This window comes from Tenrec ecaudatus, chromosome 3 (assembly GCF_050624435.1).
Source record: "Tenrec ecaudatus isolate mTenEca1 chromosome 3, mTenEca1.hap1, whole genome shotgun sequence".
In the NCBI taxonomy this organism is placed as follows: Eukaryota; Metazoa; Chordata; class Mammalia; order Afrosoricida; family Tenrecidae; genus Tenrec; species Tenrec ecaudatus.
In genome coordinates this window covers 35,202,240-35,274,328 of record NC_134532.1, presented here as the reverse complement: position 1 = coordinate 35,274,328, position 72,089 = coordinate 35,202,240, and positions in this window count along the sequence as shown.

Below are 72,089 nucleotides of genomic sequence, written 5' to 3'. Positions count from 1 at the left end.
GCTGACCAGATTCAACAATTTCACTTTGTGAGGCAGTGGACTGTTGTCTGACCTGATGATGTGGTTCATCAGCCTTTGCAAACACATTAATGAGGAGAACCCTCCAGACTGATATCTGATCTGTATATAGATTTGGGACACACCTTCTTCCACATCTTGAAGAGGGATTTATTTACTTTGTGACTATTTAGTTTTTTGAGATGCTGCAGAGCAAATCATGGACCATCTTGAACCTTTACCTCACAGGGACTGGTCTACTGCTGCTCCTTCAAAATGAACTGTACTATTTGTGACACTGTGCCTTGTAACAGTAACAGGCAGCTCACTGGTAAGTAAGGCCTGTTTTCATTCCTGATTCCTGGTTAGGAGCTCTCCACAGTGAGACTTATGGGTGACGGGATGCCGTTGCGGCCCCGGAGTATGACCACAACAGTGATGACTGTGGAGGTCCTTGTTTTATGGGAAATCCCAAATTTTGAAGTGAGAGTGAATGTGGCCGGCCACAAATGCTGATAGGAAGTTTGTATGTTTGTCTGACTGGAAGCTTGTCATTTTTATTATTAGGATTGTCTGTATTATTCTTCCCTTTAAGCTTAATTATGGGCCAGGGAAATTCTAAGGGCTCCGACAATACCCGCGAATGTTTAGTGGACGGCTCGTCCACCCGGCTTGAATGTTTGTTAAAAATTTTTTCTGATTTCAGGTGTTGAGGGGACAGATATGGTGTTTCTGTAAATGTTTTTAATTTGAGAAAATTCTGTGAATCTGAGTGGCCCACTTTTGGAGTGGACTGGTCCCCGGAGGGCTCTTTTAATCCCCTCCAAGCTTCATCAGTCCAGCGAATTTGTTATGGCACTCCGGGTTACCCAGATCAAATTCCCTATATTGATACTTGGATCGATATCATTTATGATAACCCTAAGTATTTAAAACCTTGTGGGTGCCCACCGGAACCAGCAAACCGCTTAGACTCCCACCTGCGAAGGCCAGTCCTTCTGGCCGGAAAACTGCCGGGACGAGGGTGGGCCTCCAAACCAGTCTTGCCCTCACCCCCAAAGGATCCCCCTGTTGCCCGCTGAGACAGACCTCCCCCATATGCCGATCCAAGACCGGCTACACCAGGAACCCCTACACCAGCCACCACCACCGGAGCCGTTTCCCCCGACTCCACCCAACCCGATCCCCTTAGGCCTCCCTATACCCTGCCATGATCCCCTTTTGGCAACAACCCTCCAGCTGCCCAACTTCCACTACACGAGGTTGGGGAAGTTGACAGCCACGGGCAAAATTTAAGAGTCTACCTCCCTTTTACCACTTCTGACCTTTATAATTGGAAAAATCAACCCCCCACCCTTCAGTGAGGACCCTCCAAGCCATGAGTGTTCTCCTAGAGTCTGTTTTTTACACCCATCAGCCCACCTGGGATGATTGCCAGCAGCTCTTAAACACCCTGTTCACTGCTGAAGAGTGAGAAAGAATTAAAATGGAATCTAAGAAAAATGTTTTAGATGAGGACGGAGAACCCGTCACTGACCCAGCCCTCATTGAGGCCGCATTCCCCTCCACCCGTCCCGAATGGGATTCCAACACCTCTGCCGGGGAACGGGCTCTCAATCGCTACCGCGGTATCCTACAAAAGGGGGTCAAGTGGGCGGGCAAAAAGCCCATCAATCTTTCAAAGATAGTTGAGACCAGGCAAGGACCTACAGAGAGCCCAACAGCGTTTCTAGAAAGGCTATGTAAAGCCTATCGGACTTACACCCCCATTGACCCCACTGCCCTGGCAAGCCAGGCCGCCCTAGCAGTTCAATTTGTAGCCCAGTCTGCCCCAGATATTAGAAAGAAACTCCAGAAATTAGAAGGGTTCGAAGAAAAGTCTTTGTCTTAATTATTTGCCATAGCTCAGAAGGTTTTTGACAACAGAGAGGACCCTGTGGAAGCCACCCGCACGCTTGCCCAGAAGATGGCCCGGGTATTGCTTGCCAGTGACAGGCCTCCACAAAATTCCAAACATCCACCAGCGCGAGGCCCCCGTAAGCCACTTGGGAAGGACCAATGTGCCTATTGTAAAAAGATGAGCATTGGAAAAAAGACTGCCCAGAGAAGCCCCCGGCCAAGAAAGGACCCCCAAGTAACCTTAAAACTGGGGGACCAACCAGTAAATTTTCTCGTAGACACCGGGGCTACTCACTCAGTTTTGCTCCAACCCCAAGGCCCCCTTTCAAAGGAACGGACAAAAATAGTGGGGGCCACGGGAAAAGTAAAAGCCTACCCTTGGTCTGAAGCCCGCATCACCAACTTGGGAAAGGGGACCATCACTCATACCTTATTGGTCATCCCTGAATGCCCAGAACCTACTATGGATGTGAGGCCTTCTGCCAGTTGAATCAACTCGGCCAGCCAATTTTAACCATACCCCTGAAAAATTCCACTAAACCTTGTTTCTAATACCGATCAAAGTTTTCCCTGTGGGAGTTGAGAGAAACCATCTTGAACCTCTACCTCATAGGGACTGGTCTCCTGCTGCTCCTGCACAATGCACTGTACTATTCATGGGTCATTTGCTGCACCAATGGAGATTATGACCATGTCAGAAAGGACACAGTGACAGAGCCAATGGTGACAGGTCCAGAAAGGGCTTTTCAGCCAAGATAGTGGGACAGGCAGGCACTCTGAAGAAGAGGATATCCCAAAGGAGTTGAGAGGAGCCTATAAAGATAGAACTAAGAAATGAGCCTATGTTTAGAAGGAAAAATGTATGAAAGGGGACAGGGAAAACAGGCCTTCCCTGAAGAAGAACAAATGTGCCTACATGGTCCTTTAATATGAATGCCAATGTGTAGCCTATTGATTCTGATAGAAAATTACACTGTTACCGAATAAAACTTGTACCTGTGACTCTGGACTATAATTAGTCCATGGCTACTGCATAAAATTAATGAGCTGAGTAGGAGCGGGCTGTGGCAAAGATACTGGTGTCATAACTGGAAAACTGGAGGGTACAGGTATGTTTAAGCACTGCCTCATACAGGTATGCTTAAGCTCTGCATCATTGATGGTTAATGCTCTCTCCTGCATCCATAGTTAGAGGAGGTGAGATGCTGTCAACTATTTTTAAACCACTATTGCTACAAGGCCCATTTAAGATGCATTAAGGAGAATGTTGCTGTTTGGGAGAGTACGTAACACATCACCTTCAGAAAGAAGCATTAAAGAAACTTAATCAGACAAAAATCAGATGGAATAGTAAACTCTCCTAAAGAAGTGATTTTATTTCTCTTTAAAAACTGTGCATAGCATATAATTTCAATGATTCTCAGAAGCTGGCCATAGAAGAATGAATTATGAGTTGGAAGATGTCATCCAAAGCATCCTCAGTTACGTATTATGTTGAATGTCCATAGTTCAGTGTTAATCCTATGATCAACATATCCTAATCTTCTCCAGCAAAATGTTGAAGTCAGAGTCAAAGTTTATCTCTAACTTCTACTATTTCAAATCTCCACTTTGACAATGAACTGAATCAGTATTATACAGGCTTCTTCAATTCCAATAAGAAAAACAGAAAAGGATAAAACACATCAGAATCACCTGAGCCTTGGTCATTTTCTTTGGTCCTTAGGACACTGCTGGCAACTGGGATGTTCTGTTTGTCTTATCTGGATCACTTCTAATGATGCTACAAATTTCAATCTCTAATGAGGACATTCCAAAAGTTATAAAACCAGGCACTTATTCCACCTTCCTCTAAGCTGCTGGTGATGCACCATCTGCAGGCTAATGGGAGAATACAGTGTGAGTAACACATAACCTGTAGGTCCAGATGCTGTTACTGTTCTTTCCCTCTTCTTAACACACAAAGTTCTCAATACTGTTAACGGTGCCCTTATTGAGTGATGGGCAGCATGCTTCTACCATGAGCAACAAAATATAAAACTCATAATTTGTCAGACATGTGAATAAAAGATGACTTTACAACAAATAGAGATTGGGTAATCAAATAAAAACATCAAAAAAAGAAACAAAAATGTATCCCTACCTCACAGCATACAAAAATATCCATTTCTAACTGTGTGACTCTCAAGGAGAATGACAAGTCAATGAAACTTTATGTTAATTAAAGCTTTAATTAACTTTATGTTAATTAAAGCATTTGGAAATGTATTAAATGGGCTATATAAAGAGCCATTATAAACTAAAGATTGACCAGAGGGACTCTGCAGAATTCAGCCCAGGAGAGTTGCTTAGAGGGAAATTCAACACTGCTGGAGCACAGGAGGAGCATCATAACAAGTAGGCACAGACTCACAGGGTTTTGAGGGGCTGGGGGCTTTTGACTTACCTCTGTGTAGGCCGATTGGGGCTTGACTTTGACCCTGACACTGTCTCTGCTGGAGCCTGGGACCATTTGGATCCTGTAGGGCGGATTGGTCTCAAAACAGCCACAGTTTGCTACCACCCACCTTGGGGCAGGGCCCGGACCCTAGTGGCTCCTCTCTGGCAGACTTGGAGGTCTGCCCAGGGGCCTTTTCTCAACACAGCCATGGATTGATGCTGCCTGCTCTGAGCAGGGACTAAACCCATGTAGCTCCACTGGCTGGGACTGCAACTCAGATACATTGTTGCTTTGTTTCCATCTCTTCACTGTATCTCCCCTCCCCACTCCCCACAGGCCCAGAGGGCTTGCCTTTTAACTGGTTTTTTTTTTCTCCTCTTTGTCTCTTTCTTGATCTCTCATACACTACTGCTAACCTCCAGACCACTCACCTTACCCTAGGGCATTTACACCTGCAACACCCCAGCTATGTGAGTTCCACCCTGAGTAGCTAGCACAGGGTGGGAGAAGGCCCTGTACACCGCCACCAGGGGATACTCTGCTCTACTTCTTAATTGGGATTTCCTGCCTGTGTGCCTGGGGTCGTCCTAAGGTAGCTCGGCCAAAAATCCTCAGTGCTCCAAGCTGCTGCAGTAACTTCTGCCCAACCTTCTTAACACCAAAGCAGGCAACCCACCAGCTGTCTGGGTCACTCCCCTGATAGGGAAGGCACAGGAGGATAAAGTGGTAGGCTAATTCCATAGTGAAATAAGCTATCGGCAGTTTGAAGAAGCACTCCTACAAGTCTCTCACGGAGAGCCAGTGCCCTCTGACTCCCTGGAAAATGGTACCTGGCTCCTCTAAAACAACACAATGCAAACAGCCATCATCCCCAACGACCTCAACAAAAAAATGGGAGAAACAAATGGCAATGGCAGAAGATGTCCTAAACATAATGACATGCATAGAAGAAGCAATCATGGAGCTGCCACAGAAAGGAATTTCAGAATGCTTCTTGGAGTCATACAGGATATGAGGGAAACAATACAGAAAATAGATAAAATGATAGAAGAGGTAAAAGCCATAAACCAAAGGGAAATACAGGAGCTTAGGGAGTAGATAACAAAACCAATAACAGCCTGACGGACCTTGCGAAGCGACTGGAGGTATCAGAGATCCCCATCAGTGACTTGGATGACAGCCAAGCAGACTTTAACAAACACGAAGAAAAATTTAATAAGATCGTCAGAGAAGCTGAAGAAAACTTAAGAGCTATGTCTAGATGGTATGATGCGGAGCAATATTAGAATTATTGGCTTACCAGAGGCAGACACAACAAAGAAGTCATCTGAAACAATAGTGAGAGAATTCTTGGAGGAAAGCTTCCCCAGCATAATGAGTGAAAACCAGGCAACCATTCTGGAGGCTGAAAGAACACCAGCTAGACTAAATCCCAAAAAGAAGTCACCAAGGCACATAATAGGTAAATTATCCAACTTTGAGGAAAAGGAGAAAATCATGAGAGCAGCTAGGGAAAAAGAAGCAATCTCATATAAAGGTTCCCAAATAAAAATATGCTCAGACCTATCAGCAGAAACTATGAAGAAAAGGAGAGAGTCGAAAGATATTCCAAAAGTTGAAGGAAAACAATGCAAACCCAAGAATATTCTACCCAGCCAAATTATCGATCAAGAGAGATGGAGAAGTAAGAGTCTTCCCAGACAAGGAAAAAACTCAAAGAATACGTTAGAACAAACCCAGCCCTACAAAAGATCCTTGCCGACCCAGTATGGGCAGAAGAGCAACACTCACCAAGCATACATAAGAGACAACCACATAGAACAACCTCACCCAGAGGGCAAAAAAGAGAAAACAGACCTCAAGATAGCATTGACTTAAAGATAGAAACCTTCAAAGGCTGCTGAGGTAAGCTTTAAACAAAACAACGGATAAAAGGGACAAAGGGAAAAGCTACGGTATGCAAACATTCCTGGGGTGAGGACAAGGTAATATAGCAGGGACCAGACCAAATACAGGGATACACATGGTAGACAACTAAAAAGGAGGTGGGGAAAGGATAAAATAATAAAAAAGAAAAGGGTACTGGGGGCACTGGGCACTAAACCACCCAGGGGAAGGTATTGTTTGTGTCTCCATAGGGAAAGAGGGACCAGACTTCAACCCGATGCTCCAAGATGTGAATGCAACATGTCAGCATGGAGTAGGGAACCAGTGGAGAGGCCTGTGGGATCAGTCCCAACACCAACTAATAATTGGACACCTGCCCCTCCCCTCAGAAGCATTTATTTCAAATGACGGCACTAAATCTACAACTCTGGAAGAGGGACATATCTGATTGGACCACATGGGAGCAAATGAAGGGGAAGGAGGAGAGAGTGGAGCACATCATGGCCCACCAGGCCAGGAGGTCGATGTTCCCAATAAGAGCAGCCAGTGGACAGAGGGGTTCACATGGCTGGCCCCATTATGAGACATGACGTCCCTCACTGACCCATAGCCCTACAGGGGACAACATCGGAGACACAGTGTGGGAATTGCACCTGATCAGATCCCGCCACATCGAGGCAAAACATTAAGGGGGTGCAACACAACAGCAAGGGGATGGAGCAATAAGGTCCCCAGGGAATGCTGAAAGTGCAATTTGGGGCCAGGACATGGTGCCCCAACAGACTGCACTGCAAAACACTCCTAAAGGCCAAACAATCCTTGAACCAACTAGAAGCTTTTCTTTCTTGTTGTGTTTTTGTCATTGGTTTGTTGTTGTTTTGTTGTATACTGTTGCTTGGTTGTGCTTTGTCTTGTTTTGTGCATGTTATTATCTCCGCAGGTCTGTCTAAATAAGATATGCTGGATGAACAATTGGAGGACAAAACAATGGGACCAACAGTTCCGTAGGAACATGGCAGAAGAGGAGGTTGGGGGAAAGGTAGTAGTGTTAATAAACCCAGGGACAAGGGAACAACAAGCGATCCAATTCGGTGGTCAGTGGGGCTTGGAAGGCCATGATCAAGGGTAATGTAACTAAGAGGAATTGCTGAAACCCTGGTAGGGACTGAGCATAATAGTGAGACAGGAGGGAAGTCAAAGGAAATAGAGGAAAGAGCTGGGAAGCAAAAGGAATTTATAGAGGTCTGGATAAAGGCATGTACATATGCAAATATATTTATACATTAGGATTGGAAAATAGATCTATATGCATAAATTTATAGTGTTAGTATTAAGGTAGCAGAAGTACATTGAGCCTCCACTCAAGTACTTCCTCAATGCAAGAATACTTTCTTCTATTAAACTGGCATTCTATGATGCTCACGTTCCGGACACAACCATTGAAGACAAAGAGGTTGAACAACCAAATGTGGTGAAGAAAGCTGATGATGCCCGGCTATGAAGAAATATAGCATCTAGGAGAAGGTAAACAAGCAGCTATAGTGCACTTTTGCATCCCAATACAAATAATGCTGTTAATGTAGTATTATTTGCTATTACCTAATGCAGTTAGATCATGGTTCTCAATCTATGGTTCGAGACCCCTCTGGGGGTAGAATGACCCTTTCACAGGGGTTGCCTGATCCATAATAGTAGCAAAATTACTGTTACAAAGTAGCAAAGAAAGAAATTTTATGATTGGAGGGTCACCACAACATGAGGAACTATATTAAAGGCTCGCGGTATTAGGAAGGTTGATTATCACTGAGTTAGACAGTTGGCCTATACAAGTATACAGTCTTTCTAGCTATGTCCCCTTAACTTCTCCCAAATTACTTGTGTGGGTTTGTCGCCCGACAATGTGAACGAGGAAAGAAGCCCATCATAGTGGTGACTGCTGGACTGTAACTGTAATGTCAGCAGTTTGAAACCACCAATTTCTCCTCGAAAGCAGGATGGAGCTTCCTTCTCCCACGAGTGACATGGCTTTCTACTCCGCTACAGAGTTACAGTCTTGGAAACCCACCGGGGCTATTCTACCCTGTCATACAGGCTCGCTATGACTCAGTGTTAACTTGATGGCAGTGAGTTTGGTTTTTTGTTTGTTTGTTTAAGAGGATTGGGCAGCTTGCCCAACAATAAATTGGTAACTTTGTGCCTTTTGGTTACGAAAATGAACTGTCTGAAACCAAACCTGAGGATTAGTCAAATTGGAAATCGTGTTAGGACTAATTGAGTCATTTCAGAGAGAGAAATTGGGATCTCACTACCATCGAAAAAGAAGACCCAGGAGTAGGGGCCTATGGATCCCAGATTTTTGCATTGAAACTCTTCAATCCCAAAGACAGAGAGCTGTGACACAAGAGAGAAAGTGATGGGGAGAAGCAGCAACACAGACATGGTGGCAGCAGAACCAAGAGTCTGAGACAGAGCAGTGCAATCCCAGGCCACAGGACAAGAGAGTTGAGTGCCTTTGGGCAGAAGGTTAGTAGGAAAAGTGAGGTACATATGATTACTTATCTGGGGAACTAGATTTGCCACCCTACACAGAGCTGAGTGTGTTTGGTGTGAGGCTAAGGTGCAGAGTGAGCATTTATCTGCAGAACTAAGAGACCTTTGTAACGTTTGCACATTTAGGACAGAAGACAGGGGGTTGCAGAACCTGACCTCACCTGCAGGGATGGCTGTGAAGATGCTGTCTCAAAGAACTGTACCTTGAGTCATTCTGATCCTAAATTGTGTGTTAGAGTAAAAAAGTAACCCCTTTGTCAAATATAAATTAAGGAGGAGATTTATTAAACAATAAAAGACTCACATATCATATGGATAAGGGAGGCCAGTAGTAGGAGGTAAAAATGCAATTGAGGATTCAGTCGGGACCTTGGATAATAGGGCACAGAACACAGATAACGATTGGTGGCAGATCAATACATCACAGATACAGGTGGGACTGTATCAGCAGGAATGGGATAATTTGGACCTGCACATTATTAGAAAGAAAAAATTACAAGACTGGCCCAGGGCGTTCAAACTGAGGCAGTCAAGGCCAGACTCATGACAATGGCCCCTGTGCTGTCCTCAGTAAGGTGAGCTCCATCAAGGATACATCTAGGCAGGCCCTTGGAAGGGGCTGCATGGAGAGGAGTGGAGGCAATCTATTTTCTAAGGCATTCTCCCCAAGGGGAAGATGATCTACATTCTGGGTTAATGATCAGCAGGAATTTAATGGAGGCTTAATCAAAGTGGGGATGCAACAAGTGGACAGTTGTCACTGTCATCAGCAACGCAAACCTAAAACCCAGCTCACTGCCACCAAATGAATTCTGATTATAGCAACCTTTAAAAGAAGGTGGAACACCAATTTGTGCGTTTCCAAGACTATAACTCTTTATAAGATTAGAAACCCTGTCTATCTCTCCAGGGGTGATTTGTAATTCTGAACCACTGACCTTGCAGTTAGCTGTTCATTCTGAATCCACTATGCCACCAGCCTTTTGAAAGTCAGAGTGCTCACAATTTAAGTTCTAATACAATTATTAAACGGTTACGTAACCAGTGCATTCTATCATTCAGCGACATGCACAAAGAACTTGGACGCTGATCATTGGGGCAGCCTGGGCCCTTGTATGCTGGCTTTTTCCTGGGTTCAGACCCCAGGAAGCTCGGATCCCTTCTGCTTCCCCTCAATTTCCTCCACCTAGCGACGCCCCTAGGAACTCCAGAGTTGCTCAACCTGTTTGGTGTCAGGTGAATGGTTTTGGTTCACAACCCAGTCAGATGTTGAAATCCTTCCTTGTGATGCTTCAAAGTGCAAGACAGTAGTAACAGATTTCTAGCTCCTTAGACTGGTCCATATTTCTCTGTGGCAAATCTTTGTTCTGAAACAGAAGAGGAGGCAATGCTAAGAAAGGCATGTCAGGTTGTTAGTCTGCACTTCTTGTGCTAAATAGTGACCACCCTCAACTCTCGGGATCAAAGTCCTACTCCAGTCTGAGGGTGTTTGCATTTAACAAGAGCCCACTCTATCTTTACAGAGCAATTTTACTAATTTCTCAAATATCATTATCAACTTTGGATCTACATCCTATATATACAATATTTATTTTTAGAATAAAGTGGAAGTATTTAAGGCCTCAAAATTCTCAAGCTCCATTGAAGGTAAATATCTTCTTTTCACCAGCAATCTAACTGAAGAAAGGAATTATTTTATGAAGAACATTCTTTACCAGCCTCTACTGCACCTCAGACCATAACCCTTGACATATTTGACTAAAGTGATCAAGCTGAATCATGCTCATATATGCCACTCCAGCCAAGTGTAATCCAAGTTTAACCTGCTCCAATCCCCTTACATCCTGGGTACTCTTTAAAATATATCTATTGTGTGTGAAGAAATCCCTATGATTGGGTAGCCCATTTATGCACAATAGTGAGGTAAGTAGAGAAACTTGTTTTAGAGGTGGACAACAAGAGACAGAGGGACACCTATAGGACATCCTAGAGGTACCTTGACCAAGACAGAGATATTCTAAACAAGAAAACAAGTCAGGGGAACCTTATTTACTACTCTCTTAAGCGCTTGTGTTTATGGATGTCTAATTTTAAAGCCTTTGGGAAAGACTGCAGCCTACAGTCAAGGAATGTCAAGGGGTAGGTAGATAGGTGATGCCAAGAGCAAAGGTAAGGGCAGAAGCTTAAAAGAACAAGATGGATCCAGGAAAGAGATGACTGAGCAACCATTGTGTCATCTTGGCCTAGATTCTGGATTCCAAGCTTTCTTGGTAATGTTGAACGATGGCAAACAACACACACTGTAGGAAAGAGCTTATTAGCTTGGGTTCTAAGATGTCCCATCCATAGTCTCAGGTGTGAGTGACTATTTGTCAAGATTAGTGTAAATCTTTTATCACTCTACACCGAGGAGTCAGCTGCAAGACCAGAGGATCTAGTCAGAGCAAGTGATCTTAGAGTTGAGTGGGTTTCAGGATGCTCAAAAGGGCTATAAACAACTGAATCAAAATTAAATTCCAAAAGGTAACTGTAAGATTAAAATTGAAGACTCTAGCAACTAGACACCAGAGTATTCACATAGTATGAATAAACACTTTATGTTTCTTGTCCAAGTTCAAGTTATTGGGTAAAACATAACAATGGTTATGAGAGTACACTTACTCACATTTTCTGAGACCAGTAATAACCTGTTAACAAGGTGAGATAATGATACTTCAAGAAAACTGTAGAGCAATATTGATAATGGATTTTCAAGAACATGAAAATGTTCACCAAAAATATTGGTAATTGAGTCAGGCAACACATTAAAATAATTACATATGATGATTAATTGAAATCTGTCCTACAGTTGACTTACCATAAGAAAATAAGCACCGCAATATACCAATTAATGTAAAAAAGAATTAATAATCAAAATAGAAGCATAAAATATACTGAGTTAGTTAATTGTGCCAACCTGGCTGATAAACACTTGTGGGGTTAATTGAAGGGCAGAAGGATAAATGGCTTGGTGAGCCTCACCTTTCTAGTTCTCGGGTTTCTTGCTTTCTGATGGTGGGACCAGGGTGCAGGTGCCTTAGCCAGTTCCCTGCTTTAGCTAGCAAGGCTCACTTCCTGCAAGTTATCCCTGAGGAGGAGCCAAATGGATTACCCCGATGCAGCCCTGGGTGCTGGAATAGCCGTGTGGAGACCCCTGCTAGTACTGAGACGTTTACACATGCAATGATTCAGCTTTCCTCCTGCAGTTGGCATCACTGTGTCTGTTCTGTGAGATGCTGGAGGAATTTGTGGATTGGTATTGGACACATGGGTTAATATTGGACTTGTGGGCTTGGGCAACACTAGGTTTGGATGTTTTCTTGATGGGCACTTACCTTTATATAAAACTCTCTTTTATTCATGAGTTTCTGTGGATTTGTTTCTCTAAAGTACCCAGACTATCACACATACTAAACAAAGTCAAAGGCTTTTAATGCTAAGAAAAAAATTCTACAAATCCAACATAAAACAGATATAGTTCAGTATGTTAATAAGGTAGTATACATTCCTAAAGCAGAAAAAGTCAAAATGTCACACTTAGAGGAGAGAGAAAATACATCACTCCACCTCAGAAAAAGGACAAACATAAATGTCCACTTTTACCAACAATATTAAAAACTGACTGTATGTTCTAACTACAGCAATGAGATTAACATTTTTTAAAGAAGAGGCCTCCAAAAAGAAATTAAAATTCCTCTAATCATAATTTAGTTATCGTATCGATAAAATATTAATGATATGCCATAAATAACTAATAAATATTAAAATGCTGTAGGCTACATTTCAACACACAGTAATAACTTTTGGTACAAACTCACTAACCATTAATTGCTAATCAGGAGGGTAAAGGGAAAATGGTGGGAGAAAGGAAACTGATCACAATGATCTACATATAACTCCCTCCCAGAGCGATGGAAAACAGAAGTGTGTGAAGGAAGACATCTGTCTGTGTAAGACATGAAAAAATAATAATAATTTACAAATTATCAAGGGTTCATGAGGGATAGAGGGGAATAAAAATGAGAAGCTGATAGCAAGGGCTCAAGTAGAAGGAAAATGTTTTGAGAATGACTATGCCAACAAATGTACAAATGTACTTGACACAATGGATGGATGTGTGGATTGTGATAAGAGTTTTACAAGGCCCCAATGTTTTAATTTAAGAAATACAGCATGATCAAAATTACAGCATTTATCTTACAGAACAAGAACTGCAAAATTATTCAGATCAGAACCCTGAAACAGGGAATGTTTCCAGCCACTTTGTGATGAAAGTCATGGATTTAGAGTCCTGTAGTTTTCTGTAGTGTTGAAGGTCCTCATATACTGATGAATTAATGAATGAAAACAAGAAAATTCTGTGCACATATTAGTGAATATATATGGATTTACATATATAGACACACATATAGGTATATGATACACACACATATATTAAGCTAGACAGCAAAAAGGATTGATGTTCACCCAAAAACTGAAGTTTGGGGACTTGAACACCCTGAGCCATGGATGCACCAGCTAGCATTGGACCCATGGGCTTCAGTTGAACTGGGCTGAATTCTCTTGATAAAAGTTTACTTCTTGATATAAAGCACTTTCTTATGCACATGTCAGTGTCTATAGTTGTATTTTTCTAGACAACCCAGCCTAACACAAGTCTCCACCACATTGGTGTCCTATGGGGGCGAAAAGGTGTATCTGACAAGCTTCTCTTGGAGAAAGGCACATCACCAGGAAGTCTGAAAAGATGATCAACAATTCCCTGACATCGAGCCAGTCCTGTTCCTCCAGGGCTGTGGATTTTGGGTGGGTGTAAATCTACTTATAATAAAAGTATCCTGTTAAGCTTGTAAAAAACACAGAGTACTTACAAGGCACAACACACATATTCTCTGTACCAAACGTCAACACTCACATTTATAACATGTAAAGAAACATAGTAGACTCAAAGTCACACTTGATGTAAGAAGTTAGTATAACACTAAGAGCTTTATATTCATGGGGGAAGCATGACATGCACACTTCTGAAATTACTACACTTGTTTATGTAACAAGTATTCCCATTACTCAGCTGACATCCTACAGTAGCATCAATAAATATCCCCACACACACACACACACACATTTTCCTTTTTAATGAAAATATTCACAGCTACTGAGGCCAGGTTTCTAAAAGATTCCATCATCACATGTCTATAGAGTTTCCTCTGAAAAGGACCCAGCAATGCCCATTCTTCCTAGAAGTCCACAGCCACCTCTTCAACAGCCACAGTGTCCTAAAACATCCCATAGATTCTGTTTCGGCAAGGTACCATGCATTCCACTATGTGAAAGCATGAAGATAACAGTCCTGGGAAAGGGAGACCTCAAATGGGGATTAGACACAGGGGTCTTGTTCTCCTAAGGTTTACTATCAGGGTCTAGCTACCAGCCTCATCCTTTCACCCACTAGACCAGCAGTTCTCAGCCTGTTGCTTGAGACCCCTTTGGGGGCCCAACGACCCTTTCATAGGGGTCACACAATTCCTAACAGTAGCAAAATAACAGTAATGAAGTAGTAACGAAAATAATTTTTTGGTTGGGGGGTGAGCACACATGAGAACTGTCTGAAAGGGTCGCAGCATTAGGAAGGTTGAGAACCACTGCACTACGCATACTTCCTCACTAATTACATGCTATCCCAACAACTGCATTCTTCTGGCATTATGTGTCTATCTCTGTACAGTTTGTCTGTGACCAACCGCAAACTTAGTCTTCTCTATGTGGTTCTGAATAGAGAACAGTCAGAACACATAACATAAATCAGACAAATGATCAAAATGAAAGCCTCAATTCCACATTGACATCCTCTCTTCTATTGGAGGGAGGATAGAAATTCACCTCCTTCCACAGGACCAACCAGAATATTTATCAAAACATGAAGCACAGGGTGAAAGGAAGATAACAACTAGGAAACACTGCAGAACTTGTATTTTTCCCTTTAGCCCCTCCTTAGTCATTGGAGAGCTGCAGGTATGAACTAGCAAAGTAGCAACTCAAAGCCATGGATTCACGGTATCCTCTTGGAAAATTCTACGTGATCAAGTGTTGGCGTATTACCTTCTGAAAGAGATGATTATTTGGGGGATTATGAAATTTTCTGAAGTGTTTCTATGTTACTTGCCTACTTTTCAGTCACTCTACGGTTGCCCTCTTGTATATTTTGTACCTTTGTGGAGATATTGAAAAGGGAAAGGGGGCAAGAGTAAAGGCAACAATAGAATATAGATACCCTTAATAAAAACTTCCTTCTCTAAAAAAAAAAAAGATATCCTTAAAATCATCCCACTCTGAGACACAAAGCTACTGTCGTGTAATTATTATGGACTGCTCCCCTCCAAAAATACTGAATACGCACATCAATACACACTAAGCTCATAGGATATACTGACAAAAGAGCACAATATGGGCAGTATCATAATAGCATGTCCTTCTTTTTGCTGATTGGGAAAAGTTATTTAGGTTCCAATTTCCTTATAAGTTGCCTGAACTGCAGTGCATTTGACTGTTAAACTGTGTTAGGATTCTAGGACTTACACACCAGGCTTTGAGACGGGCCACTGTAAGATTTTTCACATTTGCAGATCATGGAAGGCCGACCAGCTGCACATGATGACCACTAGCATTCTCTCAGCTGTGAGACTGGCCTCTATGACTTGTCATACTTTTGTTCCCACATTTTGTCAGGAGACCAGTCTCTGGAGAAGGACATCGGTGAGGAGCAAGGCCAGCCCCCCACAACTAATCATGGGTTCAGTAAGCGCATTGTATGGTTAAGATACATAAAGATTATAATAAAGTCATAGAGAGCATGAGAGATAAGAGATTGGAATAATGGAGTTAGACACATTTCATGGTAGCATGCTCACCTCATGGACGACCATGATCTTAGCAGCCAGGTCCACACACATCATAGTCCGAAGGCAGGAGAGCGATGTGAAGTGTATCCATTTATTGGTCCCAACACGTAGTTAACAGAGGTTTATATCAACTTAGGGGGCATGATTACAGGTAACCACACATATCACAGGAAGGGGATGAACCATAGGCACTACAAGCAATAGGAGGGGTGATATACAATGGGAATAGGTGTAACAGGAAGGGGATGAGCTAGGGGTGAACACTTGATGGGAAGGGGAGGGACTAAGGGTATACATGTGACAAGAGCAGCTCCCTAGACTCAATATGGCAGCCTAACCTTGATAAACCTTGAGTGGGCTTGACCTCCCTGGGTTCTCCTTCAGAGAAACAATTTACTACTCTCCTTATCAGAAGAGAGTGGGACCTGCTTGTTGTGGGATAAACAGCAGTGTCTGCTTGTTCTGAATTGCTGATAACTCTTAGGGAGAATATTCCTTGATCTACTTCTGTTGACCCCCAAGTGTAGTCATTTGACACATGTAACAAGCAGCTAAGTTTGGCATGTATTTTGGGGAGACAACTTGGGAGAAATCCTCTGTTTCCCCCAGACATTGTGCTTGGTAAGGGAGAGAGAGGTAAAGAAGAGAAAGACCTTCCAACAAAATGGATCGACACAGGGGCTCAAACATGGGAACATTTGTGAGGATGGTGCAGGACAGGGCAGTGTGTCATGCTGTTATATAGAGGGTTTTAGGGGATTGGAATGGACATGAAGCCACCTAACAACAACATAGAAGAGGCTGCACTTTGATGCTAATATTTCACAGCATCATCAACTAGCTATAAGATAAAGTCACATGAGCTGCCACGGTCACTCTACAATTCTGCTACAACAGTGTGACATAATGTCGATCCAAGAAGCCTTTCAAAATATCATCTACAGCAATGCATCAGGTGACATTTTTTAAAGCCTTCCCAAGCCAAAAGTTCATTCCTTTATGATGAACAAAAACAAGATGTAGTGCTGTCAAGTATATTCTAACTCATTTTGACCTTCTAACAGGGAATGAAGCTGCTCATTAGTGTTTCCAAGACTGTAAATCTTTATGAGCACAAGTAGTCTCACTGTCCTCCCTTGATGGGCCTGGTATGCTGGAGCCACAGAGGGTCTGACCAGCAACCAATCGATTAAACCAATGAACCACTAGGGTCTCTTTCACACAACATGTTCATGATAAAATATTGCATTTATTCAGCAACCATGATTTTGAAGCAATTTCCAAAGAGATTTCGACACATTGGCTCATTTAGTCCTCTTGTCTCTTTTAAGCAGATGTTGTTTCCAATGGGATACAGCTGAGGAAAGTCACGAACTATTAAGTACATGTTCAGTATTGCTCAAATGGAAATTTGTTGAATCAACTCAGCATGCAGGTCCATGTGTCTACCTACAATTAAGTGCGTTGTCAACTACATTTCTGTTCATATGCCGATAGTCTGTATTCTGTCAGTCATCAGTTACAGAGATGATCTAGACATCTTCTGAATAGCACAGAGAGGAGACAAAGAAAACAATCTATTCAATTCAGATAACTGGAACTCATTGCCCTGGAAAAGCCAGGACTCTCAGACAATACTGCTTACCTCAGGACCGTATAACTGGCTCTTGCATTTATTAGACTGATTGAAGTAATATAACACCCAGGCAAAGCATGGAAAAAATCAAAAGAAAACAAGATCAATCTGTTCAGAGAGGGCACACCATTCCAAAACCAACAGAGTTCCACCCTGGACACATGAGGTGGCTATGAGTTGAAAATGACTCCACAGCAACTAACAAAACAAAAGCACAAGATCAAATGGTAACAACTTGTATGAGAAATGAAACAAAGATGGAGCTTAAGCATTAACACATGCATATTTACATTTCGTGAGCTAGTGTAGGGAGAAATAAAATGATCACTTTAGGAAACACTAGCCAGTGAACGAACCTTGGTATTATAAGGAAATTCTAACAACATGGGAAGGTTTTGTGATGAGTTTGCAAATGCTCAGTTCAATTTCCATTTCTCAAACATACAAGCAAAGGAATCAAAGAGCACCCAGGTCTTCATGGGCAGGAGAGAGAAGCTCCATGGTCATCAACCAAATGCAAAGCTCATTAGCAATAAGTATTCATGGAAATTCCCGCTCGATAAAAATAAACGGTGCATGAAGAAGCACTAGCAAGAAAGTAAAACAAAAGAGGCAATAGTTAAAAGAAATGCAAAGGAGGACTTTCAGGTTTATGACCAATATGTGAAGAGCCCAAAGTCACAGTTCCAGTCTCAGAGAAAAAAAGCTGACTATGTTGACGTCAGAGTATGGAGGTCACAGGGCATGTTTTCTTTCTGTTGTACATTTTAAAAAAGTCATTGGGTCAATTCTGACTCAAAACATCCCTAAAGAGCAGAGTAGAGCAAGCCCTGTGTGTTTCTGAAACCACAGTTCTTTAAGGGAGTAGAAAGTCTCATCTTTCTACTGTCGAGCAGTTAGTGACTTTGAATGGCTGAACATGTGGGCACATGTTCAACACACAGCCCACTACATCACCAACTAAACACAGAGCCCACTACCTCACCAACTCAACACATAGCCCACTACATCACCAACTCAACACATAGCCCACTACATCACCAACTCAACACATAGCCTACTACATCACCAACTCAACACATAGCCCATTACATCACCAACTCAACACATAGGCCACTACATCACCAACTCAACACATAGCACACTACATCACCAAATCAACACACAGCCTACTACATCACCAAATCAACACATAGCCCACTACCTCACCAACTCAACACAGAGCCCATTACATCACCAACTCAACACATAGCCCACTACATCACCAACTCAACACACAGCACACTACATCACCAACTCAACACATAGCCCACTACCTCACCATGGGTGCACAGTGCTGTTATAAATTGGAGAAAACTAGATGGCAACTAACATCAAGAGAGGCATTCTCTTCAATGCCTCTAATTAATTAATCTAGTTAGGACCCAGAGCAAACATCTGTCCTCAAAACAGAGGGGAAGGGAACATAGGTACTCTCTCAGCTGATTTCCACTGTGAAATCATTCTCTGTACCTGCCTATGGGGCCCTTTTGTTCAGTGGTGGTTTTAATCATCTGCCCTTAATAGTCTAATCAATTGAATTCATTGATAACAGTGATTTGAAGGATATAATGAACTTAACTAAGGGATAGCCCAAAAGACTTTGCTCCAGGAGGAGAAAATACCAGACCACAGGGCATCAGGAGGGGGTGTACTTGTTATGTTTTAAGGATAGTCAAATCCCAGGTTGACCAAATAAATCTTAATAAGGATAAAGGATGTCAGAAAGGTGTATCATTGACACTTCAATGAAGAAATATAAACAAGACTGAAATCAATAAAAAAGTAGCATGTTCCAAAACAACTCTCCTCCACAAATAATCAGTACCCAAAAGTGTCACAAAAAATTTTTTTCGCACTGCATAAGAATCCACAAAAACGTAAATTTAATTGCATTTAGCCTCAAATAGCTAATAAGTGGTCAAGAACAAGGTCTGGCGTTGTCCACACATAACTCCCTGCCACGTTTGGTCCAACTCACAGCAGAGCTACCAGACAGAGCAGAACTCCCTGTAGGACTCCCACACCTGCACATCTTTACTGGAGCAGGCAGACTCATCTTCTCTGCACATTTCTGGTGAGTGTGCACAGCTGCCCTTGCAGTCGGCAGCCCAATATTTAACCCACTGGACAAAAGGGCTCCTTTGTTCACGTGTCCCACATACAATAAAGTATCGTTACAGGAACTCATGAAAGACCTACAGAAAAGAAAAGCAGCCCAGAAAGGCCCACCAATTTGTAAGGGAAGCTAATTCCTGACACATCAGGCCACACAGGGCTCTACTTGCAAGCACTCATACTTCAAGATGCAGGTCCTTAAATGGAGTCCCTGAGTAGTGAGAGCAACTGAGTGCTCAGCTACCAAACAAAAGATTGGAGACTGAAGGCAACATAGCAGTACCTTAGAAAAAAATCAACCAACGTCTGAAGTTAGCCAATGAAAATCTTACGGAGCATAGTTTTACTCTGAAACCACATATGGTCACCATCTAGAATCATAGGGTAGGCAAAATGATTGCTATTTACCAATTATCTAATTGAGATAGAAGGAGCTCATAGGTAGCCAATAATTCATGCCATGAATGCACAAGGGGTTTTCATAAAGGTCATGAAAAATGGAATAAAGATAATGGAATTTATCCATGAAACTTTTGAAGCCACTGCATAGCTGTTCCTAATAGATTATACTAAACAGAATAATGTGATACATTTTATTAATTCCTCAAATATTGTAAATATTAAAAATCTTTAGGATGCTTATTTATCTTCCATGAAAATTCAGGAAGAATATTAAGCTACTTACATATAACATCTCTCTTGAGGATCTATTAAAGTTGATACTAATTTTATTCTCTAGCTATGGTAAAGAGACCAGTTAGGTTACAGTATATATGTACTATTCACAAACAAACTTGATAATTGAAAATTAACAGAATGACTTTATTTTTCTGGGTCCTGCAAATTTTACAAATTCAACTGTGTAGTTTCTCATGTTATAGTTAGAAACTCAACCCCATATTTTAGAGTTTTCCTTCTCTGAAAGATTTCAAACTTACATAGGTTCTGGCTTTCCTAAGTGTGTGTACATGCATGCATGTGTGCCTTGCTTCATTTTTGATGTCTCTGAGCATTACCGACGGGTAACATGGATAGGTGCTCATCGAGAGATTGGAAGTTTGCGTCTCCTCAGAGTCTCCAGGGAAGAAAGCCTGGGTGATGCACTTTGAGACACAGTCACTGAAACATCTCTGCAACATCTCTGTGCTCTGACACACATGGAGCCTCCAGGAGTTGGTGTGGATTTGATGGCATCTGCTTGATTTGGTTCATTTCCAAGGGGAAAAATGAATTCTGGCTTCATTTACTACCCTCAAGGCTGGCAGTTCAACCCCACCAGCAGATCTAAACGAGGAATATGAGGCTGATTGCTCCTGTATAGATCTCAGACACCTATAGAGGAACACTATGAGTCAGAATTGACTTAGTGGCAGTGAGTTAGTTTTGGGGGGTTAGGGACAATGAATGTTTCTAGGTGGCGCAAACAGATTAGACTGTTCCACTGAGGATTGATGAGGTAAACTCGGCCTGCATTACTGTGAAAGAACAGATCTGCTTCCATAATCATGATGCTCCAGAAACAATATGGAACTGTTCTGCTATATAACACATGACGTAGACACCAGATGGGACTAACTCCATGACACCTAAGAAAAGGGGAAATTGAACATGATGAGCGCATATCATATCTATGTATGCACCTGGATATTATGTTGAAAATATAACTAAATCAGAAACAAACGTCATTCCCATTAAGAATCACCATGTCTATAATGAACAACATGTCAGCGTGGCCTACTTAAATTAGTCCGTGAAGAAGCCCTACTGCTCCAGTAGTTAAAGGACTGGTAGCTCCATGAAATGAAAGCAGTTGTGATCCATGAGGTGGCCATCTGGTAACACACTATTGAAGCCCAGAAACCCCAAGGAGGAGTTTATGACAGAATCCACCGTAGTGCAGTGAGCATAACAAGCCTCTTATCAAGAACACATGGATAAAAGGCTAGAACATTCAAACATTACCATGCACTGGGGCACAGAGGAAATGGTATCTTATTTCAAATAAGATCCTATCTTATTATATATGAGAGTTATATATCTGGATGTTGCGTTGTATTAGAAATAATATGACACAATTTTTAAAATGAGGAGCTATTAGTAGGACACATTTCTTGTACAGCAAATGCAAACAAATTGAAGAGACAGCTAACTTATGAAAAAATAAATCAAAAGGATAAAAATAATTTACATACTTAGAATTTGGTTACAAGAAGCTGTTATATCCAGGTCTGAAGACTAATCAGGGCCACACGGAAAAGGACCAAATGAAAAGCTTTACTGGAGCTGGCCGCCAGGAAACAGCTAGAGTTCCATACATCCGGGCCCCAAGCACACTACTTGAACTCTGGTTTATGGGTGGGCATACTTTTCTCCTCCGATCACAACTGTACACGCTGACTAAGGGGGATGGAGCAGCTAGGGAACTTCCTACTAATATCCAACATGGGCATGGGCAGCAGCCCACTAACATTTTGAATCTGGTGGGTCTTGGGACCAATGAAGAAATAGCAAGCTTAAGCAATGGAAATATAGAGAGGCGAGTGTCAGCAGGTTAGCAAATGAGACTTAGGGTCGTTCAGTCACAGTATTAAGCCCTTAGGATGTGGATGAATGTCCACCATTAATGATTTCACAATAAATCATTGGGGGAGAGGGGGTTGAGGAGGATGGGTACCAACTCAATTAAGCATAAGCTGGAAAATATAGAAGCTAAATTCAGCTGGTTAATTAATAAACATCAGGATATTTCAAAACACTTTCTGTATCCAGTAGGATAAATGATTGATTCAAATTCTATGAAAATAAAATAACTGAAATTACCCCAAAAGTGCTGACCTTGACCACACGTGCCACTAACTTACATCAATTCTGACTCACAGTGACCCTTGAGAACACAGTAGAACTGCCCTGTGGATTTTCAAAACTGAAAAACTACAGGGGAAGACCTAGTATTTCTCCACATTAATACATAAAATGACCTCAAAATAAGTAAAATAATTGCTGGGTCCTGCAAATCAAAAGGATGTAAAAGGAAACCCAAACTCCCTATTAAAAATATGAGTGGATATTAAATCTGGGCCAGCAAGCTCTAAGAACCAAGAAGGATCATAAGAGGGCAGCGGCAGGGGGGGAAGAGCGCAGTTTAAAGAGAGATGAGCCATCAACGAACCAATCTCTGAGGTGACGCTTATTAGGGGAAACATCCCCCCCCCCAACACACACTTGACAGCATCTGCTGCCATCTGCTCCACCTGACCACGTCTCTCCTGCTTTTCACCTGGACGCCTCTGAAACTCAGACACTGATTTCAGGCTCTGCTCCCTGTGCTTCAGGCTCTGGGCCCTGTATATGATCAGGTGAGCATCAAGATGGGGAATTCCTGAAAATGCCAGTTGTCCAGTTGTATTCTTCTCCCCTGCTCTCTCCCTCTCCTCACTGCTAAAGATTTATTTACCCCCAATCTGTGGGTTCTTATCTTCACATAGAAAGGTTTCAACCTTTCTATGTCAACTGTCACACTGTGCCCTGTAACAAGAGGCAGCTCACCCCCCTGCCCGGTCAGGAATGGGTGCCCTGTAACAATAACAGGCAGCTCACCCCCCTGCCCGGTCAGGAATGGGTGCCCTGTAACAACAAGAGGCAGCTCACCCCCCCTGCCCGGTCAGGAATAGGTGCCCTGTAACTGTGAGAGGCAGGTCACCCCTCCCCCCCACCCAGGTCAGAAATGGAAAAAATTTTAATTGCAGCCTGAAACAGGTGTAGCCCAGCTCAGGATGTTTACACCCCAAGAAGCAGCCTAGCCTACCTACAGTATCTTTGGCAGACCACTGGGGACAAACTGACCTTAAATGTAGAACATACTTTGTTAGACTTAAAAACTGTTTTGTTTCACTTTTCTGAGAATGCTTTGCCAGTTTCACACAAGAACATGCCTTCCCCCTCCCCTTGCTTGACAAGACGCCCCACAAGGAAGTATAATAACTTCCCTTTGAAGCTGTTCAGGGCTCTCTCCTTACAGACTGAGCCTGCTTCAGTTGCTGGTGAGGGCCCAAATTCGAATCTGTCTGAATAAAGCTTTACTGTTTCCATCTCTGTTTCACTGAGTGGTCTGGGTGAGGGTCTCGCTTGCTAACATGAACAAGTGTCTATTTTGACCAAGTTACAGTCAACTAATTGTCCTACACAGAATGTGTTTCCTTTAATATATTTCATGTGTTGAGGTCTGTCCTTTCTATTTCTATGTTATTGAGGCTTTATCAGGAATAGATATTGTCAAATGCCTTTTATGCATCTATTAATATGATATGGTTCTTATTATTTGTCCTATATATGTGGTTGGTTACATTAATTTTTTCTAATATTGAAACATCCTTGTATCCCTGGTAATAATCCCACTTAGTCAAGTTGAAATATGCACTCAAAGTCAGGGATAGGCACTCTCTAACTCAATCCATCCCATTTCCATAAATGTAAAGATAAACTGGTCTGATGTATGATCTAATCACTCACCTAAACCAATAGAGTTATGTAATCATCAAATATGTTCCTTTATTGTTAAAATAACAGTATAATACATTCTGTTGTAGGGTGTATTTTGTAAATAATTTTACCCCATATTCTCTGTAGTCATAAAATTTTCTTTTAAAGTTTCTCATGCATTAAAATAATAAATAAGGTTTCTTGTACAAATCTACATTTATTCAATGTTGTCCTTTACTATTGATTCATCGTGCAGGTATACATATTGAAACCATGATTATATTTTTCAACAAGATTCTGGAATGATTATTACTTTACTGCTTATTTTAAAAAGAAACACTCTAACATTTCAGTATTTATTGTACATACAGTCCCTGTACAAGAGAGATTGTTGTTAGGTGTCACTAAGTTCCAAATCATAGTGACCCTATCACCACAGGGAGAAACACTGGCTTGCCCTAAATCGTCCTCATAATTGTTCTTATATTTGAGCCCATTGTCTCAGCCTCTTTCAATCTAAAAAGTTTTCCTCTTGTTCAAGCTCCATGGTTGAAGTGATATATCTCTTGTTTTTGCCTCCGGTTTGCAAATACACAAAACCCTAAGGTTTTACTTATATGGAATCAGAAAATTCATTTAAAAGAAGAATAATAAAGTCAGAGCTGTTGTGTGAATTCTGACTCATAGAAACATAGAAAGCAGAGTAACAGCTCCTTGGACTTTTTGTGTTTTACATTTTATAGAACATGTTTCATCTTTACCACAGCAAGTAGTGTCCTTATAGACAATAGTCCAAAACTAGACAGGTGATGTAGTGGTTAATTTTCTGTCTGAGACATGTATAAGCACCACCTGGGAGTTAAAATGTACTTGAGTATCCAAGAGCTGAAGAACATATTGTTTGTTTTGTATAAAATTGTGTCGATATTGTAGAAGTGTATTGTTAATTGTTTTACGTGGCTGTGAGCACAGCTGTGGGGTTCTGGTTGTAAGAGAATGACGTCCTGACCCACTATCACAGTGACTCAGGCATCGCCTTTTACCCTGTGGATATTCAGTGTCACATAGGGAGGTTGGTGCCTTTAGTTCAGTCAGTGCAGTCTATGACGGGTGTGACTTTGATCATGCATCTGATAATAATCTGTTTGTCCAGATAAGAATCTGGTGGGTCCCCCCCCCACTAAGACCTACACATTGCATTATTTCCAATTCATCTGAATTCTTTCCTGTATGGTCAGTGTTATGAAGAATAAACTTTCAAATATGTTGGTGGGAATTTAAGCACCAAGAACTACTGTTTTTGATGTCTCTGCCACATGAATATTAATCTCTGTCACATCCATATTTTCCTGAATATCTCCGCTAAATGAAGTCTAAATCCTGACTGAATTTCACTTAGGTGTTTGCCGATCACACCCATGACTATGACGGAAGTGAGGGTCATAGCGCGGTTCCTTCTTGCTGTGCACGGAGTGTGGAGCCAGAGAAGTGTTGCAGCCTGAGCTCTGTATAGTCGGCGCGCCCACGTTGGGGTCATGTAGGTGACCAGTTGCATGGTGAGATGTGGGAGGGTGTCCCAGAGACTGGTCCCATCCCCCTTTTGGGGATTGGTTGGGATTCCTTGTGAGAATCCCTGTTGGAGAAAAGGGGATCCCAGACTGGCTTTGGGTGTCAGTGTTCCCAATTAATTGCTTTGCAGATCTCGCCTAAGCCCCCTACATTGTCTCCATACAGCGGTGCCTCCTCCCGGAGACCCCTGGAACATCTTCAGCTCAAAGGTGAACCCTGGGTCCCTTTCTTCTCTCGCTACGAAGAAGTGAATGCTCCTCAGGAAGTGAGTGGTTGCAGCTGGTGCACAGAATGTTAGGGCTTCCTCCTGAGTTTTACCCAGTGTTGTCACCTGTGCAGTAACTTCCCCCCGGAGCAGGGCTCGGGGTGAACCAGGGTCTGGAAACACCCTGGCTCCTTGCCAGTCAGTAGGACGTCTACGGGGAGTATACCCAGCCTTGAGGGTGTTGAAGTGATATTCCAGCGCACCCACCGCGCATTGAGACATGATTGGCATTCCCAGGTTGCTGGGCTAAGTCCTTCCAGGACTGGGGGCCTCAAGGGAGGTGACCCAGTTTGGTGGCTATCAGTCAACAGTCTGGCAGGTGGCAAGTGAAAGGAGAAAGAGATGGGCCCAGCTGTACAAAGATGGGGTTCTGTGAGCTGGAACTCAGCCAAAGTGAAGGCCAGTCTTTCTTTGGGAAAGCGTATAGGTCTCCAAAAGAAGGACAAGACCCCTCAAGTACGGAAGATCTCCCGTTCCCAAGTACACTATTCAAGAATTTTGCCTGTTGTTTCTTTAATTTTTACAAAGCCGGGGGAATGTGGGAGCTGCTCCTGCTTATTGCCTAAAGGTAAATTTCTGTTTCCTCTGAAGAAGTTTCTAGTAGCTTGTCCTATGTTTAGACTTATGCCGACTCCATTTTAACTGTGTATTCCCACCTGGAGTCATTTTATCTCTATTTTAATTCCCTGAGTGTGTTGCTTGGTTGCTTTTGAAAATTTGTTTTTATCTTGCACACTCATACAAGGTTATATCTTCAATTTCATTCCATTCATTTGCATAGAGAAAGTATTTTAGAATCATTTCTTGAGGTAGTTCATCTGCCTGGATTAGTGAAACTTATTCTGCTGCGTGACCCTTGGCTCACCTGTTCTAGTATAGTCTCTAGAAACTAGCTAATTCACATCCAGAAAACCTGAGACACAAGTGAGTGGGTTTTTTTCTAGGTAGACATTTCCAGAGAAGACTGTCTTAGGGATTCAGAGACAAGTCTAGCGATAATCCACTTAAACTGTGATTGTCCCTTTTCCGCATAGGTCAATCTCAGATGGAGTTATAGGGATTGTCCCCCTACCCCCAAACACCCAATTTACTGCTGTTGAATCAATTAAGACTCATAGAAACTGTACAGGACAAAACATCATTGCCCCTTTGGATTTCTTAGACTGTAAAACCTTCCATGATCAGAAAGCTTTGTCTTTCTCCTGAGGGTTAAATGCTGGTCTTGAACTACAGAACTTGCAATTAGTAGTCTATTGTGTAATCTACAACACCACTGGATCTCCTAGGTATAGGGTGTCTGTGTAGTTTTGGCCTTTTTAATGACAGACTTGTTTCATTTTTTTTAAGTTGAAGAGTAATTTTTTTAATAAATCATTTTATTGGGGCTCATACAACTCTTATCACAATCCATACATGCATCAATTGAGTAAAGCAACCTTATACATTCGTTGCCCTCGTCATTCTCAAAATTCTTCCACTTGGGTTCCTAGAATCATCTCATTTTCCTGTTTTCCCCTCCCCCTCCCTCCTTACTCCCCCTCCCCCATGAACCCTTAATAGTATATAAATTATTATTTTATCTTATTTTACACTGCCCGGTCTCTCCCCTCACCTTCCTTCCCCAGAGGAGGTTACTTGTAGATCCCCGAGATCCTTTCTATACCCCCTTCCCTCCAGGTGTCGCCACTCTCACCGCTGGTCCTGAGAGGTTCATCTGTCCTAGATTCCCTGTGTTCCTAGATCCCTACTGTACCGCTGTGCATTCTCTGGTCTAACCCAGCCCCCAAGGCAGAATTGGGATCATGATAATTGGGAGGAAGGAAGCGTTCAAGAACTAGAGGAAGGTTTTGAGTTTCATTGTTGCTACACTGAACACTGAGTGACTCCTCCCCACTATTTCTTTTAAAATTTGGTCAGTAATTTCCATGTCCTTGAAGATAGACGCTGGGATCTTGTTCAGAAGTTAATTAAAATGGTAATTGCATTATAATTATAGATTGCTTAGAGTGTGTTATTTTCACAAAGCTGAGCCTTACACTTCATGAACATGGTCCATTATTCTCATTATTTGCATCCGCCCCCCCACCAGCCGACCGCCTTCGGGCCCGCCTCTGCTGCTCCTGACCAATCACCGCGGAGCTGCTTTTCTTAATTTTCAAAAGCGTTCCAACCTAGCTGGCAACCAACGGGCAGTGAGTGCCTATTTGCATTTCTTTTGGTACCTTGTAGTAGTGTTTTTCTTACAGTTTTCTTTCTACAAGACTTTGGTTCTCTTAGGTTTATTCCATTTATTTTATCTTTTAGGTAGCTATTGTAAATGGTATTATTTTCTGATTTCCTTTTCAGAACTTTCAACAATTTTCTTCTAGGGCTTTTGGATTCTCTATGTTTAGAAAATCATCAGCAATTACAGAGAGTTGTCATCAGCAATTATAGAGAGTTTTACCTCTTTGTTGCCATTTAGGATGCATTTGGTTTTCATTTGTTGACTGATAGCTATTGTTCATAGTTTGTGTTAGTCAGAGTGGACTAGAGAAACAAATTCATAGACACTCAAATCTGTTTAAGAAAACCTTTATATAAAAGAGCAATTGTATATTGAGAAAACATCCTATCCAAGTCCAGATCAAGTCCCTAAGTCCTATATTAACCCATATTTCCAATACAAATCTAAAAATACCGTTTCAAACTCATGCAACACATGCAATGACCCTGGATATAGGAAGATCACAGACCAGTAGGTGGAAAAACTTGTGGATCCAGAGGCAATGGAAACTCTCAATGCTGGCAGGGTTGTCTCTACAGGCTCCTCCAGATGCAGGAATCTAGTGTAGCTCCATGTGTCTTATCAGGAGGAATGTTTCGCAGGGAGTATGAGGTAAAGGCCAGCCTCCCACACTAATTGCAGGTTTGATAGGCACAATTGTACAGTTGAGATATACAAAGATTATAATAAAGTCCTAGAGAATAAGTAGAGATTAGAAGCGAGATTGAAATAATGGAGTCAGACACATTTCCTGGTAGCGTGCTCACCTCAGCTGCACTTGGTGGTCCACATGGAGATGGGAGACAGGAGGGCAGGAGAGAGGGGGAGGGGAAGGAGGACAATGGGAAAGGGAACAGGGGAGCAAGGATTGAGGGAGAGGAAGAGAGAGCTGAGAGCCAGGGAGAGGGGAGAGAGCATTTTATTGTTAATCCAGGTTTATGTATCTTGTTTTGGGTGGGGCATGCAGGCCCCCGAATTACAGGTAAAGACATATGTCAGAGAAAAGGGTTGTGCTATAGGTAATACAGTAGTGGTAGGGAGTGATATAGGGGTACATACAATATAGGAAGAGGAGGGATTAAGGGTTTACATGTGATAAGATGGGTGGATCCTAGATTCAGGATGGCAGCCTAACTTTTGATGTCACCAAGCAGGTTTGACCTGTTTCCTGGCTCTCCATGGAAACCATTAACAGTAGTGTGGGTACTCCACCTACAGTGGGCCAGAGGCCTGCAGGAGGAATATGTCTAAGCATCTGACCTCCCATGAGCTGGTAAATAACCTCTGTTTGGCATATCTTTGGGTGAGACAAAGCTGGGTGGGTCTTTTGCATCTCACAACTAGAGTGAGTGTGTATCACTCCTCTAGCAAGCTATTTATTTCCATAGCGTTACCAAATGAGGTCATCAAGCTGTGACCTGACTGACAGCCCAAATTTCACCCCTTCACTTTCAATATTCTCAAGCTGACACCAGATTATGTAACTTCCACAGTCTCAGCACAATACGAAATAAGATTGGTATTTAATGATAGCCTTATCTGATTCCAATTTGAAAGGTGAATGCCTTCACTTACTCTGCATTGAGTTCAATGTTTGTCATTGACCTTGCATTTTGCTGTTTTAAGTCCTATCAAATCAGTTTGGACCCACAGCAACACTAGAGAAAACAGAACGAAGCGTAGGTTTGCTTCATCCTCACAGTTGTGATGTATGAGGCCTTTGTTGCAGTTACTGTGCCGATCTATCTTGTTAAAGGTTACCATTTTTAATAACCTTATGTTTTAAAAAGCATTAGGTCCTTATCCAATTTCTGATTTTCCTAACAAATGTCCGAAGTACTTGAGATGAATTAATCACCTCCTCCCTTCTTTCTATTAAGCATTGTACATCATTCAATATACAATTGTTTGTTCTTTGGTGGTGCATCCTACCATCAAATTATTCTCTACTACAATAATTAAAGTACACCGTTTGATCTTTCATCTTTTTCATTCATTGTCCGACTTTGACATGCACATGAGACAATTGGAAACCTCATAGTTTGGGCAAGGTACATCTGAGTCCTCAAAGAGACATCCTTGTCCTTCACCTTTGACAATGTCTGTGCAGCAGGTTTCCTCAACTAAATGCAGCAGTTGATAGAGTCAAGCTTCCATGAATATTGATTGTAGATCCAAGAGAGATGAACTTCTTCCAAACTTCAATATTATCCCCATTTTTCCTGATACTTTCCATTGGTCCCAAATTAGGGAGTTTAATTTTCTGTACATTGAATTTTAATCTAAAGTGAAGGCAGTAGTCCCTGCTCTTTATCAGTAAGTTCTACAAGTCATATTGTCTTACTACATGTAGTTTTATGTCATTTGCATGTGCCAGATTATGAACCTGGCTTCCTTCCATCTTAATGTCATACTTTTAAGTTACTACAGCTTCTCAGGTTATTTGCTCAGTACAGCATAATGCACAGTGAAACTACTACAGTTTTCAATGATTCTGTATCACTGTGATGCACAATGAAAATTCATGGAAAAAAACAAAAAAATCACACCACAGGTGGCATTAAACATATGTTTAAAAAATATTCCCTGAAAAGTTCTTAAAATGTGTTCCAGAAAATATGGCCAGGTATTCTGTAACCATTCCAAGAGAAGGTCTCAAAAACAAAGTCAACCTAATAAACAATAACACCAATGAGTAAAGGGAATTAACATATTTGTATGTGTATCTTTGCAACTGGAATGTCCCGTTTAGTCAAGTATCTATTCATGTCCTTTGCCCATTTGCATCTCAAAACTCTGTACATATCCACCGTCTCAACTCGTGCTAATTTCGATGTTAGGCTAAAGAAAGAGGATTGAATTTTCAAGAGACTATTCAGAGAAATGAGAGAACAAAGTAGAAGTAATATCCACTGTCAGCTGGGGGTTAATGAAATCAGAATTTCTTAACACTCTCTAAGCGTTCTGTTTCCAGACATTTTCTCCACTCTTCAGTTTAAGGAACTTGAGTTCTCAATAAATGGAAGCCAATTCCGGAGAAGATGAAGACATTACACTTTCTCTTTTCGGTTTTTGAGAAAGATTGAAAGTATCTCTACTTTTTTCTCCTTGGGCTCTAACATGCAGATCACCCATTCAATTTCCAGGTTAAAGTTCAAAACATGGTGAAAGACACCACACTGGTCACCATTCTCCAGGAACTACATAACTTGTCTGCAAGATTTTGTTTTCTTTCATATATTCTTTGGCCTGGAGGTTATGTCTCTCGTAATATCAAGAGACTCTAAAAATGGGTTAACATAAAAGAGGCTTACATTAGTTGTCATCATGAATTTTTCTCCCTGTCCTGGGTGCGCTGTGACAGGTAGAGCATCAGGATTCGAGCCCAGGAGTGATGAATCCCTCACAAATCCTCCTCCTAAGATTTGCTGTCACTTGTGGCTCCATATTTCTGGACCTGAATCTACCACAACCTGCAGAAAAGTTTGCAGCGCTTATTATCAATATGTTTGAGCATCAGGAAACCATTACCCGCCTCAATGCAGGTGACTCTCAAGCACCAAAAGAATGTCCACCAAGCAGTTCTCCCCACAGCTGAGCGCAATGACCACTGAGAGCACAGCTGTCCATTACTGTGTGAGAGGAACAGTGAGAGGACTCAGTGCCATACAGGTACAACCTTTCCTGTAATAATGACCTCAGTCTATAGGGATCACATGGCCTGCACAAAGCACAGGAGCCAGACTTCTGGGCAAGGGCAATGGGGGAGGCATGGGAACAAGGAGCTTCCTCTTAGAATCTCCGGTTTCCTTTCCCTCCAAAGTATTTTCTCTGAGAATCTTGTCTTCCTAAATATTTATTACAAAAAAACACATCAATTTCAATATTCATTAATTTATATGTTGTATGCATAAACACATTTAAATATATGTATGCATAAATGAACCCTTGTGGTGTTTTGGTTACTCATTAAGCTGCGACCTAAAATTTCAGGAGTTCTTAAGCATTAGCTTAACAGTCTTTTTTTCTCCCATAAAGAGTTACAGTTTCACAAGTGCTCAAGGACAATGCTACCCTGTCTATAGGGTCATGATGAGTCTGCACTGGCTCATGGCAGTGAGTGTGAGTGATGAATACATGGATATATACTATACTATTTGTATCATGAACATGTTCTTAATGATTTTCACATCCTGGATGGCTGCACTGGATTAAATGACAATGAAATCACAAGACAACAAACCATGGGGTTCATCTGAAGAGAACTTAATGAGGAATTCATAATAACACACAGTTGAATAATGTAGAAGTAAAACTCTGAGATTGATTACTTCAGTTTCCAACTAATGGAACTATTTCCTATGAGCATGCATAGGAAATACCATGGCATAGGTAGTACGGGCCTGGGAGAGGCAATACAAAGTAACCAAGATAAATGAAATAACAGGAACACAACCAGTAAGCTGATTATATGAAAACTGACTCTTTTAGAAGATGAAGAAAAGTGATAAATAGCCAGGTTTCCCGATTATCATAAAAACAGGAGGATGGGTCTATTTCCCCATCCTCCTATATATATTTGCCTGTACATGTCTTTGTCTAGACCTCCATGAATGCCCTTTGACTCCTAGCTCTTTCCTCCATCTCCCTTGACTTTCCTCCTGCCCTACTACCATGCTTCATCGCCACCTGGGCTAGAGTATACCTCTTCTCTAAGCAACCTTACCCTTGATCATTTCCCACCATGCCTGCCACTTCCCCTTCTCTACCCTTTGGGGTCCCATGTTTTCCCCTTGTCCCTGGGTTTGTTAACACCACTTCCTTACGCCCCCTACCCCCCACCCCAAGTCCCACCGGAACTGTCGGTCCCGTTGTTTTTCCTCCAGATAGTTCATCCAGCCTGTCCTATTCAGACAGACCTGTGGAGTCACTAACATGCACGAAAACTAGACAGAGGAACACAAAGCAACAGTATACAACCAGACAACAAAACAACCAAAACAAACCACTGAAAAAGAACAGAACAAAACAGTTCACAAGAGAAAAGCTTGTAGTTAGTTCAGGGATCGCTTGCTGGCCCTTAGGAGCGTTTTCCAGTCCAGTCTGTTGGGGCACCACGCCCTGGCCCCAAAGTCCACTTTCAGCATTCCCTGGGGACCTTGCCACTCCATTCCCTTGCTGTTCCGCTGCACTCCCCCAGTGCTTTGCCTCGGTGTGGTGGGATCATGTTAGGTGCAATTTCTACACTGTGTCTCCGGTGCTGTCCCCTGTATCGCCCTTAGTCACTGAGGGGCATCATGTCTCATAGTAGGGCCAGCCATGTTTTTCTCTCTGTGGACTGGCTGCTCTACTCAGGAACATCATCATCATGGCCTGGTGGGCCAGGCTGTGTTCCACTCTCTCCTCCTGCCCCTTCGTCTGCTCCCGTGTGCTCTGATCAGATATGTCCATCTCTCGGAGCTGCAGAGTCAATGTCGTCCTTTGGAACAAATTCTTTTCGGGGGAGGGGCAGGAATCCACTTAATTTATGGTGCTGGGGCCAGCCTCCCAGACCTCTCCACTATGTGTCTATATTTATAGGTCAAGTATTAAGGTGGCGGAAGGACCTTGGGCCTCTACTCAAACACTCCCTCAATGCATGAATACCTTCTTTTATTAAATTGGAACTCTATGATGCTCACTCTCCCGACACAACGGCTGGAGCCAAAGTGGGTGAACAAGTAAATGTGGTGAAGAAAGCTGATGGTGCCCGGCTATCAAAAGAGATAGTGACTGGGGTCTTAAAGGCTTGAAGATAAACAAGCGGCCATCTAGCTCAGAAGCAACAAAGTCCACATGGAAGAACACACCAGCCTGTGTGATCGAGTGGTCCCAAAGGGATCAGTTACCAGGCATCAAAGAACAAAAAATCATATCATTGACTGCACACCTCCATGATAGGATCGCTGAAGACAAATGGGTGCATAAGCAAATGTGGTGAAGAAAGCTGATGGTGCCCGGCTATCAAAAGAGATAGTGTCTGGGGTCTTAAAGGCTTGAAGGTCAACAAGCGGCCATCTAGCTCAGAAGCAAATAAGCCCACATGGAAGAAGCACACCGGCCAGTGCGATCATGAGGTGCCCAAGGGACCAGGTATAAGGCATCATGCAAAAAAAAACCCAAAAAACAACGATATAAGTGTGTGTATATATGTGTATATATGTGTATATGTATATGTATATATATACCATATTAAATGAAGGGGGAAGGGCAGAGTGGAGACCCAAGGCCCAAGTGTCGGCCAATGGAGATCCCCTCATAGAGGCGTTTAGGAGAGGAGATGGGTTAATTAGGGTGCGAGGTAGTACCGATGAAGAACACAGCTTTCCCCCAGATCCTGGATGCTTCCTCCCCCCAACTACCATGATCCGAATTCTACCTTGCAGGCCTGGATAGGACACAGGCTGTACACTGGTGCATATGAGGGCTGGAGGTACAGGGAATCCAGGGTGGATGATACCTTCAGGACCAAGGGTGTGAGGGACGATGCTGGGAGAGTGAAGTGTGAGTGGGTTGGAAAGGGGGAACTGATTACAAGGATCCACATGTGACCTCTTCCCTGGGAGAGGAACAGCAGAGAAGGGGGGAAGGGAGACTCCGGATAGGGCAAGATATGACAAAATAACGAGGTATAAATTACCAAGGGCACATGAGGGAGGGGGGAAAGGGGAGGGAGGGGGAAAAAAAAAGAGGACCTGATGCAAGGGGCTTAAGTGGAGAGCAAATGCCTTGAGAATGATTGGGGCAGGGAATGTATGGATGTGCTTTATACAATTGATGTATGTATATGTATGGATTGTGGTAAGAGTTCTATGAGTCCCTAATGAAATGTAAAAGAAGAAAAGAGGAGAAAAAAATGATTAGGGTAAAGACCGTACAGATGTGCTTTATACAATTGATGTATGTATATGTATGAACTGTGATAAGAATTGTATGAGCCCCAATAAATTGTTAAAATTTAAAAAAATTTAAAAAAAACAAAAAAAACCAGGAGGATGGGAATCTCTCAGATCAGAAATCAGAGCGGAGACACCATTCTGCATGTTTTGTGGACATGCTTTATGAAGAGCTTCCTGTCCACAGTGTACAAATAGCCCTGAAATGTGGAAATGCTTAGAAGGAAAGAAAATCAGTTAAGGTTCCCACACAAGAATCAGATAATAGAACGGTCCACTATCATCATGTGTATCCACACCATAAGGGGAATCAGAGAGGATGCATTGTGAATCCTCATACGACACAATTAGAAAGTTTGTTATGTATGTAATATAAAGTTTACAAATTGAAAACTATTTTTAAAGATTGATAATATATAACAATTAAAGCAATGCTTGATAAACAACCTGCTTAAGAGCTGTTTTCTGTTGGGAGTGCTCGTGTTTCTCTCAGTCTGAGGGAGAACTCTTGTCCATATTCTCTACTCATCTGCTTCTAAATATCAGGGGACATGCAAATGCAGTTCTCTGCCTGCTGATAAAACCACCACAGCCCCTGATGTGGGGCATCTCAGAGGAGAGTGCCAGTTTCTGTAGTCACTGCTGTTAATATTTTGAAACCAAGGGCTAGTCCAGAGGACACATAATGAATTTCGTACCAAACTTGGCTTTCATTTTGGCCATTTTACATGGTAATCATTGTAGAGCCTGCTGTATAATTGTAAGTGCATGTGTTTGTATGTAAGTCTTCTAATCAGAGTGTCTGTGTTTGCAGGTGTCCAGTGTGAGGTGCACCTGGTGTAGTCTGCGGGTGATCTGAGAAAGCCTGGGGAGTCTTTGAGACTCTCCTGTGCAGCTTCTGGATTCACCTTCAGTGACCACTGGATGAGCTGGGTCCGCCATTATCCAGGGAAGGGCCTGCAGTTGGTCGCAGGCATTAGTACTGGTGTTAGTACATACTATACAGATTCAGTAAAGGGCCAATTCACTATCTCCAGAGACAACGCCAAGAACACGCTGTATCTGCAGATGAATAGCCTAAAAGCTGAAGACACAGCCATGTATTACTGTGCAAGAAACAGTGGGGAAGTCAGTGAGAGCCCAGAAACAAACTTCCCCTGCAGGGAGGATACTGGTCTCCAGGGGGTGCTCAGGACCCACAGAGCACAGACCCAGGAGCAACTGGAGCTTCAAGGCTGGTTTCCTGTGGTTATATGTGGATTCTCCTAAATCTCACAGTTCCTCGTGGGAAGTCTCTCATTTAAAATACTTCTGTGCCTACTCCTGGCATCTGTGAATTCAAAAGTTATATTGTAACTAAAAATATATTCTGTCCTACAGCATCAATCAGCTTCTTAACCTTTAAAGACAGGAAATGACTCTGCCAGCGGTCCCTGCATCAGAGTTCTCATGACGCTCAGATAAAATACTTTCCAATCAGACTTCAGGACAATGGTGCCTGGGTAAAGGTATCTATTAAGTGTTTGAGTATTGGCTGAAAGTCTAACAGTATGTTCTTCCATCACACTCTGTGAGGAAATCTGGCAATCATCTAGCTAATAATTTAATTAAATGGTAGGCAGTGTGCCTATTTTATATTGAATTGTTTCTTCAAATGACACAATTTTTGTTGTTGCTGATTTTTGCTTTTGTTTTTCTTTTTTTTTACCCCATAGGAGAGCGCGAACGCAGAGCTCCACTACCACAAATTATTCAGTCGAGTTTCCAACATTTGGGGAAATCTCAGCGGTCAGGACAGCTTTGGTTGTTTTTCCTAACGTTTGTGGCTGTGTGTGTGTGTGTGTGTGTGTGTGTGTGTGTGTGCGTATCTTTTCTGGAATCCCATCTGAAAATACATAAATTCACCAACTGCATTTTATTATCTGGGTGCTAATATCCTATATCAGCCTATCCTTCAGAACCTGCAGCCCATGATAGTCCAGGAAACACACTACCTTTTTGTGAAAATTCAGGATTCGGGGAGAGTTCTAGGGCCAAAAGGGATCATTCAGTTCTTCATGCTGGATGTTGTATCTTCACCTTCACCGCCCCACAGACTGTCGGCCACTCTTTCTGGTTTCACCCAAAGGGTCCACATTTGTCCTGTTAATCAGCTCATCCTCCTCCTGGTGGCTTTGCTAGTAATTTATTGTTTGATACTGGTAACAATCCCAGTATCCATTGACATACAATTGTAAGTGAGGAATTTCAGATATTTTTGGTATAAGTTCCTGTATGAAATGTAAGATCGGGTGTGAATAACTTTATTAATGATGACTTTGTGGATAAGAAATGTCTTCGTGTATCAGAGGTAAATTTTTTTTAGTGTTACATGTACTCTTTCCACACTAGAATGACTCCTGAGCAGATGTAGGAGTGTAGTTGTCAAAGAAAAGCTCTTCTGTCTTAGTGACTTAAAAAAGCCATTCCTATTTACAGAATACATTAAATGGGAGCCACTTTTGGCTGAATTCAATGAGATTTCTAGATTTAGCTGACCTTCAAATTTTTGAATATCTAATAATTTTAGGATAATCTATTGCAGAGAGAAAATGTGTATCTGACAATTAAAATGCTCTTGGTTTTGTTCTGAGTATCTTAGAAAGATAATAAGTCCCTCAGAGGAGAGGACTACTGCCTTTATTCCTAAAGTTGTCCTCAAACTTAATTTGTGTCTCCCTCCTCAACCTTCTTCTTCATCACTTTCTGTAGCCTGAAAGCATAGGCCTTGGTCTTCGAGAATGGAGAAGTCATGGAAGGGAATGTGTTCTATGAGGAAGCAGCAACATTCTCATCTCAGATTGACCCCTTTAAACTTTATTACAATGTTACCACTCACATGCAAATCTGCACGTAGTCCATCGGATATAGTCTCATGATGTATTTACTCAAATTTAGGTCTTACACCTGGGAAAATAGGCCTCATTGCCAATATGTCAGTTTCTTCCTCTTCTTGGCGGCAACTCTCAGAAGTGAAACTCTCACGGATTGAAACATGAGGTTTTGTGACAGCTTTATCTGTGCACCTGGCTCATTCTCTGCTGGAGCAGCTTATGCAAATAGAGGCCCTCTTTCTGCTGATAAAAACAAAACAAAACACCCCAATCCCAACAATACAGTTCTTGAAGAAGATCCTCAGTAACATAATCTACAAGAGTACCTATTCTGCAATTGGTATAAACACACAATCATCATGTAGTCTGTACTAAGCTGGGTTTTTCAGGCAGCTATTTTAATAGGTAATGTTATTGAAAGCAAGTTGTGTGAGTGGCAGATAATTGACATATGTGATCGTTTTCATGCCCGACATATACTGTGTTTGCAAATGTCAACTGTAATGTGCAACTGGTTGAGTCTGAAGGAGACTTGAGGGAGCATAAGACATCTTTGAGATTCTAATGTACAAACTCTGGATTCACTTTTAGTAGCTCTTCCATGACCTGTGTCAGCCAAGTTCCAGGACTGCAGTGGGTCTTATTAGTACTGTTGATATCCCATATTATACAGATTCCATGAAAGCTGGTTTACCATCTCCAGAGACATTGCCAAGGACACACTGTATCAGTGAAAGGACAGTCTAAAAGTCAATCACACGTCCATGCATAATGGTGGGGAAGACACACGGAGAGAAGTCAGAGTGAGTACAGGCACAAACATCCTATGCAGGGAGGAAGCTGTGTTGCAGGGCTCTGTAAGGGCATGAACAGAAGGAAGGATTCTGACTCATGAGCATTTGGAGAGGGAGTTTCTAGTCTGGGTTTCTATTGTGATCCAGAGTTCTTCATGTCAGTTTCCCATTAGGAATTTATGTGGTTTTTTTTTTAATTCAGTGCCTACCCTTAATATCTGTGAATTCAAAGTTGTAAGAAAAGAAAACATTTTCAGAGAGAGAAAAACAACCAACCCAAATGAGCTTGTTCCATAGGAAGTAGAAATTTGCCAGGGATGATCAGCATATAAGAGAAGGTCATTGTGTTAGTCCTGGTGGACAGGAGAAACAAATTCATGGACACTCCTACGTGTATAGGAAAAAACTTTATATTAAGAGCTATGGTATACTGAGAAAACACACCAGTCCAGTGCAGATTAAGCCCATAAGGCCAATATTAGCCTATATGTCTGATACCATTCTGTAAATCCCTCCTCAGACTCATGCAACACATGATACAACGCTGAGTGCAAGAAGATCACAGGCTAGTGGGTGGAAAGTCTTGTGGATCCAGTGGCATTAGAAGCATCTTAGTGCTGGCATGGGTCTCCACGTGGCTCCTCCAGCTCCAAGACTCTGGCTGCCATTAACATAGCTCCATGTGGCTTGTCAACAGCAATGCCTCACAGGGAGAGAGTGTATCTAGCCCTCAGTGAGCTATTTATCTCCTTCACACCTCCAAATGAGGTCATTAAGGTGCGACCTGATTGACAGGCTAGACTGCACCCCTTCGCAAGTTCACAGGAAATCATGTAACTACCTGAATATCTTTCAGGCAGACTCAGTGTAGTGCCTGGGTAGTGCTAACTGTTCGGGACTCAACTAATGGCTGTAAAGTTCGTGGTTTGAAACTTGGTGTCATTGATTCAAGTACAATATATTGTAAAAAGTTGCTTTTCACCCAATCTAAAATTCTGTTGACATTGATCAGTTCTAACTCATAGTAATCGTATAGGACAGACTAGAACTGCTTCTATAAGATTTCCAAGCCTATATTTCCTTATGAGATTATTCCACCACAAATTCTCCCACAGAGCAGTTGGTGGGTCTGAATGTTTGAATTTTAATTTAACAGCTAGGCAAGTCACCACTGTCCTACTAGGGTTGGTAGTTCTGACCTACCTATCAGTGAATTTTGTAAAATATTATATTCTGTCAAACAATTATTATAGTTTAGAATTATGTATTTCACGAAGCCTTGCTGTTTTTTTCCAGGCTCTTCCCCTACATCAGGGGTCAACAAATTTCTTTTTTGAAAAAGACCTCTGAAAAACATGATTTATTATTCCATTGGTCATATAGACTTGGAGATAATTACTCAACCTTACTGATTGTGAAAGAACAGCAGGCAGTAGAGAAGGACAAGGCTGTGTGCTAATAGAATGTTATTCACAAAGACAGGCACAGGGCTATGAGTCTGTTACCCAAAGGCCTACACTGAGGGTCTGTGTAAGTAACTGATGATCGTCTGTTTCTTTTCTAAAAACAGTTTTATTGGAATGTCATGCACATATGATACAATTCAATCATATCAAGAGGAGGCATACACCTGTCAGTCTTCTCTGCAGTAGGAGCAGCTAGCCTGCCACTACCCTCACCCCTAAAAATTATCACCAGCGCCAAATTCTTCTCCACCCCTCCCCTGATGAGGAGCGCCTCCCAGCTTATGAGGTGACCCTTGTTTGTGGCGCAGAAACAGCACAGACCCTGACAGAGGAGTGTTTCAGCAGCTTAGCAGCCCCACATTCCCTGACCTCACTGATCCCTAGTCACAGCTTCCAAACCAGCACAATCTCAAGGGACATTGACACAGCAGCCAAGCTCATTGGGACCCAGTTGCCACAGTTGGAGTGGCATTTCTGGAGCCTGCATTGGGACTGGGTTTGGGAGCCTCATCCTGGATTATGCCAGGAACCCTTTTCTGAAGCAGCCGCTCTTCTACGCCATCCTGGGCTTTGCCTTCTCAAAGGCCCTCAGGCTTTTCTACCTGATGGTGGCCTTCCTCATCCTTTTTGCCATGTGAAGGAGCCATCTCCACCCCCCACATTTCTCTGTCCCACGTCTGTATGCCCAATATGTTCCTTCCCCGGGAAGCCTGGGGAAAATAATTGGCTCAGGATTTGACAGAGGGAAGACAAATAAATACGGTATTAATAAAGATTTTTTTAAGTGGGGGGCATACAATCATCATTACTATGAAAAGTTTTCCTTCCTCCATGTTCATATCATTACATTTTTATTTTGGCAAAAATGTACACAGCAAAACATTTTCCAATTCAATCACTATTATATGTACAATTGAGTGTCTTTGATTATACTCTTCATGTATACAACCATTATTGATATCCTTTTCAAAATTATCCTGCCACCATTAATATAAACTGACTTCCCCCTAAGCAACAACCCTGTCTCCTTTATTCATAGTAACCCTTGGTCAAGCTTTGTTTCTTTTTTATGTAGTTTTAAAAATAGGTGTACATAATATTCACTTATCATACACTTATATAAATAATTTTAAAGTGTTGCAAAATATTTATGTATATATATGCATATATAATAACGAATTATTATGTTCCCTCCCCACCCACATTCATTGTTTGCTCCCAAAATGTCCTCACCCTTCCTATTCCTCTGCTACCCAAGAGCCCAACAGACCATTGCATCAGTTATTGTCTCTATGGATCCATGCAACTTCTGTGCTTTACAAACTTGGAAAGCCAATAGAAACAACAAAAAACAAAAACAAAATAAAACAGCAAGAAGAAAATAATAATATAAAGATAAAAATGAAAATAAAGAGTAAGAAAGAAAAGACTACCATCAATATTTTAAAGTTCACCAAATAAAAAAATGCTGCCATGGAACAAGTGAGAAATACTTTACCTTAGAGCAAATTCAGGTTGGATCAAGAGGTAGGGTCAACGGACCAATTATCATACTATGCAATGGTCTGATGCACCATGATGAAGTTCATAATCATCTGTGTCTGAGAGTAAAGCTTTTCAAGGGGATCTGCCAGAGGTTTAATATGACTAGATATTCTTCAGATGGATTTCAAGTTCTCACTGTTCACCTACTCTTAGACAAATTGGATGTTCATAATTTGAGCTCTGAAGTTTTTTCCTTCATCACATTTGAATTTAATTGTCATTATCTTTGGATCACACATGCTGGCGTGCTTCTTCATTGTGGACTTCCTTGACACCTCACTTAGATGGCTGCTTGTTTGAACACAAGCCTTTTAGACCCCAGAAAATAGATAGCCTGGCACCATCTGCTTTCTTCACCACACTTTGCTGTAATGCCCTTATCCTTCATTGATTTTTCAATGAATGTAAGTATTGAGCAGAGCCATGTTAAGATCCTGTACCCAGAATATGATCACCTTGAGAATGGATCTAGCTAAATCTTGTCATAAACCATGGGCACCTCTACCTAGTGCCTGGAAAGTGAACATGTGAAACTCCAATACTCTGTTAGTCTGGATGAACTAGAGAAACAAATTCATAGACATTCATATGTGTACATTAAGAAAGCATAACAGCCCAGTCCAGTTCAAGTCCATCAGTCCAATATTAGCCCATATATCTGATACCAGACTATACATTTCTCTTCAGATTCACGCAATATATGCAATGATGCCGAATGCAGGAAGAGTAGATGCCAGTGGGTGGAAAGCTTGTGGATCCAGTCGAGGTGGAAACATCTCAATGCTATCAGGAGTCTCCACGTGGCTCCTTCAGCTCCAGGGCTCTAGTGTAGCTCCATGTGTCTTGTTGAATGTCCCACAGGGTGTGAACCTGTGTCCTGCCTCCAACGAGCTATGTATCTCCTCAGCGCCTTCAAATGATGTCAACAAACTGCACCCGGATTGCCAGAATAAACTCCACCCCATTCACTCTTAAGTGTCAAATCGACAACAGATTATGCAACTACCACAACAACCATGTAGGCAGATGAAGAGGACGACAGGAAAAGAGAAGTGGGTACCTTCTCTATTTGTTTTGTACTCTACTTTTATTTGTATCTTTATGTTATTATTTTTCTTTATGTTTCATTTTATGTTTGTTTTTAATGATTTTTGTTAGTCTCCCTGTTCCGAAGCAAAGAAGTGGATGCATAGAGACAGTAACTGAGGCAATGGTTTCTATGGAAGGGGGTTTGGGGAGTAATCAGTGTATCTGTGAGGCAGGAGGGAGCATTAAGCTTATTTTGACGATGGGCATACAAGTCTTTTTTAGAAGTGTTTTAAGAATGGAAATGTGAATGTTATATCAGAGAAACAAAGAAAGAAAGGAAAAAGAAAGAACGGAAGGAAGGAAGGAAGGAAGGGGGAAGAATTAGGAGGGAGATGGTTGACCAGGGGACCGGCATACTCTGAGAGCTCTTTAGAACAAAGTGGGTTTGGTGTCCAGGTGGCCAAGCGGTAGGAGTCTGGTGAGTGAAATATCCAGCTGAGACAGCACCCCAGCCCCACCCCACACATTTGTCCTCAGCAGGAGCCTGGGCGGTACAGGACCCGATTCGTGGGACATCTCCATCACTAGGCTGCTGCCATCGCGGTTGCGACTAGCTTCATCCCCACTCCATCCCCAGATCGGGACTCCAAGCACAAAGTCGCTTGCCTGCCTTGGCGAGACATAGCATGGTATCCTCTACAGCAGCTGTCCACTTGCGGGACCCCACTAGGAGAGAAACTTCCCTTTCCCATGGTTCCCCTCTCCCCATGTGGCAGTGATCTGCCCTTTGGCAGGCGTCCCTCCCTCCATTCATCCAAGGCCCTGGTAATTGACCTGCGGGCTGCCTGGCAACCCCCACGGGGGACCATCCACCCACACCACTACCTGGGATCACCCCACTGGCACTCCGTTTGCAGGGCCACCCACCCCAGTCAGCTTAGTGCCCGCTCCACTCCTGGCCTGGGAACCTGCGCTGAGCACTTCACGCCGCCAAGAGTCATAGCCGAGCGCAGGCCTACCCCCAGCACTGTGTTTCCAATGGAGCCACTTCAGGCTGGTCTGGGAGACCTCTGGCCACGGCCCTGGTCGCTGAGTCTGTCTGCTGAGGGCACCCTCCCAGCGCCAACAGCGTCAGGCACAACAGCGGGTGCCCCTGCCTACAGGGAGCATGAGCGACAGGTTTCTGCACTCCTGCAGGAGTGGCATTGCCCTCCCCATGTGCTGCGGGGATTCCAGTGGCTGGCAGTTCCAAGCTCTGAGACTGCTGTGACAAGTTCCTTTCTGAGCAGAGGTCAAGCGCCATTGCCCGCAGTTTCCCACCAGAGCCGCTGCTGTCCGATGCAGCTTGGACCACATCCCTGCGGAGCCAGCCTGCGCCACTCACAGGGCCTGTGGTTCCCCACCTGCTGGGGAGCCTGGCACACGGCTTTGCAGTCCCTGCTGGAGCCATCTTGTGTGCTCCAGCCAGCTCTCCTCCCACCCCCCAGCCTTCAACTACCATGATCCGAATTCTACCTTGCAAGTCTGGATAGAGGAGAGGATGTACACTGGTGCAGATAGGAGCTGGAGGCACAGGGAATCCAGGGCGGATGATACCTTCAGGACCAGGGGTGTGAGTGGTAATATTGGGAGGGTAGAGGGTGAGTGGGTTGAAAAGAGGGAACTGATTACAAGGATCTACACGTGACCTCCTCCCCGGGGGATGTACAAAAGAAAAGGGGGTGACGGGAGACGTCGGACAGGGCAAGATAAGACAAAATAATAATTTATAAATTATCAAGGGCTCATGAGGAAGGGGGAAGCAGGGAGGGAGGGGAAAAAAAGAGGACCTGATGCAAAGAACTTAAGTGGAGAGCAAATGCTTTGGAAATGATGAGGGCAAAGAATGTACAGATGTGCTTTACACAATTGATGTTATGTACGGATTGTGATAAGAGTTGTATGAGCCCCTAATAAACTGTTAAAAAAAAAAGAAATGCCAGTAAAGAATCAGGTAAAGAAAAATAGCATGAAGATGCTAATATCAACAATAATACTTATCATATATACTCGTATAAGCCAAGTTTTTCAGCACAAAAAAATGTGCTAAAAACTGGGCTTCGGCTTATACATGGGTCAGTGGTACCCCAGCAAGGTGTAGCATCTCACTGGGGCCCCCTGAGATAATGGGACTAGCGCCCCCATTATCTCGCCAGTGATTGCCATCTCTCCACTGTTTATTCCAAGCCCCGCCAACACTGCAGAGCTTTGAATTTTTGTTTACTCAGATCTAACCAATCAGAGCCATCCTATTATGTGAATGGCTCTAATTCGCAGAAGCACCCATAGTGATTCACTTACTCCGGAAGCTGAACTGGTTAAGATGTGTCTGTGGCTGTGCTCCATCTCCCCTCTCTGGTCTCTGCGTTAATTCACATCCTGCATTCCCCGCCCCCATGGCCTCCCCCCCTCCTCCCAGCTAACACGTTGCGGGGGACAGGGGAGGCATTACCATGAAAGTTCTTTTTCAAAGTCTTGGTTTTTTGCTTTCCTATTAGAAATGGATACTCTTGAACCAAAACAAAAACGCCAGTCATATGAGGCTGGTTTCAAAATGAAGGTTATGTCAAGAGCAGAAGAGAGCAATAATAGTATTGCAAGTAGGGAATTCTGTTTTGACGAAAAGCAAGTGAGGGACTGGCGGAAAATGAAGGCTGACTTGGAACATATTCCATGAGCTAAAAAAGCTTGTCATGGTTTAACATCTTTTTATGGGGCTCTAGAGAGTGAATTGCATACATGGGTTATGGAGTGTCATCAAAATGGTTACTGAGTAACACATACGGGAATCTGCATAAGTGCTCTACAAATGGCTAAGGATGACAAATATAAAGCACCAGGCATTGAAAAGTTTGCTGTGTCAGCAGGATGGTGTACCTGTTTCATGAATAGGTTTGGCCTACTATGTTTGAGAGAAAGAACAAAGACTTCCCAGAAACTGCCACAAGATCTTGAAGAATAAATTATGTCATTCTGGTCATTTATTATAAAACAAAGGAGGATTTATAATTATGACCTGGCAGATATTGGAAATATGGATGAAACTGCCATGACTTCTGATATTCCAAGCAACAGAACTGTGGCAAGTTTAGGAGAAAATAATATTTTTCTCAAAACCACAGGAAATGAAAATACACACTTTACAGCTGTTCTATCAGGTTTGGCTAATGGAGTTAAGTTGCGTCCTGTCATTTTTTAAAAGAAAGACCTTCCCTAAAAAGATCAATTTCCCACCGAGAATTACTGTGAGTGCTCATTTTAAAGGCTGGATGGAGGAAGATGTAACAAAAAAAAAATGGCTGGAAGAAATTTGGAACTGACGACCAAGAGCAGCCTTAAAGAAAAAGGCATCATGAAAAATATGGTCAACCAGGGGACCTGCATACTCTGAGATCTCTTTCTAACAAAGTGGGTTTGGTGTCCAGGTAGCCGAGCAGCAATAGTCTGGTGAGTGAAACATCCCGCTGAGACAGCACACCAGTCCCACCCCACGCATTTGTCCTAAGCCGGGGCTTGGGTGATACAGACTCCTGGGACGTCTCCCATCACTAGCCTGCCGCCATTGTGGCGGCGACTAGCCTCAGCCCCATTCTATTCCCAAACCGGCACACTGAGCCCAGAGTCACTTGCCTGCCCTGCTGAGACACGCGCAGCAGGTCGTGCTATCCGCCTATACCAGCTGTCCATTCAGGGGACCCCACTATGAGAGAAGCTTCCCTTTCTCACAGTTCCCCTCTCCCATTGTGGCAGTGATCTGCCCTTGGGCCCACGACCCTCCCTCCATTCATCCAAGGGTAACTGACCTGCGAGCTGCCTGGCGACACCCACGGGGGACTATCCACCCACACCACTGCCTGGGACCTCTCCACCGGCACTCCAATTGCCTGGCCGCCCACCCCATCAGCTTAGCATGGGCTCCACTCCGGGCCTGGAACCTGCACTGAGCACTTCCCGCCGGCGAGACCCACAGCCAGGCCGCTGCTACCCGTGACCCTGCATTTCTGCCAGGGCCACTGTGGGCTGGCCTGGGAGACCTCTGGCCATGGTCCAGGGTGTGCTCAGTCTGCCTGCTGAGGGCGACCCTCCCAGCACCAGGGTGCCCCTGCCTATAGGGATTACTAGTGGCAGAGCTCTGCAATCCTGCGGGGGAGGCATTCCTGGCCCCTCTGCAATGCAGGGATTCCAGTGGCCGGGGCGACTCCGAGCTCTGAACCTGGGCCAAGGACAAGCGCCGTTGCCCCCCCCCCCCCCAATACCCACAGTTTCCCCGCTAGAGACACCACTGTCCTTTCCGGCTAGGACTACATTGCTGCGGAGCCCACCAGCACCGCTCACAGCCCGGGCAGATTAAGCAATAAACGTTGTGCCTGCTGGGGAGCCTGGGACACAGCTTTGCAGTCCCAGCCAAAGCAGGCTGTGTACCCCAGCCAGCTCTCACCACCGAGGAGCCCTGTGGGGTCCCCAGTGCCAGCTCCTAAGCCTGCCCATCCCTTTCCAGCAGGCATAGGAGGCGGGCACTGAGGCCTGTGCCTTTCAGCACCAGTAGCTGCCCTAGGACTTTCCAGCCGGTGGTGGAGGCCCACCCTTGGGGAGCTGCTCCTGCCTGTATAGCCTTCACCACAGGCTCAACTCTACAGGCCTGTAGGGACCTGGGATGGCCTGATGATCTGAAGAGCATTCCTCCCCCACAACATAGCAGGGATCCGAGTCCAGATCAGCATCACGTCCCATGACAGTGAGGCCTCCCCCACCTCCACATTCTATCAGACATCATTAATGCTTATGGGGGAAAGGGGAATATTTTAGATATATACATCTTTTATCTCGCGCTGGTTTGTCTCTTCTCTTTCTTTTACTTTCTGTGTTGCCTATGCTCTCTTCTTCCTTATTCATTACTGCTAGTACTTCTCTTGTGCCGCTTTTCTATAGGTTTTCCTTTTACCTTTTTGTTCTCCTTCCATTTCTATTATCACTGATTTTCTCTCCTCTGACAAATTCTCCTTCGTCATCTCTCTCCATTTTCTGCTTCTTCCCAAAATTTTGTTAAAAATATATTTAAAAAATTTTAACCTTTTAAAATCTTTTACATTACTAAACAAACAAAAAAGCTTCTAAGGGCACCCTGTGAAAACCAGGTCAAAGCAGCCTCGGGGCACTCACTGAGGCTCCAGCCCCCATTTCAGCTGCTCAAACATCTCACCACTGTGGGTAACTAAGCCATTGGGGAACTCGGCCCATGACAGTGAGGCCTCCCCCACCTCCACATTCTATCAGACATCACTAATGCTTATGGGGGTGTGTTGTACAGGGTTCTTTAGAGAGACAAACCAGATTGCTATTAATTATATATAAATATATTTATAAAGATATATAATACAAGAAATGAGCCATTAAATTATATACAGATAGATAATACAAGAAAGTAACAGTTAAATTATAAAGCAGTGAGACACTAGCTGTCCTTTAAGGCTTGAGAGCCGCCAGTTGCCAGTCCCTTTCTGTAGAGAGTGCTGGGCTATAAATCTCCAGGCAGCAAACAGCAAAGCAAGTCACCAGCTGTCACCAACTGTCGGTCCCCAGCTCCAGAGACAAACATTCAAATCGTGTGGGATTAAAGGGACCTCACCTTACAGCGACACAGTCCACAGGCTAGACATCCCACAGGGTCTGGGTCATTATACGTCCTGTCAGGATTGGGTTGCTGTAACTTACCATTTACTTTAATCACAGGGAATGGTAGCACTAAGAGTCGGTCTATGGGATCTCCTGGATTCCAGATATATTCTTCTTTACCTCCATTATGTAACACCAGTCCAATTTCTCCTTGGTAATCAGGATCAATCATACCACTCAGTACCATGACACCCTTCCAGACCTGTTGATCCAAAGGCATGAGAAGCCCAAAGTGGCCAGGGGACATTATCAGCTGCCAGTTCAGTGAAATCCGTGCTGTGTTTACGGGTGAGAGTGTTTCTTCCTTTGGGAGCAGAACCTACAGGCCTGAAACACATAGGGTTTCTGGGACAGGAAGCAAAAATGCTGCAAGTGGATCACTAGGAGTAATAGTGAGTGGTGCCACTCCAGCTTCCACCCCTTGGTTCCTGGACTCATGAATTCTGGCTATCGGAGACACACCACCATATATTGGCCGCTGGTTTAGAACGTGTACAGCTTCCTGGAGAACACTGCCCCAGCCCCGCAAGATGTTGCCAAATAGTTGTAGCCATAATTGTGTCTTTAGGGGCCCATTCCATTCGTTCTATAAAGCCGGCAGCTTCAGGATGATGAGGAACATATGACCAGTAGATTCCATGGGAATGGGCCCATTGCCACACTGTATTTGCTGTAAAGTGAGTTACTTGATCTGAAGCAATGCTATGTGGGATGCCATGCCGGTGGATGAGGCATTCTCTAAGTCCATGAATAGTAATTTTGGCAGAAGCATCACATGCAGGGAAGGCAAATCCATATCCAGACTAGGTGTCCATTCCAGTAAGAACGAAACGCTGTCCCCTCAATGATGGAAGTGGTCCTATGTAATCAACCTGCCACCAAGTTGCTGGTTTATCTCCCTGAGGAATTGTCCCATATCTTTGACTTAATGTTGGTTTCTGTTGCTGGCAAATGGGACACTCAGCAGTGGCAGTGGCCAAGTCAGCTTTGGTGAGTGGAAGTCTATGTTGCTGCGCAAAAGCATACCTCCATCCTTGCCACCATGTCCACTTTGTTCAAGTGCCCACTGGGCGATAATAGGCGTGGCAGAAGAAAGAGGAGGGCCAGTCTCCACAGCACATGTCATCTCATCCACTTGATTATTAAAGTCCTCCTCTTCAGAGGTAATCATTTGGTGAGCGTTCACGTGAGATACAATCAACTTTATTTTCTTGGCCCATTCAGAGAGGTCTATCCACATACCTCTTCCCCACACCTCCTTGTCACCAATTTTCCAATCATGGTCCTTCCAATTCCCTGACCACCCAGCCAAGCCATTAGCCACAGCCCATGAATCAGTATAGAGTCTCACATCCATCCATTTTTCCTTATAAGCCAACTGAATGGCCAGGTGCACTGCTCAGAGTTCTGCCCATTGGAAAGATTTCCCTTCACCACTGTCATATACGGAGATCCCAGAAAGGGGCTGTAGTGCTGTTGCTGTCCACTTACGAGTGGCACCTGCATATTGTGCAGAGCCATCCATAAGCCAAGCATGACTTTTTTGGTCTTCACTTAAAGTATGTTAAGGAACTCCCCAGGAGGCCATAGGTGCAGACTGAAAGAAAGGAGGCAATGTGACAGGTGTTGAGTCTGTGGGCATTTGGGCCACTTCTTCATGCAGCTTACTTGTTCCTTCAGGTCCTGCTTTGGCCCGATCTTGTATATACCACTTCCATTTAACAATGGAGTGTTGCTACACACGTCCAACTTTAAGATTACGTGGGTCAGACAATACCCAGTTCATGATAGGTAATTCAGGCCTCATGGTGACTTGGTGGCCCATGGTGAGGCGTTCAGTCTCCATCAAGGCCCAGTAACAAGCCAACAGCTGTTTTTCAAAAGGGGAGTAGTTGTTTGCAGAGGATGGCAAGACTTTGCTCCAAAATCCCAATGGTCTACGCTGTGATTCACCAATAGGGGTCTGCCAAAGACTCCACACTGCATCTTTATCTACAACTGACACCTCTAGCACCATTGGTTCAGCTGAATCATATGGTCCCAGTGGCAAAGCAGCTTGCACGGCAGCCTGAACTTGTTGAAGAGCCTTTTCTTGTTCTGGGCCCCACTCAAAAATGGAGGCTTTTCGTGTCACTTGGTAAACAGGTCGAAGTAGAACACCCAAGTGAGGAATGTGTTGCCTCCAAAATCCGAAGAGGCCCACTAGGCGTTGTGCCTCTTTTTTAGTCCTTGGGGGCGCTAAATGTAATAGCTTATCCTTCACTTTATTAGGAATATTTGGACATGCCCCACACCACTGGACCTTGTGTTGGACAGGGTTCTCTAGAGAGACAAACCAGATTGCTAGTAATTATATAGGTAGATAGATAGATAGACAGATAGATATAAAGATAGCTATATAAAGATATATAAAATACAAGAAATGAACTGTTAAATTATATACAAATAGATAATACAAGAAATTAACAGTTAAGTTTTAAAGCAGTGAGACACTAGCAGTCCTTTAAGGCTTGAGAACCGCCAGTTGTCAGTCCCCTTCTGTACAGAGAGCTGGGCTATATATATCCAGGCAGCAAACAGCAAGGCAGGTCCCCAACTGTCATCAACTGTCGGTCTCCAGCTCCAGAGATGAACACTCCAATTATGTGAGCTTAAAGGGACCTCAAATTAAAGCGACACAGTCCACAGGCTAGGCATCCCACAGGTAGTGTACCCCTTTAAACTGAGGCACAGAACAAGCAAGGAGAGGCTCACCGAGCCATTTATCCCTCTAACCTTCAGTTAATCCTACTTTTGTTTACCGGCCAGGCTGGCACAATAAACTATCGCAATGCACACTTGCCAACCTGGCACCTGTACACAATTCTTTACCCATACATACTTATATATAATTTCCAGATAGTAATGAAATCACACTTATACTTATCATCAATCACCTATCATACGTATAATGAAAACACAGAGTCAAATTATTTCTGATATATCATACTTGAACAAAGGAAATATATGCAATAATCACATACAAAGAAAATACATGGACAATTACAAACCTTGCTTTTGCAATTGATAACGTGGTCGTAATTGATAGGTCGAACTACCTTCTACTGCTACCCATTCTGTATTACCTTTGTCCTCAGGAAGCACCTCAGCTGGCTGTGGTTTTTGGCCTGGCGGGGTGACCCAGACCTTCATTACTGAGGGGTCTGGGTCATTATACGTCCTTTTAGGATTGGGTTGCTGTAACTTACCATGTACTTTACTAACAGGGCATGGTAACACTAAGAGTTGGCCTATGGGATCTCCTGGATTCCAGACATAATCTTTTTTACCTCCATTATGTAGTACCAGTCCAATTTCTCATTGGTAATCAGGATCAATCACACCACTTAGTATGGTGACACTCTTCCTGACCTGTTGATCCAAAGGCATGAGAAGTCCAAAGTGCCCAGGGGACATTCTCAGCTGCCAGTTCAGTGGAATCCGTGCTGTGTTTCCAGGTGGGAGAGTTCCTTTCTTCGGGACCAGGACCTCCAGGCCTGGGGAACACAGGGTTTCTGGGACAGGAAGCAAAAATGCTGCAAGTGGATCACTAGGAGTAATAGTGAGTGGTGCCACTTCAGCTTACACCCCTTGGTTCCTGGACCCGTGAATTCTGGTTATTAAAGACACACCACCATATATTGGCCACTGGTTTAAAGCGTATACAGCTTCCTGGAGAACATTGCCCCAGCCCCGCCAGTTGCCCGTCCCCTTCTGTAGAGAGAGCTGGGCTATATATATCCAGGCAGCAAACAGCAAGGCAGGTCCCCAACTGTCATCAACTGTCGGTCCCCAGCTCCAGAGACAAAAACTCCAATCATGTGGGCTTAAAGGGACCTCAACTTACAGCAACACAGTCCACATGCTAGGCATCCCACAGGTAGTGTACCCCTTTAAATTGAAGCACAGAACAAGCAAGGCGAGGTTCACCGAGCCATTTATCCCTCTGCCCTTCAGTTAATCCTACTTTTGTTTATCGGCCATGCTGGCACAATAAACTATCACAGACCCCTAGAAATTTTACTGATGTTGAGAGTACCTGAATCTTTGTTGGGTTAATTTTCCAACCCCTTGTACGCAGATATTGTACCAATGAATCTAGAGTCTTTGATACATCCTCCTTAGTGGGTCTAATCAGCATAATGTCATCAATATAATGGACCAATGTGACATTTTGTGGAATAGACAGGTGGTCAAGGTCCCTTCGGACCAAATTATGGCACAGGGCAGAAGAGTTGATGTATCCCTGGGGGAGAGTTGTGAAAGTATATTTTTGCCCCTGCTAGGTGAAGGCAAACTGCTTCTGGTGGACCTTTGAGACTGCTATTGAGAAGAAGGTATAGGGAACTGCGTGTCCCCCTACCCTGGATTTAAGCCATGAATGAATTCACTCTCAATTTCCTGCCATACAAACTGCCCTGAGATTTTACTGCCCTTTGTCTCAATTCCTGCTAGAGGGTGGCTGCCTTGATCCTTGCTAGGATTGGTGCTCTTTCACTAGCAGCTGCTATGTTCATTGGTCAATACATGACTGGTGGTATCTCCCCCCAGACTCCAGGTCTGCTTCATTAGCATACTGCTATAGTTTATTGTGCCAGCCTGGCCGATAAACACAAGTAGGATTAACTGAAGGGCAGAGGGATAAATGGCTTGCTTGGTCTGTGCCTCAGTTTAAAGGGGTACACTACCTGTGGGATGCCTAGCATGTGGACTGTGTCTCTGTAAGTTGAGGTCCCTTTAAGCCCACACGATTGGAATGTTCATCTCTGGAGCTGGGGACTGACAGTTGATGATAGTTGGGGACCTGCCCTGCAGTTTGCTGCCTGGGTATATATAGCCCAGCTCTCTCTACAGAAGGGGACTAGTAACTGGCAGCTCTCAAAAACTTGAAGGACTGCTAGTGTCTCACTGCTTTATAACTTAACTGTTAATGTCTTGTATTATCAATATTTATAAATATATTTATATATAATTACTAGCAATCTGGTTTGTCTCACTAGAGAACCCTGTCCAATACACATACTTGTTTGATCAGTTGCCTGCCATTTCTTCCTTATTTAGAGATGCATGACTATTGGCTACCTCAGCTGTACCTTATTTTACATTTGACGTAATGGTACCAGCCCCTCGCTGGCTATTTAAACCTCTGCTCTCAACTCAATAAATGAGGCTTGATCAGATTCCTGTCTTGCCTCCATTTCTTGCACCCTTGCCCATCTTCATTCCCAGTCCCTCTTTCATGTACCCATGTTGTAGATGTCACACGGGACAGGACATTTTGGTGCCCCAATGTGCTGCAAGAATGAGAGAAGCCTCAGTTCCTGCGACCCTAGCATCTGGCCGTATTTCTAAGATGTATCACTGAGCTGAAACAAAATGGTGCCACTGGCGCCCCGCTGCTAATGCAGCGCCACAACAGAGCTGACACTCTGAGCTGTAGACACTGAGCTGGCACTATTGCTGAGCTGCTAAAGCCACGTTGAGCTGTTAACACCTGCAGAGGTGCTAGCACGATCACTGAGCCTTCGCAGAGCGCAAGGCCCTTGGTCACTGAGCACTAGGCTCGAGCCCGACGCTGCTGTAAAGTTCGGGGCCGCTGCCGCCGCCAGCTCATGCCGCGCTGCCGCGGGTCCCACCGGCACCCGCTCCCGCCCGCTGCGTCCGCTTGTCTCCAAAAGCGGGGCTCCGAAAGTGCCGATTTGCAGTGATACTCTGCAACATCCAGCCGCCGTACCTTTGTCGCTTGGAAGCTTTGAGATGCTCCTCATTCAAGCAGCCTGAAAACAAGTGAACCCACTGAGGAAGCAGACAAGTCAGCAAGGATCGGCCGATCGACTTATCAAGCCCACTACACTGTCATTGTAACCTGCAATGACGAATAACTGGGTGGGTTTTTGTGTGACGATGGTCAAGAAATTAGTCATCATCAATTATTCGTAGGACAAGTTATGGTGATGCATTCAAAGTGCAGGGAGTAAAGGTTAAAAGTTGTAATTAAAAACAGGATCCCATGACAGACAACACTGGGTAAGTAGCACGGCCGTGAATATTTAAGAAAAAAAAAATTAAGAGTAAGTGGTGAAAAGTTGGAAGTAGTAAATAATGGGACAAATTTCTAGTAAATAAATATATGTATGTAAATATTATAAGCTAAAGGAACAAAAATAAGTTACCAAAGATTAGAGAAGTTTTCAGATTTTGTGGTTAATATGTCCTCAGTTTACTGAGGACGGGACTGTAAATCTTAGGGATGGCCTGGATCCTAAGCATGAGGGACTCCTGGGTGAGAATAATTCGTTTGCATGCTCAAACAAAATTGAAAGAAAAGTTGCTGCTGAGCCTCCAGCTCCTCCCCCTCTGCCACTGAAGCGACAGAAACCACCTGAAAGTGAACCTGAGGGCTTTGAAAGCTGGCAGGAGCAGTTAGAGGGCAGATCAATACATTATCATGATAAGGATCTAGGACTTTGAAACCTGGTGCTGCAGATTCAGACCTGCTGGGATGAAAGAATGGCAAAGGCGGTAGCCTGGGAGCAAGAGTCTGAGTCATTAGCAACATAACAGGGAGTAGATTTAGGAATTCCAGAATGTTGTCCAGTTAAAGGACAAGATGCTCATGAACGGGCGAATGTTCCCCTCATTTCATTCAAAACTGTAAAAGATTTAAAATCTGCTTGTTCTCAATATGGTCCTGTGGCTCCTTTTACTATGGAGTTAGTAGAAGCCACGATAGGAGAAAATGTGTTTTGGGCAGAAGACTGGTAATAGTTGACTCAAGTGTGTTTGTCCGGAAGAGATAACTTGTGAAAATCAATTTCTTGAGAGTTTTCAAAATATAGCAGCCATTTGTGTGATGTGTGTGTGTGCACACGCACACGTGTGTTTGTGTGTGTGTATTACATACTCTTTCACTTTTATGTTCGGAGAGGTTTTTCTGAATGTGTATTTTAAGGATAAAAATCACTTTTGCTTGCGTTTATTACTGCTTAATGTTGCGTCTTTTTTGAATATTTAAAAAATAATTATGCCTTTGAAACTACTCTCTCAAGGAAAATAGTGCCATCAGTTTGTAGACTATGTAACCTTCAAGTATGTGCTAATTTTTTGTCCCTTTGTCTAATCAAATCAGGATTTGTATAAAAAATAAATTAAACAATTGGCTTTTAAAAACACAAGGCAGTGCTGAGACCTTTAATAAAAAAAAGAGCAACCTGTCAGATTATATCAAACTATGCTTGGATCCTAAAGATTATAAAAGATTTGCTTTTAGTGTCCCTAGTGTTAATTTTAAAGAACCTATGGAGTGTTATCAGTGAAAAGTCTTATGTTAGGGAATGTCTAATAGCATCACCTTATGTCAAAAGTTTGTAACTGCAGCTATAAAGTCAGTAAAAACTTCTGAAACATCAGTGTGCATCATTCAATACATAGATAATATTTTGATGGCTCATAGGGACCAAAAGGTGGTTCTCTTTATTTTTTATTTATTACAAGAAGCATTAAAAAGGTTAATTATAACAGAAGAAAAAGTACAAGTAATTGTACCTTACAAATATTTAGGACATATTTTATAGAAAGGTTTTGTGAAACCCCAGAAGATAGGAATAAGAAATAATCGCTTACAAACTTTCAATGGTTTTCAAAAATTATTAGGAGATATTAATTGGCTTAGAACATATTTAAAAATAAGTACTGGAGAACTTAAGCCTTCGTTTTATATTTTAAAAGGAGATCCTGATCCAAATTCTACTCTGAAAATTTCCCCGTTAGCAGAACATATCTTAAATTTAGTAAATTTACATATTCTAGAACAACAAATTATGTACATTAATTATGGTAAACCGACCACACAACACACCCCACACAACACACATACATACTACACACCACACACACACACACCGCACACACCACACAACACACACCTCACACAGCACACACCGCACACACACACACATATACACCACACACCACACAGATACACAACATACACCACACACACCGCACACTACATACACACACACACCACACACACCAAACACACACACCACACACACATATGCCACACACACCATACACACACACATACACCACACACACCACACATACACACACCACACATAAAAAAAGAAAAAAATTATGGTAAACTTTGAAACTTTTACATCTGGTGTGTTATGGCAGAAAAGACCATTATTGTGGGTATATTTAGCTTCTTCAAGAAAAAGAGCTCTAAAACCTTATTTTGAAGAAATAGCTGAGTTAGTGATGAAAAAGACCATTATTGTGGGTATATTTAGCTTCTTCAAGAAAAAGAGCTCTAAAACCTTATTTTGAAGAAATAGCTGAGTTAGTGATGAAAGGTAGATCCAAGTCTGTTAAATATTTTGGAAAACACCCTAATTCTATAGTCATACCTCATGACAGACTCCAAACTTCTTGGTTATGGGAAAGTTGTGATTCATGGGAATTAGCATTTGCTGGAATTTGTGGATTGGTGAACAATATTTATCCTCCAGATAAATTGTTACAATTTGCTAAAAAAACATTTCTTTTCCCCAGCATTTGTAAAAATAAACCCATAGCTCATGCCCTTACAATATTTACTGAGGGTTCCTCCAATGAAACTGCAGCCATTTCTTACATAGGACATACTATGATTAAAAAATTTCCAGCTCAATCTGCACTAACATTGATTCAGACAGCCTGTATGTTGTTTTTGTATTAAATAATTTTAAAACTGTTGCTTATATTCAATCACAAAATGAGCCTATTTGGGCTTTATTTGGTGAATTACAACAATTAATTTGGAACTACAAATATCCTTACTTTGTGGCACATATCAGAACTCATTCTTCCCTACTGGGGACCTTGGCAAAAGGCAACAATTTAGCTGATTGTGCAACTCAAGCTGTGGCAGCATTTGTCAGTTTATCTAAAGATCAAATTACTTTAGTCCAGTGTTCTCATCAACTACATCACCAAAATAGCCAAGCTTTAAAACATCACTTTAACATATCTAAAGAAGCAGCAAGGACATAGCAAAATCTTGTCCCCATTGTGGAACTCATTTACCAGTTCCTCATTCAGGTGTGCATCCCAGAGGAACTGCTCCTGGGACATCTGTGGCAGATGGATGTTACTCACATTCCTTCATTTGATAAATTGAGTTATTTGCATGTTACGGTGGACACTTATTCTGGATTTATTGTGGCCATTCCTATGACTGGTGAAAAAATGTCTTTAGTTATGCAACACATGTTACATTGTTTTGCTGTAATTGGTGTGCCTAAATGCTTAAAGAGAGATAATGAATCTGCTTATATTAGTAAATCATTTACTCAATTTTGTGTCACTTTTCAAATTAAACACATAACTGAAATCCCTTATAATCCTCAAAGCCAAGGTTGTGAGACGTGCCAATAAAACTATTAAACGACATTAAGACAAAATGAAAAAGGGGGAGATATACCCTTCTACTCCTCACAATTTAATTAATCATACTTTATTTTAACATTTTTGAATTTGGATGTACACCGTTAGTCTGCTGACTGCCTTTGGAAAAGGATTGCCAAATATAAAGACAAAACATATATAAAAATGGAAAGATCCACTTAATGGCAAGAGCCAGCTCCCCTCCTAATTTGGGGGCGAGGGCATGTTCGTGTTTTTTCCCACTGGATCCTGATCGAGCTTGGTGGCTGCCTGCACCTTTGGTGCAGTTTACAAACCATGCAAATGGTAATTTGCCTGCAAGTGCTTCTGGAAACTTCGCACAGTAAGCAGTACTAGGCTTATGTTCCTGACCCACCACTCTTACATCCTGTTGTCTGGGAAGTCTGGAAATCATGTTGTGGGTTAATAACTCACGTTTTCCCTGTACAAGGTGAAGGAAATGTATTATCATCTACTGCGCAGTCCTTTCTCTTTTTGTGGACTAGAGACGTGAAAGAATAATAAAACCATATTGTGGAGATCGTATCTCACATGGACAAGCCCATCCAGTATAACAACACAAAAGAGATATATCATCGATTGGTCCAGCAACCAGGACAATAATAAAAAAATTTTGCCGAATGGAAAATAGAGATTACTTTGGAAATGTGAAGCTTATGGACACTTCCTCAAAACAGCAAGGCAACGTTACTGCCTTTGTACTTTTGGCAAGAAATATTATTATAAATCGTAATGATTGTAAGTTTAACATGTTTTGTAATTTGTCTAATTGTTTTACCTAGACCCCTGAAGGTATTGTCATTGCTATTTTGTGTCAATCTTCTTTTATTATGTTACCAGTGAATATTACTTGGCCTTTGGCATTCAAAAAGATGGTTACAGGTACTGGAAGAGATTTGAGAAAGCATTAACCAGACCTAAGTGTTTTGTAGGTTTGCTTATAGCAAGTATTTTAGCTATATTGTTTAGATGCTACTGCTATACTTGCATCAATTGTACTTTCACTAAGCATACAAACTTCACACCCCTTTTTCCGCAATTGTCCCCTTTGTTGGACCTTTCATTGTAATTCTGATCATTATTTCCTCAGGCCCTGTATTGTTTAACAAACTCATGGCGTTCATAAAACAACATATTGGGGCAATTCAGGCTAAACCTATCCAGGTGCATTATCATCAGCTAGAGATGATGAACAATGGTGGCCCACTCTCTGACTCAGAGTGGTAAGACCCCCTTTCCCTTGTGCGCTGGGCTGGACAGACAATGACGGGTAAGATTTGGGCATGACTCATATCAACCTAAGCCAGGCCAGTGTTTGCTTTTGAAAAATGCACATTCCTTGAGACCAACGACAGGTAAGGATGAGTCAGTAGCCCGACAACCTAAGCCAGGTGCAGCCCCAAAAGGGATACTCCATATTAAAATAATACTCTTGCCTGTTATTGTCTTGGTAAAGAAAGAAGGGGAGCATGTAGGGATCTGCGTGTCCCCCTACCCTGGATTTAAGCCATGAATTTACTCTGTTTCCTGCCATACAAACTGCCCTGAGATTTTACTGCCCTTTGTCTCAATTCTTGCCAGAGGGTGGCTGCCTTGATCCTTGCTGGGATTGGTGCTCTTTCACTAGCAGCTGCTATGTTCAATGGTCAATACATGACTGGTGGTATCTCTCCCCAGACTCTAGGTCTGCTTCATTAGCATACTTACCTGATTGATCAGTTGCCCACCATTTCTACCTTATTTAGAGATGCATGACTATTGGCTACCTCAGCTGTACCTTATTTTACATGTGACGTAATGGTGCCAGCCCCTCGCTGGCTATTTAAACCTCTGCTCTCAACTCAATAAATGAGGCTTGATCAGATTCCTGTCTTGCCTCCATTTCTTGCGCCCTTGTCCATCTTCATTCCCAGTCCCTCTTTCAGGTACCCACGTTGTAGATGTCCCGCGGGATGGGACAGAAGGCATTAGCCAGATCAATAGCTCCATACCATGTACAAGGAGAAGTATTAATTTTCTCAAGCAATGTAATCACATCTGGGACAGCAGCCGCAATTGGAGTCACCACTTGGTTAAGTTTATGATAACCCACCGTCATTCTCCAGGGTCCATCTGTCTTCTTTACAGGCCAAATTGGTGAATTAAATGGGGATGTAGTAGGAATCACGACCCCTGCACCTTTCAAGTCTTTGATGGTGGCACTAATCTCTGCAATCCATCCAGGAATGCGGCACTGCTTTTGGTTTACTATTTTCTGAGGTAATGGCAATTCTAATAGTGTCCACTTGGCCTTTCCTACCATGATAACCCTTATTCCATATTTTAGGGATCCGATATGGGGGTTCTGCCAGTTACTAAGTTTGTCTATTCCAATGATGCATTCTGGAACTGGGGAAATAACCATAGGATGGGTCCGGGGGCCCACTGGACCCACAGTGAGGCGTACTTGAGCTGAAACTCTATTGATAACTTGACCTCCATATACCTTGATCTCCATAAGACCCCACTCTGATTGGTGGGCCTTCGAAACATTTTGGGTTTCCTGGAATTAGTGCCACTTCTGAGCCATTATCTAGTAATCCCAGAAAAGTTTGATTATTTCCTTTCCCCCAATGAACAGTCACTCTTGTGAAAGGCCGCAGGTCCCTTTGGGGAAGGCTAGAAGAAAGACTAACAGTATAAACCTTCAATGATGTAGCAGGATCCTCCTTACAAGGGACCCGGCCTCCCCTTCATTCAAGGGGTTGTGGGTCTGTAAACTTGCTCAGGTCTGGGAATTGATTGAGTGATCGTGACTGTCTATTCTGCTGTTCACCTGATCTACCATTCTTTCACATGTACAGATCACGTAAATATGTAGTAGGCTTTCCATCTACTCATTCCTAGGGACACCATGGCTAAGTAGCCAATGCCATAATTCCACACGAGACAGGTTGCTTTGATTATTATTGAAAACTTGTTGTCTATTATAACCACGCCTACCCTGTCTCTGTTGATTCGGTGCTGACACCTGCGCTCTACCATCACGGGGACCGATCAGCCCCATTGTGGGCAAATGTAGGAGTTCGCTTAGGGCAGTGCCCACTGTTAATCCTGATACACATAAAATAGCAATTACAGGACTCTTAAGAGATGCTGGGGCCCACTTCACAAATTTCTTCCTTATGGTTGTGGTAAAGGGTATGTCCTCACGACACCCCCTTTTTGGGTCTATGGGATTATCTTGATAGATCCATTCTAACATACCAATTTCTCTAAGCTTTTGGATGCCTTCCTCTACAGTGTACCAAGGTAGGTCAGGTACTTCAAGTTGGTCTAATCTAGGCCATCTGGTAGTCCAAGCTTCATTGAACAAATCAAATACTTAGATCCTTTTTTATCCTGTCTCACAGAGACATTGATAGAAGAGTCCGTGCTTAGGGGTCCCATATTCAGAAATTCAGACTGATCTAATATTACATTTCATGCACCAGTATCCCACACCCTTAGTAAACATTCCCAGGGATATTCTCCAGGTTTTTGCTTGTACGTATTTGAGAACTCAAGCAGGTCTTTATGTGTGTAGCGCACTTCTTGGATAATCATCTCAACCTCACCTTTAGGAGGTTTCTGAGACTTAATTTTAGTGACAGGTCTAGCGGAAATTATGGGTGGTGAGGGTGTGTCCTGGGTGCTCTCAGCAATATCTTGCGAGGCATCTTCCTCAGGTAATGCTACTGATGCAGCCCCACCTGACATATCAACTTGAATAGTTTGGCTAATCTGCTCAGGTATTTCTAAGGGCTCAATATCCTCTTCTTCTGGATCATCAGCCCATATGTTCCCATCCCATGTTTCAGGGTCCCAACTTTTCCCAATCAATGCCCTTATTTTGGTTTCAGACACTATATCTGCAATTCAGCTGCCTTTGTAATTCAGCCACTCATATAATGAGACTCTGGACCTGGTTCTCAGCAATGTCAGTTCTTTTACTAGAGGAGAGAAGGCTCTCCTTTGTAGCACAGATGGAAGTTTTCAAATCTGTTAGTCTGCACGTGAGGTGTGCTTTTGAGGCTCTGAGATAATCTCTCTCCTTAATCACACTTTGAATTGTACAAAGGACTGGCCAACCAGCTTCCCTATACTTGTCATTATCACAAAACTCCTGGAAAATATCAAATATGCGATTGCCTAGAGCAACTCCTTTATCCAGCACGTCATCTACTTCAGGTGCTACTTTAGGTATTATCTTTGCTATTTCACACCATGGGTTAATAAGTGTAGCAGACATATCCACGTCAAGATTAAATAGGTTGGAACGCCAATGTAAGAAATTCATATTTATGGTTTATTTCTCTAGAAGCACTCCTGGTACCAAAATGTGTTGGACAGGGTTCTCTAGAGAGACAAACCTGATTGCTAATAATTATATATAAATATATTTATAAAGATAGATATATAATACAAGAAATGAACCGTTAAATTATATACAGATAGATAATACAAGAAATTAACAGTTAAAGTATAAAGCAGTGAGACACTAGCAGTCCTTTAAGGCTTGAAAGCCGCCTGTTTCCAGTCCCTTTCTGTAGAGAGAACTGGGCTATATATATATCCAGGCAGCAAACAGCAAGGCAAGTCACCAACTGTTGGTCCCCAGCTCCAGAGACGAAAATTCCAATCATGTGGGATTAAAGGGACCTCAACTTATAGTGACACAGTCCAAAGGCTAGGCATCCCACAGGTAGTGTACCCCTTAAAATGAGGCACAAAGCAAGCAAGGCAGCCGCATGATTAAAGAACGAGAGATAAGGAAGGCAGGCTCACTGAGCCATTTGTCCTTCTGCCCTTCAATTAATCCTACCTGTGTTTATTGGCCAGGCTGGCACAATACACTATCACAGGGGGAAATTTTAGATATATACATCTATATATCTTTTATCTCATGCTGGCTTTTCCCTTTTCTTTCTTTTACTTTCTGTGTTACCTATTCTCTCTTCTTTCTTCGTCCTTTTTCATTATTGCTAGTACTTCTGCCGCTTTTCTATAGGTTTCCTTTAATCTTTTTGTTCTCCTTCCACTTCTATTATCATTGATTTTCTCTCCTCTTTGCAAGATCCTCCTTCTTCATCCCTCTCCATTTTCTGCCCAAAATTTTGTTAAAAAATATATTTTTAACCTTTTAAATTCTTTTTTTTATTACTAAACAAACAAAAAAAGCTTCTAAGGGTACCCTGTCAAACCAGGTCAAAGCAGCCTCAGGGCATTCACTGAGGCTTCCAGCCCCCACTTCAGCTCTTCAAACATCTCACCACTGTGGGTCACTAAGCCATCGGGGAACTCGGCCTACACAGTAGTCTGACCCAACCTTATAGTAGGTCAGAGGCAGTCGCCTGAAAGAATCCTTAACAGTAACACAGATAAGGTTACTCTGGCATCCCAGAAGCATGGGGCCTATGAAAGGATCAAGGAAAAATCAACAGACCATGTCATTCCCAACAAAAAAAAAGGAAACAGAGAGATGAGACATAGTAGCAGACCTAATGTTTCTCATAGAAGAAACAGATACAGATCTGCCACAGAAGGAAATCTTCAGAAGTCTGCTCGCAGTAATACAGGAGCTATGGGGAGCAACCCGGAATAAGGATGCAATGATGGAGGAGATGAAATGCACAATAGAGGGGATGAAGTCCACAATAGAGGGGATGAAATCCACTGACGAAAGGGAACTGCAGGAGTTAACAGAGGAGGCTGAAGAGGCCACACATAGGTCACAGAAACTACAATTATTAGGCTTGAGGAGGCAGAGAACCATATCAGTGACTTCGAGGACACTCAAACAGCCCTAAGCAAGTGAGAAAGACAGTCAGATAGGAAAGTTAAAGACATAGAAGACAGCGTGAGATCAATGACAGATGCTATGAAGAAGAATAACATTCGAATAATCGGTCAACTAGAGCACAACACAATACACACGTAGACAACCAAGATACAAAGGAATTTCTAAAAGAAAAATTTCCCATCCTGACAAGGGCGAACCAGACACTGATACAGGAAATAGAAAGGCGCCATCCAAGCTAAATCCCAAGAAGAACACGCCAAGACATATAATAGTAAAAATATCCAATTTAGAGGAAAAAGAGAAAATTTTACAAGCAGCAAGAGAAAGGAAGACAGTCACATATAAAGGAGCGCAGGCAAGAACATACTCAGACCTATCAGAAGATACCATGACGATAGGAGAGAATGGAGCAACATCTTCCAAAAGCTGAAAGAAAAACATGCCTCCCCCAGAATCCTGTACCCTGCCAAGTTATGCTTTAAGATAGATGGTAAGATAAGGGTCTTCCAGGATAAGGAAAGACTCAAAGAATATGCTTCAAGTCACCCGACCCTGCGGAACATACTGGCTGACTCACTATGGCCAGAGGATCAAGCTCCACCAAGAACAAACAGGAGACCACCATATAGCCCATTTCTATCTAGAAGCCAAATGCCAGCAACAATTATGAGGACAACAGGGTCTCAGATGGAAAAGAGGACATGATAGAAACTCTCCACTCAAACACAGCACACTGATATGAAGGGAGATAGGTAAAGACCCAAAACACAAAGCAGGGTATGGCAACTAAGAATACAGAGATACTGAAAATAACTCAGAATTCCAATGAACTCAATTCGTACTTTAAAAGAAAGAGGCTGGCAGACTGGCTCAGAAAACATAATCCATCAATCTGTTGCCTGCAAGAGATACATCTTAAGTGCAAAGACAAGAATTTGCTAAAAATAAAGGGTTGGCAGAAAGTTTACCAATCAAATGGTAACTCCAAAAAGACAGGGGTGGCTATCTTAATCTCTGGCAAAATGGACCTCAAGATCCACACTATAAAAAGAGACAAAGAGGGACACTACATAATGCTCTAAGGTTAAGTAAACCAGGAAGCACTTAGCATACTGAATTTTAGCCCCTAATAATGGTGTGGAGATTTTCGTCAAACAAACTATTAAAAAGATGAAAGAAGAAATCAAGGAAACAACAATCATAGTGGGTGACTTTAACACTCCACAGAGAAAGACAGATCACTGGGAAAGTAACTCAGCAAAGAGGCCAGAGAGCTAAACAATGTAATTAGGCAACAGGACCTGATAGACTTCTATAGAGCTTCCCATCCAAAAAAAGGGTTTCAAATTCTTTTCAAATCCATATGGATCTTTTTGAAAATAGACCACATGCTGGGACACAAGTCCAGCTTGAGTAAATTCAAACATATAAATATTATCCAGACATCTTCTCAGATCACCATGCCATAAAGCTGAAAACAAGAGGGCATCCAGAAGAGCAAGGGCAACCAATTGGAGAATGAACAATGATCTCCTGCAACATGAATGGATACAGGCCCTGATCAGAGAGGATATTAGGAAGTTTCTAGAAATGAGAATGAGCATACAACATATGAAATGAAAACTTATGGGACACTGCAAAGGCAGTTAGCAGAGGTAGCCTGATATCATTAAATGCATACATGAAAAAAGAAGAAAGGCCTATGACAGATACGTTAACACAAAACCTCCAACAACTTGAACCCAGTCAGCAGAACAACCCCTCCAATAGCAAGAGAAAAGAAATAATAAAAATCAGGGCGGAGTTAAACCAGTAGAAAGACAAGAAAACAACGCAAAAGATAAATGCAGCTAAAAGCAGGTTCTACAAAAGAATTAACAAAATTGACAGTCCTCTGGCGAAGCTTACCAAAGATAGCAAGAAGCAAAAATCAATAGCCAGGATGAGGGATGAATCAGGGGCAATAACAAGAAACCCCAATGAGATAAAAAGGATAATTACAAAGTACTATGAAGGTTTGCATTCTAATGAATTCAGAAACCTGGAAGACATGGATAAATATTTGGAAAAACACTCTCTCCATAGATTATCTCAGACAGAAATCAAGAACCTCAACAAACCCATAGCGAAAGATGAAATAGATAGGGTCATCAAAAACCTACCAACAAAAATGGCCCCAGGGTCAGATGGTTTCACGGAAGAATTCTACCAAGCATTCAGGGAAGAGTTGACACCAATCCTCCACAAAGTATTCCATAAAATAGGAGAGGATGGCAAATTCCCAAATCCATTTTATGAAGCCAGCATTATGTTGACACCCAAACAGGGCAAAGATGCCACAGGTACAGAGAATTGCAGACAAATATCTCTAATGAACATAGATGCAAAAATTCTTAACAAAATACTGGCCAACAGAATACAAACATATATAAAATATATCATCCACCATCACCAGGTAGGATCCCAGGGATGGTTTAACATTCGAAAATCCATCAATATTACACATAACATCGAAAAGATAAAACCATATGATAATATCCATAGATGCAAAAAAATCATTTGACAACATCCAGCACCCATTCCTATAAAGACACTCATGAAGATAGGATTGGAAGGTAAGTTTCTCAAGTTTATACAAGCTATCTATGAAAGACCAACGGCTAACATCATAGTCAATGGAGAAAAGTCAAAAACAATCCCACTCAAAACGGGTACAATACAAGGATGAATCATTTTGGAGGTTCTGGCTAACAACATAAGGAGGACATCAAAGGGATCCAAATGGGAGAGGAGGTGGTGAAACAACGCTATTTGCAGATGACATGATTCTGTACATTGAAAACCCCAAAAGCTCCACAGCTGGAATACTTACAGCGTAGAGGAATGTGGAAGAGTAGCAGGTTACAAGATCAATAAACAGAAGTCTGTAGGTTTTCTATACACATTGGACAGGGCCATGGAAGAGAGGGTTAAGAGGAAAGTATCCTTCACAGTACCTAAGAACAAATACCTAGGAATATATTTAACAAAAATATTAAAACCCTGTTACAGGAAACCAAAATCGTCCTCCGCAAATGAAAACATCCCCTGCTCATGGTTTGGAAGGCTCAACATAGTAAAGATGACAGTCCTACCTAAAGCACTTTAAAAGTTCAATGCTATACCAATTCAAATACCATCAACCTTCTTCATAGAATTGAAAAACTGACCACCAATTTCATATGGAGAGGGAAGAAACCCAGAATTAGCAGTGACCTCCCCAAGAAGAAGGACACAGTTGGAAGACTCGTCCTACCCAATTTTAATGCCTATTACACAGCTACAGTGGTCAAAACAGCGTGGTACTGACACAATGACAGACACTGAGACCAGTAGAAAAGAATAGAAAGCCCAAGAGTAAAATCATCAGAATATAGACAACTGATCTTTGACATGGGTCCCAAAAATATCAAGTGGGAAGTGGATGCCCTTTTAAACAGTGGTGCTGGAAAAAAAATGGATATCCACATGTAGAAAGATGAAACAAGACATTAACCTCAACCCATGCACAAGAATAAACTCAAGGTGGATCACACATCTAAAAGTTAAACCCCAAACCATCAGGACCATCAAGGAGGGAATTGGGACTAACTTCAGAGCACTGGCCCAGGAAGCTCATAGGCTCACTGCAACAGGGAAGGGTACACACACAGGTGAACTGGAAATCGACAAATGGGATCTAATAAGAATAAACCACCTGTGTACCTCGAAAGACTTAACCAAGGGGGTGACAAGACAACCCACAGACTGGGAGAGGATTTTTAGTAATGACACATCAGACAAAGGGCTCATTACTAAAATCTACAACACCATCATGACCTACAAAAAGAGGAACAGTTAACCCCCTAAGGAAGTAGCAAAAGAACTGAAAAGAACTTTCACTAGGGAGGAAACCCATATGGCCAATAAGCATATGAGAAAGTGTTCAAAGTCCTTAGCCATAAGAGAAAAGCAAATAAAACAACCATGAGATACCACCTAACACCCCTGAGGCTAGCCAAAATCAGCAAATCAGAGAGCAACAAGTTTTGGAGGGGCTGTGGTGAAGCAGGAACCCTACTCCACTGCTGGTGGTCATGTAGATTTGTACAGCCACGGTGGAAAGCAATCTGGTGATACTTAAAGAAAATGGAAATTGATCTACCTTATGACCCAGCCATCCCTCTACTGGGCACACACCCAGCGGAAGCAGCAAATAAAACATGACCAGTCATATGCGCCCCAATGTTTATTGCTGCACAATTCACAATCGCAAAGACTTGGAAACAGCGTAAGTTTGCATCGATAGATGAGTGGATTAGTAAACTTTGGCACATACACACAATGGAGTACTATGCAGCACTGAAAAGCATGTACAAGAAGATGAAACACTTTATTTCGTGGGAGGAGCTGGAAGGAATTATGTTAAGCAAGGTAAGCCAGACTCAAAAGAACAGATATAACATGAGTCCCCTGAGTTATGTACAATCAACATGCCAGGAATAGAAGAATAAGCATCTATCTTGCAATAAATGGGTGGAAGCATAGATAGCTGGAGGGTGGGTAGGCCACACCTAGGGAGGTACAAGAGAGCCCAGCATAAAAAAGGGGAAGTGGGGGAGGGGGGTAAAGGGGGTGGGGGAGGTTGTGGAGAAACTGAGTGGATGGTATGGGGGGCACAGGGCACTAACTCACCATGGGGGAGAGTATTGGTTGTGTTCCCACAGAACTGGAACATGCACACGGACCCCACCATGACACACCAAACTAGGAGGGCAACGTAAAGTACGGAGGAATACACAAAGAGACTGGACCATACACCAGCCCCAACCAAAATTAGCCCGACCCCCACAATCGAAGGGAGTACCACAGAAAATGAAAATACATCCTCTGGTGTGGGAGAGGAACTGACCTACCACACCACACCCAGAAGGAAGCTTAAGCAAAGGAAGGAGGAAGAACGGAGCGGAACACACCTGGGCCCACCAAGCTTAGAGGATGATAGCCCGGCTCAAGGGCCCATTGTACAGAAAGGACCATACAGCTGGCCCCACGGCGAGATGCGACATCCTGCACCGACCCATGGTCCTATACAGGACAACACCTGAGACACAGTGGGGGGTGTATGACTGAGCTGATCCCACCACACTGAGGCAAGCACTGGGGGGTGGGGTGTAATGGAGAGGCAAGGGAAGCAGAGCAAAGAGATACCAAAGGAGTATAACAGATGGACTTTGAGGCCAGGACGTGGCACCCCAGCAGACTCATCTGGAAAACACTCCTAAAGGCCAACAAATAGACCTCGAACTATTAACAGAATTTTTAAAGTTTTTTTGTTTAGATTTTTCTTGTTTTTTCTCTTTTAAATGTATGTCAGTGGCTTTTTTGTTTGTCAGCGTGTCGTTGTTGCTGCTATTGATGCCATGTTCTTATGTGCCACTTGGGTGCTGTCAAAGCCATCTGCATTGTATGCACATATTACTAATCTACAGGTCCACCTAGCTAAGATAGGCTGGACAAACAATGTGAGAAGAAAATAACGGGACCAATGGTCCCAGAGGGACATGAGAGAGTGGGAGCTAGAGGAAGGGAGGAGGTGTTGGCCAACCCAGGGACAAGGGAAAAATGAGTGGTTGAAAACCAGTGGAGGAAGGGGATGGGAGGACTGGTAGGGAGTGACCAAGGGGAAGGTAACTGAGAGGAATTACTGAAACCAGAATGAAGGCTAAACATGGTAGTGGAACAGGAGGAAAGCATTAGGAAATAGAGGAAAGGAGTAGGAGGCAAAGGGCATACATAGAAGCCTAAATACAAACATGTACATATGTAAATATATTTACGATTATGTGGTAAATAGACCTATGTGCATATATTTATAGATTAAGTAGTAGGGTAGCAGGTAGACATTGGGCCTCCTCACGCATACTCCCTCAATACAATAGCACTTTGCTTCACTAAACAGTCATTCCATGACACCCACCTTCCCGACAGGATCACTGAAGACAAGAGTGTACATAGCAAACGTGGTGAAGAAAGCTAATGGTGCCTGGCTATCAAAAAGATATAGCATCTGGGATCTTAAGACTTGAAGGCAAACAAGCAGCCATCTAGCTCGGAAGCAACAAAGCCCACAGAAAAGAAGCACACAAGCCTAAGTGAATAAGAGGTGTTGAAGGGACCAGGTAGCAGACACCAAAGAACAAAAACCATCATTGTGTGATCACCTTCCACACATAAATGCTGAAAACGAACGTGTGCGTAAGTTAGCGTGATGAAGAAGGCTGATGGTGCCCAGCTATTGAGAGAGATAGCATCTGCGGACTTAAAGGTTTGAAAGTAAACAAGTGGCCATCTAGCCCAGAGGCAATGAAGCCCATGGAAGCAGCACAGCAACATGTGTGATCATGAAGGGCCTAGGAGACCAGGTTTAAAACAGCAAAGGTGTGGGGGAAAAGTCATACCACCATGAATGAGGGGAGTTGAGTGAAAGAGAACCAATGCCCATCTGTAGACAGCTGGACATCACTTGCAGAGGGGTAGTGGGGAGATGAGAAACTCAGGGTTCAGTGTAGCAACAATGAAACTCAAAACCTTCCTCTAGTTTTTGAACGCTTTCTTCCCCCAAATCATGATCCCAATTCTACCTTGCGGACCTGGTTAGACCAGATGATGCACATTGGTGCAGTAGAGATCTGGAAACACAGGGAATCTAGGACGGATGAACCCCTCAGGACCAGCGGTGAGAGTGGCGACACTGGGAGGGAAGGAGGTATAGAAAGGGGTAACCGATCTCGGGGATCTACATGTAACCTCCTCTTTGGGGGATGGGCAACAGGAAAGTGGGTAAGGGGAGACGCCTGGCAGTGTAAGATATGATAGAGTAATAATTTATAAGTAATTAAGGGTTTGTGAGGGACGAGGGAGCAGGGAGGGTGGGGGAGGACAAAAAGGAAAATGAGCTGATTCCAGGAACCCAAGTGGAAGGCACATTTTGAGAATGATGAGAGCAATGAATGCATAAGGGTGCTTTACTCAATTGATGTATGGATTGTGATAAGAGTTATATGAGCCTCAATAAAATGATTTATTATAAAAAAAAGAAAGACAGGAAAAGAAAGAAAGAAAGAAAGAAAGAAAGAAAGAAAGAAAGAAAGAAAGAAAGAAAGAAAGAAAGAAAGAAAGAAAGAAAACTTGATCTATGGTTACCATGTGTGAAGGGGGGAGATTTTTTTTCTTAGGGGGCAGTGAATTAACTTTAATGGCGGTGGAACAATATGCAGGGGGATAAAAATAATGGTTGTACAACATGAAAAGAATACTCAATGGCACTGAATTACACATGTAGAAGTTGTTGAACTGGGGAAAGTTTTGTTGCATACATTTTTGCAAGTATGTGAAATATATTACATTAATAATGATTATGGAGGGGAAGAATGTGTTCTATAATTGTGGTAAAGATTGTACAACACTTCTTGATACGGTTGAAATATTGAATTATATGGTAAGTGGAAAAGTGCCAATAAAAGTGTTTTGTTTTGCTTTTAAGAGAAGTGGATGCTCAGAAATGTTCATCATTTACCTTCTACTTTAATGCAACAGCCTGCACATCTCATGGGCTACCCTAGTCTTAAGGGTAGGACTGGGCTGCCCAGAGAGAAAGTGGAACATTCGTAGGACAATAGTATCCCCAGGAATTCCCTTCATTATGGCTCACACCTCAGGCCAACTACCTTCATTTCTACCAGCCCAAATATGGTTTTCAGGAAGGACTTGTTTGTCCACAGTCAGTGCAAACGATGAAGGGTAGAGATTGGCCTCGCAGAACACAGGTCTGGAAAATCCCCTCTGGAGGCCATTACTGCTCTTGCTCAGAGCCATCTGTGGATCACCTACAGTAAAATATGGTAACAGAGCTCCAAGTCACACATGAAAGTCAGGCTTCTTAGGCTTTCATCCTTTACCATGTTGATCAGACATGCCTGTGGAGGTGACACCCTTCTGGATTCTTCTTGGTGACATGAATGTCCTATCCTGTAAGCACCTTCATGTCAAAAGCAGTGCTTTTCATCTTAGAATGTTTATAAATTATCTTTCCCCCCTTATTCCTAGGTGTGATCGTGCAGGTAGAGCTGCTACAGACCAGTCACGAGTTGGGAAAGCTATGTGCAGACATCAAGTTTCTAGATCTAAAAGGCTCTGGGAAACACAACCTGTGTTAGGTGGCACAGAAGCCTTGTGATGAGAGTCTTAGCAACAACTCAGTCTTCACATATCGATGCATTGAAACCATAATAGCTCAACCAGCTGGATGTGCTTTAACT